Genomic DNA, 67,393 nt, shown 5'->3' with positions numbered 1-67,393 from the left:
AGGAGGGTGAGTAGTCGTCCGCCAACAGAAACAGTGCCTACAAGTTAAGTTGGGCAACTTATAGGAATACCTCCATGTACGTTATTCTCGCCGTCATGATAAAAGCCTCAAATCTCGCAGGTTTTGCCTCTGGGACGTCAGATTTTTTTATTAAATCGAACATTTTCGATGCCGGCTATTAGTGTCGTATGTTACGTCAGGAGGTATCCTCGTAAATGGTATCGTTAGAATTTGTTTACGTTTTTCCTAGTCTTCTTCAGCATTCGCTGTTATTGACTGTTCATTGAACGGTGGCTTATCGTCCCTCTCCTCAACGGTTGGTTAGTCGTAATGTACCCCCTCCATTATCCTCCTTCTTTGAACACCACCGAAGCCAACGGCAATTAGGGCCTTGGGAGGAAGGGTGAGTAGTCGTCTGCCAACAGCAACTACTCGAGTCAAGTTGGGCAAATTACAAGGATACCTTCTTATATGTTATTCTCGCCGTGGAGATACAACCCTCAAATCTCGCAGTTGTTTGCCTCAGGAACGTCAGTTTTGCTCTCAAATGAACGTTTTCGAAGCTGGCTATTAGTGTCGTATAATATGTCAGGAGGTATCCTCATAAATGGTATCATTAGAATTTGTTTACTTTTTTCCTCGCCTTCTGCAGCTCTAGTGGTTGTTGACTGTTCATTGAACGGTGGCTTATCGTCTCTCTCCTCAACGGTTGGTTAGTCGTAATGTACCCCCTCCATTATCCTCCTTCTTTGAACACCACCGAAGCCAACGGCAATTAGGGCCTTGGGAGGAAGGGTGAATAGTCGTCTGCCAACAGCAACTACTCGAGTCAAGTTGGGCAACTTACAAGGATACCTTCTTATATGTTATTCTCGCCGTGGAGATACAACCATCAAATCTCGCAGATTTTTGCCTCAGGAACGTCAGTTTTGCACTCAAATGAACGTTTTCGAAGCTGGCTATTAGTGTCGTATAATATGTCAGGAGGTATCCTCATAAATGGTATCATTAGAATTTGTTTACTTTTTTCCTCGCCTTCTGCAGCTTTCGCGGTTGTTGACTGTCCGTTGAACGGCTGGCTTATCGTTACTCCCCTGAACGGCTGGCTAGTCGTTACGCACCCCCTCCGCTCATCCTCTTTTCACTGAGCACCACGCCAGCCAGTGACAAACAGTGCATTGGGAAGAAGGGTTAGTAGTCGTCTTCCAAAAGCAACAGCTCAAGTTAAGTTGGACAATTTACAGGAATATATCCTCATATGTTATTCTCGACGTGGAGATAAAAGCCTCAAATCTCACAGATTTTTGCCTTAGGAACGTCAGTTTTGCTCTTAAATCGGCATCTTTGAAGCCGGCTATTAGTGCCGTATGTTAAGTCAGGAGGTATTTTTTAAATCGTATCATTAGAATTTGTTTACGTTTTTGCGTCGCCCTCTGCAGCTGTCGGCCTTGTTGACTGCTGACTTTAACAGCTGGCTTCTCGTAATTCACCCCTAACACTTTGCCTCCCTCTGCTGGATACCACGCCAGCCCATGGAGAACACAGCATAGTGGAGTAGGGTGAGTAGTCGCCCGCCAACAATAACAGCTGAAGTCAAGTAGGGCAACGTACGGAATACCTCCATACCTCCTTAGGTACATGTTTTTCTCGCCGTGGAGATACAAGCTTCTAATATCGCCGATTTTTGTCCCTGAAACCCCAAATACGAACGTTCTAAAGTAATATTGCCACTGCCTCATGGAGTTATAGTTACAGCAGTCCTTGATCCTCTCTTTTCAAAATTGAGTGAATATATCGGTGTTAATTACAGCAAAAAACTGGCATTGCCGCATACACATTTGCATTAAATGTAAAAGTTAGGGTTAAATTTGAAGTTATTTTTACAGCAGTAAATCAATTAGGTAACTCCTTTTTCATGTGTTTGTGAAGGGTGAAATATTTTTGCATTGCTGCAGCATTGCAATTGGCATGGCATACAATTTGCATTGCATGGCATGCCATTTCAACAATTCACTTACCTGCCAGCTGATTTTAAGTTGCTTAGATGCCCATTGCCTGCTCTCCTCTGCTTTCCCCATTGATATGTTCCTACTTACCTTTTCAATGGAGAAGGTAAACAATCCAACTGATATTTTCAGGCTTTACTTTGTAAGACTAAAAGATTAAACTTTGCAAGGTTCACTAATATATTTTTACAATAGCACCAATAACCACAAATATATTTTTAAAACACACATTATGCTGGATAAACCACCAACCATAAGATGCTTTTTTTAAAATATTGGTGAACCTTACAAATTTATTCTTTGATTTTTCATGAAAAAAAATCAATTTCGAGAAAGGATTTTCATCAAGAAAAACAAGATCCTTCAGCTTCAGGCAAAACAAATTCCTTATGGTCTAATTTACCTGGGAGAAGAACACTGTGTTTCAAGCCTTTGAAAAACCTATTCATTGCGATGAAGTGTTTTTGAGCCTTGGGGAGGTTGTGAGATGGCTGCGACTAGACTCCCAAATGACCAAATGGCACATGTTACCAGTGCAGTGAGGGGGGGTTTTGGGGGATAAACCCCCCCCCCCCCCAGAGCTCAGAGAAATTTTTAAGTTTAATCCATTTTACTTAATGGATTAGTATTACTTATAGAATAGTGTTAGGATTAATAAAATATCTCTTATAAAGCTGTAAAACTAGTCATTTTGAAAAATCCACGTGCATCCTCTGACACCTCCCCAAATCCAACCACAGTAATCTCTACACCTATTTTCTCCAAGTACTTGCTCACTTTTGTTCCTGCAAATATATGAAACAGCACAGGAGACAGTTAACGCCCTTAGCATACATGTATGTAATTATTTAAAGGGTACCTACGTAATTGCTGATGTGATACAATGAGCACTGACTGAACTCGACTGGGATGCAATGTAAACCCATACTAAAACAATACTAACCCATACATACAGAACCATTACTAAGTTTCTATCCTCTTATCCCCTTCCCATATTGAAGTAAATTACTTAATGAGGTTGGACCATTAATGAACATTTCAATGCATCCATTTTTTGCTAAATTAGTGGAAAGAAATTACTTTGTACTTTCCATAGATTTTCTTATTTACCCTGATTGAGTTCAACAACAGAGTGTCACCAAGGGAGGATACCCATCACTCCAATAGTTTCACCATCCTTTCGCTTCACTTTGCATAGTCATTAGATATCTATCATCTCTTTCTCCATTTCCCTTTCGGCATTTTCTGGTTTCCCTGCCTTCATCATTGTTCTCACATTCCACGTCCTTACATTTATTGCCATCTTCTTCTTCTCCATCTTCCTTGTTTCTTTTCTTCTTTCTTCATTGCTTCTGCTGCTTTTATTGACGATAAGTCTCTGCAAGGATTTCGCACGTTGATAACCCCAAGGACCTTGGTGACCTTGCTGCTGTGAATGACACCCGCCCTTTGCGCACGGGTCCCGTTCCATGAGTTTCCGAGGCTCATTTGGTTGTACTCCATGTTTTCAGGGAAGATGGGTAGTATAATGCTCACCTTATTTATATAGTGGGCAGTAGCTACAATGGAATAAATTTTGGGGGAGGGTGTACTTGGCTGCTCAAACCCCCCTCAACTGCTACATAGCTGGTTATGAGTGCAGTAGGAGTGATTAAGTTGACTGATAGTGGATGAAAATATAAGAATACCAATTTTGTTGCCCTTAGGCTGAAGGAATATGCGGGAATGGCTGACAATGAAGAGTGGACAAATTTAATGGCATGATTTAGTTAACACCTTAAAGAATGGGGATTTATAGATTACTTGGATTCAGGCACTCCTGAATTATTTTAGTTTTGTTCTGCCAGAATGTTGGCCCATTGCACATGTGAGAGAGACAGTGGCGTAGCCAGGGGGAGGTGCTGGGGGTCTGGCCCCCTCACCCCCGAAACATAAAAACGCAATTATATTCCTTCATTTTTAAAAATATTGAGAAATCATGAATTTACAAAATGTTTCTTGTACAAATAAAGTTTTTTTGACAATGAAAAGAAGAGTGCTAAAATTAGTTTAAAACCCTCTACTTAGTACCCTATTTTTTTAAAATTTCCCCCCCTGGTTTTGGAACCCCCCCTGAACTAAATTCCTGGCTATGCCACTGGAGAGAGATGCTTTGCTGTCAGATTGAATAAAAGAATTGAAATATTAATTTGCCTTCATATAATTTTTTTTATTGGTCTGTGATAAGTAAAAAATATAAGGCCCTGAGTTTCATATTTCATTAAATATACACCAATTTTCTCTCCAGACTGTAGTATAAATAGTTTATAACCTTGGAGAAGGGAAGGGCAGGAAGAGGAGTCATGGCCTGGGTCAGGGAATATGGAATATCTCCTTGGGGAGAGCGGTGTTCTCCTGTGTAAAAGTTTTCAAAATACTCATTTTAAATAGTTTTCATTTGTATATACATTACCTTTACTCTTTTACAAGGATACAAAAACTATTAAAATAATGAAAATTAAAAATTTTGATTGAATTTGGGAGATCATGACCACTATAACCCTCCCCTAAATCCACCACTGGGGAAGGGATGAGAGACATCTACACCTATACACAGGACAGAGCACTGAGACTCTAAAACCTTTATAATGTTACATCTAGGAGCCTTATGCTTGCCTCAGCTGCACAAGTGTTATTTATCTCTAAGATTATCAAACTCAGTTTAACTGCGCACAGAAATTGTGATTTAATTTTATTTTTCATGCCAACTTATCTATTTCACTATTGTTTTTTGCTATTAATTCAAATATCATAAATTAATCTTCACCTGCGGTACATAAAAGATTTGAGAGTTGCCCTCCAATCCAATAAGGCTATTCGAAATGGTTATGTGCAATATTTGCCTACCAATGGAGGACGTGTGGGGTAAGGCCAAAGTTGGCCTTAAAATGAGAAGTTTATTGATTTGATTAGGCTACATTCCAAGCAGTGGACAATATCCATTGGATACCTAAATAAGGTTGATATATCTGAGGCACATTGTCATTACATGATTGATATGTTGACAACGTTACATATATCCCATTTGTAATATCCACAAAAAGCTGTAAAAATAACCTTACATTGATATCCAAGTTGTGATACCCATGATATTCTTAAATGATATTGAATAGATATGGCCCATATAATATAGTATTAAAATAAGGAGAGGAAAGAGAAGACATGTCGGCCCCCTCAATTTTGTACTTCCGATTAGATATAATTAATTATGAGACCCATTGCTTTTCATTCATTTGTATAAATACTCTGCTCTTCCTTCCACTATGTCCTTAAACTGGCTTTAGTCTCCCCAAGCAGCAGGGGATATCTATCAGGTATCAAAATAAGGTTGATATATCCAAAACACGAAGCAGCAGAGGATATCTATCAGGTATGAAAATAAGGTTGATATGTATATCCAAAACACATTATTATTACATGATGGATCTTTTGACAACTTTACAAAGAAATCCTACTTGAAATATCAACGATGAGTTGTAAAAATAATGTTACAAAGATATCTACTTTGTAATATCTGTGATATTAAAAAAATTAATGTTCCAAACAGTATCCATAGGTATCATATGTTCTATATAGAATTAAAGAGCACAAATGTTTTGCCAGTATGTCTGGAATTACCAAAACCATAATAAGTATACCCATTATCTACTCATTAGATGTTGTGAAGATACCTAAGAGGTAATGGCGCAGTGAGGGGGGGTTTTTGGGGGATAAAACCCTCACCCAAAGCTCTGAGAAATTTTTAAGTTTGATCCATTTTACTTAATTTGATTAATATAACTAATAGAATAATGTAAGGATTAATAAAATATCCCTCAGAAAGCCTTAAAACTCACCATTTTGAACCCTTTATCTTAAAATTCCACAATTTATTAATCTCGCACCTACCGCTTATCCTGGTGGGTATTCCATACCCCCGCACAACGCGGTATTAGTTGCACCTAACCCCCCCCAGCCTTAATTCCCAGCAGTGTCCCTGCTAAGAGTTGTTGTAATACTGACCTTTAAGTCCACTGTTGGACATTGCTGCAACGTTGTCTGGCAGGTCCTTTGGATATTTGACAAATATCCATATGACGTTAATTGGATTAACATGAATATTACACGATGTCATTTATTTAAGCCAATAAAGTTGTCTAGATGTTGTGGGATATTGATTGCTGCAAGGGGTTCGAATATGGATTTAACATCACTTTGCCACTCAACACTAATTCCATCCTATTAACATACTCTCTCCTCTAGGTTTAATTTCCTTGCCCACAATAGTCAGTTATTCGCCAATCCTATTCCTCTCAGTCTACTTCACTTTCCCAATTCTTCTCTACTCTAACATCCCAAATGCCCCCAATATTTTCTCATCCTCTTCCCCAAGTGTCCATATTTTCACACTATTCAGTGCTACACTACAATCATCAACTATTGGTTAAACACTACACCATACTGTATCCAAGCTTCTATTTAAATACATGACACTCCCATGAGAGACAAATTACAATTAACAATCGAAATACTAATTTACCTTTGAGTGGGATTATTCAAAATGCCACTGATCTTTTTTGTCGGAATCATATAATATCTCAGCGATAATATTAACACAAAATAACATTTGGCAATTTCAGTCTTAATTCTAATCAAATACAATTTTTTAAATCTTTGAGGCATTGTAATATTTCTCTCCTTTCCCTCGGCGCCCAACGCCGAGCCTACTTCAAAGTATGTGCTCGTCTATTCTCACACCAGGCACGAGAGGAGCATGTGATGAAGTAGTGAACCAGCATTAAAACGTATAAATAAAATTATTCCAGCCATTTTTGTGCTATAACTACGTATGGAGAGCTATCTTTAAAATTGAATATTTCTCAGAATCAACAAATAATGTGTTAAAATCTACGTATAAATAATTTTTAGCATACACTAGGTGTGTTTAAAGTATACCGGGACTAGCCGCGGTGATAACTTTTACGGGAATCACCCGCAATGCACAATCGTGCGAAAGATCCACAGAGAAAAAATCATTCGAATGATTTTTTCTCTGTGGATCTTTCGTACACTAGGTGTATAAGATTTATTTTTAGTTTGTTGTTCCATTATTATAGCAAATAAAAGCTGCTAATTAGTACCACTTGAGTATACTATACTTCTAAAAGCCATCTGTTGTCTGTCGAGCTTAAAATCTCGACCCATTTTAACCGTGAGATTGAAATCACTGGTGACTTCCTTAGAGCCTTTTCAATTAACATATATTAACTAAAGTATGCTAAATTAAAGTCTTCTCTGATTTGAACCATCTACTATTACAAGTAAGTTCTCATTTACTTGCAGTCATTAAGACGTGTTTATTCGACGTGTTTTCTTCATCGCTTCTGCCGCGAAAGATGAGACAGGGCGTGCATTGAGGGTCACGTGTATTCAAGCAAACTCCCATAATTTACCAGCGAGATAAATAAAAGGGAGACTATAGTTAAGCGCTCCCGAAAAAGTCATTCCTACCTTTGCTTCATTATGACGAGCTCTTGATGAGCATCCAGATAAACATCTCCAACCCCTTAAAACTGTGAGACTTCGTTTTCAAATCAACCGCGGCTCTTTCAGTCCACTTTCAACAGGTACGTATTAATAAATATAAAAAACCTAGAGTCCTTTCCTTTTTAACCATCTCTTATTCCGATTCAAATAATATCTTTACTCGTAAATCAATAAAGGTTCTAAAAGCATGCCATATTCAAATTATTTAGTTATTTGTAGGTACTCACTGTACACCTCTTTTTCGCCGGCAATAATTCACTTATCCGCATGGAAACTCGTCCACAATACCACCCGTGCATATTAAATCAGGGGCGCGGCTAGGAATTAAGGCTAGGGGGGTTTCAGCCGCAACTAATACTGAGGGGCTTGGGGGTAATGCATACCCGCCAGGGTAAGCGTGAGGTGTGGAAAAAAAAAGATAAATGGTTCAAAATGGTGATTTTTACGGCCTTCTTAGGAATATTTTATTAATCCTCATACTATTCTATAAGCAATATTAATCCAATCAAGTAAAATAGATTTAACTTAAAAATTTCTGTGAGCTCTGGGGTTGGGGGGGGGGGGGTTTATCCCCCAAAACCCCCCCCTCGCTGCGCCACTGTATTAAATTGCTTATTATATCCTATATTTTTGTTTCTTTACCCACCTTTTCACTAAAAGATCAAATTACTCCTCTAGATTTTTAAAATGTTAATTTGGGATCTTAAAAATAAGTAAATATTCATATTTCAGGGATATTGCTGTAAACGTCAATAGATTCTTATGCATTCGCAGCCATCAATTTTTATCTCAGAATAAGGTAGGAATAGAGGGCGTCAGTACACCAATCTTAAGATCGTAAAACGAAAAATGAATGTATGAATCAAAATCTGGAAAGTTATTGGCGCAATTAATGATTCGCACTGGCATCGATCCTGTGGTGGACGCCTCCTCCCCCAATCTTTTATCTATTTCTATTATTATACATATTAAATAGGATGTCTGTTTGTCTATCCGCTATGCGTCCCCATAGGGCTGCATGGATTGTGACCAAAGTTAGTACATAGGTGCATCTCATGCTCTCGAAGTCCGTAGTGTTATTTACGGTTGCGTCCGACGCGTCCTTTGCACCATTTCTCATTACCGAACCCTGTGAGTGCGCTTGGCGCCACCTGGCACCCATTTCCCACTCGCTGCTTATTCTCTAGCCTTCCGATAAAATCCCCATTCTCTCTGCCATGTTTGTGTATCTTTGTGGGCGCTGTGTGCGAGGCGAAGGTTGATTCGACGACTTCCAGTTCCTATACTGCCTTTCCTCGCAACTTCACCGATCACAGGTTTTGGGCCCGACCGTGGCCGTCCTGTCAGGCCATGGGCCCGACGAATCGTGTTTCCTCTTACGTTTTTTTTTATATTTTCCCATTGAGAGGTCAACATGACCATGAATTACAAGTTCTAAGGTTCTCCTCTGGGTACTATCAAATCGGTTTTCGGCAAAATCTATAGGGAATGACCATAAAATATTAAATTTTTAGAATTTTGACCCTCCCCCCCTAAATCGCATTTGAGCGAGGGGTTCACCTAGAGGTATCAAATTTTTCAGGCCTTATTTTTGATCGGTCCCACAACTCTTTTTCATTGGGCCAGATGGATGTGATAAAAATCGATTTTTTCGATCCGCCCTACCGTACCCTGATTCCAAGTATACTTGAGACTGATATGCGTCCCTGATTCCAAGTATACTTGAGACTCTGACTCAATGAATCCTCAGCGCATCTCTAGTCCATGGAAGGTTACTTGGGATTTCCACCGGGTCAGGTTCTCCATCACGGCCGACGTGCTGATTGATTGATTTCGATGAATGAGTCGCCCATCGTCGTCAGGGCATGTCGATAGACGGCTCGTTTATCGAAACGACATCTGTGATGGAGAACGTGACCCGGTGGAAATCCCGAGTAACCTTATACGATACAATACGCCGGGGAAGAGCGATCTTTCTTCATATCTAGTCCAGTTACATCTTTTTCGGGCGAGGCATTAAGAACGGTGTAAAATGCACATAATCTCGCCGACTAGTACGAGTGTCATTGGAAACAATTTTTTTCACGTGGGCGGCCCCGTTGGGGAACTAAAATTACCAAGTTAGTTCAGTACATTCATTTCACACACACATGCTTAACAGATGAAGAACTAATGAATTGTAAAGTTTATTGTCTTTTTATTTCAGAGGCTAAAAAATATTTACAGCAACATTTTATCAGGTGAATGCTTATAAAGCATCCTGATATGTAATCAAACTGAACGCATGAAAATGCAGTCATTATGAACTATCAAAGTTTTCAAATTTATAAACCTATTTCTTGACGCAACGTGATCAAATCATAATATTTTTCTGCTGAATAATTCTTATGATAAGATTGTTATTACATGCATTCACAATTTCAACTCATACAGACATTTGGCATCTTGCCACACATATATCATTAATGAGGACTTCGATAAAAAAATTGGCACATTTTCATGGATGACACGACCAATTAAGCGTACTGCTTTAAAAATTCGCGCCATCAACTATTTCCAATATTGTACACAACGCATTCGCAAATGAACACTTCTTGCACTCGATGTTTCCAACCATTAAACTTAAAGTTAAAATTAAGGTTAAAACGATACTTATGTACAACTTTAAATCAAATATGCACAAATACTATTTATATTGGATATCCATGCCTTCACCTTTCTCCATTATTCTGCGGATTAGTATACTGGGATGGATATTTTGCCGGGCTATTCCTGCCAACGAAGCAGGTCTATTTGGTACCAAAAAGTTGAATAATTTAGTGTTTGACGTCACTATTGACGTCGCTTATGTTATAAAATATTAAAAATCATGTAATTGGCGTGATTTTATAATAATGATTTGGTGCTAAATTCCATGAAGTTAACATAAAAATGGCCAATGAACTGGTATGAACTATTTCAAGTAGCTGACGTGTCACTGAATTGAAACATGATTATTTTAACTACCTAGAATGATCAGTGACATTCATAGCATAGTGACACACATTTAAGACTAGGCACTCATTATTACCTTCTTATTACGCAGACAACAACTTTAGACAGGCGAGAAATCTATTATGTCTCGCTAGTCTTCAGAATCTGGAAAATCTCCACTTGTCAAAGAACGACAAGTTAGTTTTATGAAACAGACGCCATTTCCTTTCCGGAAACATCGACTAAACTGAACACAGCCATTGCTCTTGAGCATATTCTGCCAACAAATACAACTACAATCAGGCTACGGTGTCCATATAATGGCGATGGTTTTCAAGACTACTGGCGCTTCCTAGGCTGCCGTAGCTGGTCGAATAGGGCCCGACTAAGACAGTGCTACCATCATCCCGTTTCCACGCGCTGTAGCGGCTTTTATAGCTTCCACATGCAATGAGGATGCCACCACCGCTAGCACCTCTGTCAATAGGTCTGCTAGGACTGGATGCCATCCTTCCTGAAGGAGTTCCATTGGCAGGTATCGATACGCCATTGGACGACATCAATTTCACCTCTTCGGAGGAGGCAGAATCTACCTGCCTGTATGGCCTCCTCTTGTAGTAACGTCCATAACAAAGGTAGCAGCTCACCAGTATGGCCTGCAAAAATGACCTTTATTAGTCAAATATGAAAGAAAAGAGCCTAACTCACTGCAACTGGGATGGACGTGAATAAGCGTAACATTGAAGCTGAAAACTTTAAAAGGTCGTCTACTATTCTCCGAAATTCTTAAGGGATACCATCAAAAGGACGCGTCATTTGCGGCAGCAGTGTGTAATTTTTCGTGATGCATTACTCATTCAAAACTTACGGTATAACCTTGAAATTTCAAGGATATATAGAGTAAACTTTTCATCACTTTTACCTATATACTAAATGTAAAAATGAAAGAAAGTAGAATGAAAGAAATTAATATGGTCAAATTTGTACAGAGTATTAAGCTACTCTCTGCGCTACTCTGTGCAGGAAAACTGAAATAGATGTGAGTCAAGTCATAAAGATTTGGACAAAACCTTAAGGGTACTTGCATTGATGGGGTTTTGTTACTCGACCTTTCGAGACAAAAATATCATTCCATATGCATGACTGCAAAGGTAAGTTACGTGAGACTTTATTACACCCATAAGTGACAAAAGTTATTAGAGACCGACGATATTTAAACCAAAAATCAGAGATTAAAATATAAAGCCGTGGCTGCCTCTGAAGTCCTCTTAGTACACTGAATTAGCTAAAACTTGAATGGCTGCTATCCTTAAGATAAGTAACAGGTTTGTAAAATTTACTAAAACATCGCTCAAGGAGACTTCATCAAAACTCATGATAGAATTAATCTCGCATATGGCGATTTTTATTCGCCCAGGTAATGAGGTAAGAGTCAGAGAAGTTAAGGTTACTCGACTGACCCTGACTGTCGGCTTTTTACTCCATACACCCACTTATTACACCTTTAATTACTTTGAATTGGCTATTTAATTTCTTGGTTACTGTATTTTCTTGAAAACAGGCATTTATGAACTGAAGTTTGGCACGAATGTTTGGAACTTCATCGTTATTTTTAATATCGTGTTATCAAGTTGTCTTGCCACTGAATGTAGGCATCAGCCAGGTTGGCAAATGTAGTAGATGCAACACAAACTATTCTCTTTAATGTCATTACGCTAGCTATGCTTTATGAATTTCGATTGGTCAAAAGAGAACGTAAATAGAAATGATAAATAATGACCGTTAATCCCTGTTTTTATACATTATTTCCAAGTTAAAGCACATGATGAAACCGCGTTCTCATGAATGCAAGATGATAAAATGGCTGAGGTGGTATATGCACACCAGAGTTCGGTAGGGAAATACTAGCGAATATCGGAATTTTTATGATGCATCACCATGTACCACAATGCACTTTTCAGGCAATTATTCAACAATATATTTCCCAGACATTTGCTTCGGGGATGCTTTGGAGGTGTACGGGTTGCCGACACTGACATTTGGTGTTCAATTTCCACGCACAGGAAAACCATACATTTCATCAAGTCATCTATACAGGGTAGAAAAAGCATTTTCGCGAATTTTTAACCCAGGATAGTTGATGCCAGTAGGAACCAAAATTACCGATGCTTTTTAAAACGAAAACGCACCATTTTTTAAGTACAAAAACTTTGCACTAAGCGCTCCGAATGGCCGTGAGTTTGCCCTGTTGTCGGATATTCTGGACAACGCATGATCTCGAATGCTTTGCCTGACGGAAATCGCAATGTATTCCTCAGAGTAAGGATTGGGGTAGAGAGCGCTTTCAGGCTGCGCAGTAGCAGATTCTTGTAGTCAACATGGTTACCACGTGATCGTGGGAAGTAGTGCGGGAATCCCCTGTGGGAAGAATTGTGGGAAGTGTGGGATGTATATGCTGTATATGCGGGATCTTGACTACATGCGCAGTAGCCAAAGCGCACTCTCCCCCATCCTTACTCTGAGATGTATTCAAGGCACCTCACTAGCTCAATTGCAGCGCGGCAACAGGGCAAAATCGCGGCCAATCGGAGCGCCTGGTGCAAAGTTTCTGTGATTTAAAAATGGTGCGTTATCGACCACAACATCATAGGTAACTTTGGTTATTTCTGGAATCATCTATCCCGAGTTAAAATTTCGTAACACCTTTTTTTCCTCCACCCCGTATATTTCGTTTACATAAATACATAGAGTATGAAAATATGAAAATTTTACTCAACTATCGTTATAGGAAGAAATTATACAAAGCAACAATATCGATAAATTGAGTGTCAGATGGTAGATGCCCCTGGCCTAGTGGTATCCTCACCAGCTCTTCCGCGATAGTCGCCAGAGTGAAAAAATTTCGGGGGTGGGGGGCGAAGCCCTCAAAGCCTCCATGGCTACTTACCTGATACACAATCACGAAGATAAAATAAGTTAGTGATTAGTTTTTAAATAGTTCGTCAAGACAAGAAATTACTCACCACGATAACATGCAAAGATATCACAAACATTGTGGCATGACGGAAACCAACTCCATCATAGAGAATTCCAGCAACTGATGGTCCCACAAATGCTCCTAGTGCAAATGTTGATGTCCATAATCCAGAAATTAGTCCATACGTCTCCAAGCTATTAGGGAATCCTTCTTGCCTGGGTAAAATTGCAAAATGAATACGTTAATCCTAACTTGTTCCGATTGAAAGTGGAGTCAGACTTAAAGTTATCCTTGCGGTTCGTCGTAAAAACTGGGCAATATCATTTTTTTGAGACTCACATTGATGTCTGCAGAGCATCAGTAAAGGAAGCCACAAGCTGGGAAGCAATTCCAAGACCATGGATGACGAGCCCGAGAATGCTCAACCACAGTAACCTGTCAAAAAAACAGTTTTTATCAAATAAACGTACAAAGCATAGGAGGATGGATTGAACTTTTAAAAGCCCCACATAAATACTTCAATTTGGGCTAATTAAGAAATTTTAATTGAGGTAACACGGTGCCTGAAAGCGATACAATACCCCTATCTATTTTTTCATGTCAACACAAAGAACAAATAGTGAGTGCCATTATACAGCCGAAGTTGAAAGAGTTGAACAATGAAAAAATCTTTCTTATGCGAACATACATATAAATGTTCGCGCCAAAAGTGGGATATGTTTTGTCGTGTTCAATAACAACTCCAACCAGTCAATCAAATTTGGAACTTTATTGAGAGCTTTTTTTATGGTTTCGTTGTGATCGGGGTATTTTTGAGAAGACAGTATTTCAGGCGGCATTAGACTGCATAATATTGTAACGTGAACTGTGATCGAGCCATAATGATGGCATGTTTTTCCTTCCGAAGAGCCCAAAAAATTATCAAGATGTTATAATTTAATAGGAGGGGGACTCTAGTAATAGCTATAGAAGAACGACACTGAGAAAAAAGAACCGCAGAAACGGCGGGAGAAGAATAGAAAGGGCAGGGTGAAGAAGGCCGCATATCGAGGTAATTAGTGAGGCAAGGAGGGGGTGGAGCAGAGAAGTCCCCGAAAGGGTACCTGAAAAAGTAGTAAGGATAGAATTAGCAGGAGTTTTGTAAGGGATTTCAGACGGAAAAAATTGGCCTTCCCGTTTCTGTAGTTTTTTCCAATTTCGTTCTTCTAGAGGTATTTCTGGAGTCCTTCTTCTACCTTTGGTTTTTCTGTATCTCCTTAGCTGTCAAATGATACAATGCCTGATTTTTTTCCCGGCGAACACTGGAAGAGAACGTTTCTTAGGTCTCACTCCGGGTAAGTTCCTCCATGTCTCTATGTGCAACTCGCCCATTTTATTCAGGATTCCTGAAAACGATTGGTGAGATGCACATCGAAACGTCCGAGGGAGACATGGAGGACCTTACCCCGTGTGAGACCCGAAAAATCTTCACTGCTGCTGCTCTTCGGTTTTCTGTTTTCTCACTGTCTCCCTCCTGTACTTCTGCTTCCCTCTCCCTTCCTCCAACTTGTAAAATCCTCCCACTCCTCTTCCTTAAATGCACAAATGTGATACTCCCATATGCCGTAGTGTTTTGTACCAGAGGATGGCTCTGTCAGGGGCGCAGCTAGGAATAAAGGCAGGGGGGGTTTCAGGCGCAACTAATACTGGGGGGTCAGGGTTGTGGCATACCCCCAGGGTAAGCGGGAGGTGCAGGGTCCCTCCCCAGGAAAAAATTAGGATAAATAGTGAGTTTAATGGCTTTCTGAGGAATATTTCATTAATCGTTACACTATTCTATAAGCAATATTAATCCAATTCAGTAAAATAGATTAACCTTAATTTCTCTGAGCTCTGGTGGGGGGGTTATCCCCCAAAACCCCCTCGCTGCGCCACTGGGCTCTGTGATCCGGAACGCGTCGTGCGCCCTAAACAATCGTGGAAAAGTGCAACTACCTTTTATTTCAATATGTCGAACATCCACCATACAAAGCCTGAATCGGTTGAATGGGAAACTTGCATGGGTCGTCGATTGCTCTAAAAACTATTTTGAATAAGTAAAATAGATACATTAGCTCGCAAAAATACCTAAAGTATCTCCATTCATCATCAAAATAAATAAAAAATTGACTTTAAAATAGAGAAAAATTTCTCTGAGCTGACCACTGCTCGAAGACACCCGAGCGTTGCCGAGGCCAGGCGTGACGTCATAGGTGCCTAAACAACCGTAGGGAGTTGGGAAATACGCTGAGCGCATGCAGTAAAATTTGTTTTGAGGGAGTATTTAGCCGCTCATCGTCGCTTTATTTTGTTGTTATTCCTGGGCAAGTTTTTCTAATGCTATATTGCCACGATTATTTCTTGGGATATTAATAATGTGACATCGGGATGATGAAGTACAAGCGTTTCACTTCGTATGATTTAGTTATCAGAAAAATGTATGATAACGTTTCCGCTCGTTCGAATAGTACACCTGAAATTCATCTACATCTACATAATACCCCGCAAGTCGCCTAAAAGGCGTGTGGCAGGGGGTGTTAGGACACCAGCCTTTTTTTTTTAGGACACCAAAAATTGATGCCACGACCCTCATGGAATTTGTTAAGACAGATTATTGCTACACGTCGGCGGCAAATCGAGATGTAAAAGAAACTTGTAATACTGGAAGATAACGATCGTAAGCTGTGCTGTTGAATTTGGCAGCGCCGTATTAGCGGAGTAGGTAGTCCTATCCGTCCTACGGTACGAACTCAAAGCAAAACAGTCTGCACACAATCCACATGTGAGATCGCGAATCGGTTCCGCTGCCAACACACACACAAGCTACAACCTATTTCAATTATATAGGTAAATCCATTAACAATACGCTAGCAAATGCCATAAAAATATAGTGGGAAATAGGCAAATACTCTTATCAAAAACTGGAAGTCACTGTCAGATTCTTATATGTCATCACGTACAACTTACAATAGCAGAGCTTATGATGAAAAAAACTATTTATTGACTGATTTAAAGCCTTAAATGAGCCCACACAAGTGACAAAGATGACTTTCTCACTACTACTCGTTGAAATAATGGAATAACAAACTTCACACTCAGTTTTTATTTCAATAGCTTGATCGTGAAATGTCATATCTACGGTGAACAACGGAGGTTAACACGCCACTGACAATTTTTACACTACTGTTAGACATTCATCGATAGCGTAATAGCACTTTTTACAATTCAATCACGATGGAACACTGATAACTCTTGGCCGATATTTTTCAACCTTGTCAAACTTTGTGCATTACAACCACTGGCACTGTGATTATTAGCAGTAGCATAACGGGAGATGTCACGAATAACTATATTTTGGCACAAAAATGTTCCTAGATGTCTCCAATCAGCGAGCAAAAGTTGCATTGACTGGAATTCACCTCATAATTTACAAGCACAGGCAGTCCTAAACGACGAATTCTCCGGTACCTACGAATAAACGGATGAAGTTATTGTATATAAAAGCTGAGCGAACATTAGTAAACATCAAAATCGTTCTAATTACTTACTTAAATGATATGCCGTCGATAATATCAACTTACAATTAACGTATCCCCCTTCCAACGGCCACGGCTCAGACTCTTACAACGATGCTATTTAGGTATTATAAAATTTTTGGTTTAACTGCTCCAGTTTTATATTTTATGCCCTTACTCAGATATTAATATTATAAATTATACAAAATATGAGGGCTTCCGAGCCTCTATCGTCGGATATTTATCTTTAAATAGAAAATAATCAACACGCCTAACAAACGAAGCTCTCACAACTGCTGGCAACTATTACAAACAATCACAATAATAGCTTCGTGTGATGTTTAGGCACCTTTGACGTCATCGAGGCTTCGTCGGCAGTGGCTTGGGGATGAGGGAGTGTTTCCCGCGCTTTAAAATTCGTTATGTTTATCATTGAATATCTTGCGAAGGAAATCTCATATATACATGCGGTTTTCTTTGTTGTATTCAGAAAATAATTTTCTGTCCGCCTGTGAAGTAAAAAAAAATCATGCAAGTTCGCCATTGTCTTTATAGTTGTTTACAAGCAAAAACCGAGGTCAGGGGCGTAGCCAGGACGATGTGTAGGGGAGGACAACCCGAGGTAGAGGGTTGGAACCTCTCTATCGGGAAAATGTGAACATTTTTATCTCTAGAAATCACATTTTATGCTATTTTGGCACTTTAAATTACACAATTGGTAGGTCTTCGGGAAGCTGTTATGCTACAGCATGCTGTCGGAGTATAATAACTCTGTTTCATAGGTAACAATTATTCTGTTAAAATTAATACATTATGGGGGAGGGACGCACCCCCTGTGCCCACCCCCCGGCTACGCCACTGGCCAAGGTATGCAACGCGATTCAATATTCCTACACGAAAATTTTACGACCGAGTCATCAAATTACAAAAAAATATGATGGGAGCTATTCTCAAGGCTTCGCAAATGTTTTGACTTCGCAAGTGTGACGACTTTATTAAAACATACGCGTATCTACTTTTTATTTCGTAGGTAAGGTTGAATCATTTTGAAATTTATTCCATATGAGGGTGAAGTGGATATGAAGAATTTTCTTGCACCACATTTTATTTTCTTATCGCTCCCTTGTAAATGTTTTATTGCATTCTCCTGTGGTAACTATCTTCACGAAAATTATGCATGAATTTGACGACTTTTAAAATATAATTATATCCACCTACAGTTTGGGTACATGCAGTCACTACGCATTAGTATGGACAATCATTTTCAATACTTCGAACATTATAGAGTTTTTCCAGTATACGTCAGTTTACAGTTTTTTTGTTTACTCTTAGTGGAAGAGGAATAAATAGGCAATGTGGGGTATGTTTATTGATTTCTCGTCACTTGTATAGTTACGGTAGCTTGGTAGCGTTTAGTTCTCTGATGTGCTTGATACTGTTTGATACAACCAAAATGGATCTTCATTGTTTACACTGGTGAGCCAATTAGTTGAAAATAAGTGAAATAATTTGTGGCTCAAACCAGCTTTTACGTTGAATAAGCCAATGATATCCAGATACGGTTATATTTCGCGTTTATTTTGAGTATCTCAGAACTTGTCGATCTCCTGACAAAGTTTTTGAGCGGATAGTTTATTAGGCTAAGAGATGACCGTTTTTAAAAAATTCATCGGCGGAGGAATGAGAAGAGGTATTTCAAGAATATTTGCTCCAGACAAACAAATCCATCGGTCCCTATCTGAATACAAAATTCCGGACCGACTGAAAGATATACCCGAGGCAGCAAATCCTAAGTTCTTCGAAATGGTGGAGTACTTCTTCCACTCCGCCTGTGAAATATTGGAAGAAAAACTGATTGAAGATCTCAAGGCTCCTAAGACAACAGACGAACAGAGAAAGCAGAAAGTTCGAGGCATTCTGAAAATAATCGAGCCTTGCCATCACGTATTTGAGACAATTTTCCCCTTAAGAAGAGATACTGGCGCGTATGAAATGATTACTGGCTTCCGTGCACAACATAGTTCGCATAAAACACCATGTAAAGGTGGAATGCGGTACTCACTTGGCTGCGATGTAGACGAGGTGAAAGCTTTGGCGGCACTGATGACTTTCAAGTGTGCAGTCGTCGCTGTTCCATTCGGAGGAGGAAAAGCTGGAGTGAGGATTAATCCGAAAGAATACAGTGAGACTGAATTAGAGAGGATTACCCGACGATTTACATTGGAGCTCGCCAAAAAAGGATTTATTGGACCTGGAATCGATGTTCTCGCTCCCGATATGGGCACAGGCCAGCGGGAAATGTCTTGGGTCGCCGATACTTATTCAAAAACGATTGGCCACAATGATATAAATGCTAACGCCTGTGTCACTGGAAAACCAATAAACCAAGGAGGCATCCATGGTAGAACTGCAGCTACTGGACGTGGTATATTTCATGGAGCACAAAACATACTCAATAACGAGAAAGTCATGTCTAAAATAGGATTAGAAACAGGTATAAAGTCGAAATCGTTCATTGTCCAAGGTTTCGGCAACGTGGGATTTCACACAGCAAGATACTTTAGCCGAGCTGGGGGTGTATGCATTGGTGTAGTAGAGAAAGACGGAGGAATATTCAACGCACATGGAATAGACATACTGAAATTACATGATTATTACGTAGAGAAAGACACAATAATGGGTTTTCCCGGGACTGAGGAAAGATCGGGAGACGACTTACTCTGTGAAGCCTGTGATATCTTGATTCCTGCAGCGTGTGAAAAAGTTATTACATTAGAAAATGCTCCAAAAATTAAAGCAAAAATGATTATAGAAGGGGCCAATGGTCCCACAACCCCTGCCGCTGATAAAATCCTTCTTGAGCGCAATATTTTGATTATTCCCGACTTGTTCGTTAATGCTGGAGGTGTTACGGTGTCCTTTTTTGAGTGGTTGAAGAATTTGAACCATGTATCATTTGGGCGGCTTCTTTTCAAATATGAGCGGGACTCCAACTACTTTCTACTGCAATCCGTTCAAGATTCAATAGAAAAACACTTCAGCCACATTGTGAAGGGGAAAATTCCCATAATCCCATCTGAGGAATTCAAGAAACGAATAGCTGGGGCATCCGAAAAGGATATTGTTCATTCAGGACTTAGTCAGACCATGGAACGCTCTAGTCAGGCTATCCTCAACACTGCGGAAGATTATAACCTAGGAATGAATCTCCGATTAGCTGCCTATGTAAATTCCGTAGAGAAAATATACCTGTCATATAGAGAAGCTGGTTTGGCATTTTAAGGATACCTAGGAAATGAAATTCCCGAGGATGGGTAAGTACTCATTCTTTTTAATTTCATAATGAAATTGTGAAAGCAAAACTTAAATAATGTGTGCTAACTTTATATAACACTCCGTTTAAATATACATTATTTATATCAACTTAAATGAAAAATGGCGTTTCTGGTGATTCATGTAATTCAGTCCCTTATCAGTAGATGTATAAGTGTGGATCATCTAAAAATGGGCATTTATCATTCGCAATCTAAAGTATGTGCGCCGTATGTATGCGCAGTCAAAACTGTGCCGTGTACAGCGGGGAATTGCCAGAACACATGCGAGAATGCATGGATGCGAGACGGCAAAATAGCCCCTGCTTTAATTCCGCGCTCGCATTCTCGCAGCTCCAAAAAATACTTTCTGTGCTAGCCTGCACAACGACGTGCCCCTTTATAAAACGGCCTTAAGAACAACATGGGCAGTAGGCCGGCCCTTATTTTTCAGAATTGAGAAAAGTTATGTTTTCCTAGTCTCAAAATGATCCAAATGAGGTTCATATTCACATGTTAAAATTTGGTTACTTTAAAATAACGGCAACCCGTGCCCCAAGGGCCCTAAGTACTGAGGACCCTCACTTGAGATTTTTGGGGCCGAAAAGGAGTCATTTCTATGTAAAACGTGAAACTAAGGTTCTTCAGGGCCGATTTTCTATTTGTTTTGACCTATCTCTAAGCGTTTACGAGATATCATCCGTCGTAATGCATTCCACCTCCCAGGGCGCTACCCCGCACCGCGGCGCCGTTGAGGTACGGCCCGCACCACCTACTAGAGACTTCCCCTCCACCCCCTCCCCTCCCTCGGCAAAGACTTAGTCTGCTAGACTACTCCTGCTGGCAAGATGTAGTCTTTGAACAGAACATCGGCCCTGGAGGGCTTTAGTATCACGTTTTACATAGAAATGGCTCTTTTTCGGCCCCAAAAATCTCAATTGAGGGTCCTCAGTACTTAGGGCCCTTGGGGCACGGGTTGCCGTTATTTTAAAGTAACCAAATTTTAACACGTGAATATGAACCTCATTTGGATCATTTTGAGACTAGGAAAACATAACTTTTCTCAATTCTGAAAAATAAGGGACGGCCTAATGGGCAGTTTTAGCGGCAAGCAAAGAACGTGGAAGTGTAGGGTGCCAAGCGCAGCTGGGCGCCTAAGCGCTCAGTCCAAAATATTATCTTCAATACATAAGAGAAAGCACGTTGTAAGTTCAGGTTGGTATTTAAGTATCGACCCTTTTTCCTCAAGTATCTGTATTTATTTTAAAATTAATACAGAGAGAATCCTTATTACCTCTTACGTTATTTTTAGGGGGCGAGGAATGTTGCATGCTTACACCAAAAAAATGTAAAATGTCGAAAACCGGCCCGGCGGTCTGTTGTCTAATCAGTAATGGCTGAGAACCCCAGGCCCAGGGCAAGTTAGGGGGTCCTATGAGTGACGAAGCATTTGGTCATTTGACATTTAATTAAAATCATTCGAAGGCCAATTTCATTTAAATCCAGATGTCAGGCATAGGGGTGCAGCTAGGAATTAAGGCTGGGGGGTTTCTTAGGCACGACTAATACTAGGGCGTACGAGGGGTATGAAATGCTCGATAGGGTAAGCAGGAGGTGCGGGGTCCCTCCTCCAGATAAGATAAATGGTTCAAAATAGAGAGTTTTATGGCTGTGTGAATAGTTTAATGTTTTGTTTTTTAGTCATGCATCCTCCTAAAATAAGCTACACAAAATTTGTCACATAAAGATATTTTAACTTAAAAATTCCTTGAGCTCAGGGGGGGGGGGGGTTAATCCCCAAAGCCCCCCTTGCTATGCCACTGGTCAGGCATGGTGGGGCCTCTATGTGTTGACCTTGACTTCTTTTCATGTAAAAGAGCAATCTAACTTTATCAGGTTCAACCTAAAGTTTGATATGGTTGAATGAGGGGAGAGCTCTTACCAGACGAAGCCATAGTAGTTTGCGCATTTCATATATTCAGGGTGAGTGGTATAGCTCCTTTCATTATGCACTTTGAGGATATTTTTAGGGGGAGTCTGAAGGCTTCATTGGGGATTGGTATCCTGAACCCTTCCATCAACAGCCAAGTCCTCTATACACCAAGCTACCACACTTGCGAGAAGTATATCAATGCTTGTTTTATCAGAGGTTAATTCACAAAATTTAGAGTATCTGTCTCTGAGTAATGCAGTATTATTATAACTGCATAGCACCTGCATTATAATAAGGTCAATGAATTTAGGCTTACATTTTTGATCACTCATACTAACGTATAATTTTTTTCCCATCTTTTAAATTCATTGCCTTGAGTGCTATTTCAGGTCAACATGGATGATCCAACTGGATTCTTCAAAATATTCCAAGTATCCTTCCTTTTATAACAATCTGCAGTGTCGTTTGCTCTTCAGTACCAGTTCCACCTATCTATATGTACATCTTATTTTCTGTAAGATTTTCCTCTCCTCAACCACAATCTCACACTACTTTCACCTTCCCAAACGTTCCATCTCACATTCTCAATTCTTCACCATACCTACAGCTCAAATCCCTCACTGCAAGCATTAAAATATGACTTCAGGAGTACATGTATTTGGTCATAACGTTATTGCTGTACGATCATTTTTAAGTACATACCCAGTGAGAAATGGGTGGTGGAATACACGTGGAACCCACGTGGAATCCACGTTGAGTGGTGGATATTTGGTGGTGGTGGATATTGAGTGGTTGGACCCACGTGGAATCCACGTTGATTTCAAGTGGATTTGTGGTGATTATCATAAAATGTTAAACAGAATTTCTAATTTGTGGAACTTAACTCTCTGGTGTGACATTGCGTCATTTATCATCCTGAAACCACGCTAGTTATGTGAAAATGTATCGCACATTCTATTTTTATATAATTCGTGGAAAGGCAGCCATGAGAGCACATGAAAAATCGTAGACACATATATAGAAGGTTTAGATATAGAGTGGTTGAGGTTTTAATGGTTTAAGGACAGCACCAACTGCTGTTTTAATTTTTCCACCAAATTTCCACGTGGGTTCCACGTTGATTCCACGACCAAAAACACGTGGTATCCATGTTAATTCTCCACGTGGATTCCACCACCCATTTCTCACTGGGTATGTGCTAGAGCTCACTTTTAATGAGATGGTGTATAAGAACTTCATTTTTCTTATTAAGAAATGGCTGGGTACTTTGATTACACCTAAATCCAGCCATAAGCTAAGAATGAAGTCACTAGAGAAGGAATTTTCAATTCATACTCCATTCTAAATTAATAAATCAGTATATTTAGGTCAAAAATCTCACTTTAAATTTCTCCTTACTGGCTCTGCCACACCACATGCAAACTTGTATTTGATGTAGACAGTGGTCAAAATAGTTATGAAAGCACATTATCACTTGGATTTAAAGGTGTGCATTGCATAGAATCCTGAAAACATACGGGATGTAATGGTAAAAATGTATTGATGAAAAATATGATTATTTTTACTTACGTAGGACCAGGAATGAAAGGTGCTGGTCCAATGAGAGCAAATCCAGTTCCCACTAAGAAGCATCCAAGGATAGTAATGGCTTTTGGATTGAGAGAAGTTCTGTCACAGATCCAACCAAAGCAAGGAGCAGTTATTGCATATGTTCCTCCATTCACAACAAACATAAGTCCTAAGACGACAGGAGAAAGTTCAAACTGAAAGAAAAATGTTCCATATTTATCAAAATGATTTTCATTATATTTATGCTCACTAATGATTTGATTTTACCCTTAATATTGGAATTGTTAAAAAAGAATCTCTCTTTAATTACTTGCTTCAATCTATTGCTATTATCATGCAAAATACTTTTAAAAATCCAGATTTTCAGATAGCTTTATCATTTTTTTGATAGCTCACAGAATTCTGGCTAACACCCTGTCCAATTAAAGAGAAGCTAGAACAAGTTAGTATAGCATCTAATTTCAATTGTAATGGTTCAGCTTATTTAAACCTGATGTTGACGGTGGTCCATTTAAGAGATCATTATTCCTGGGAATTATTATATTTAATTTATGTTGTTAGGTATGCTCAGAAAGATTGCACTTTAATTTATTCTTCATGTTTTCTGGTTTTGTTTGAGATGTTATTTACTAGTAGGTAACTAGTAGGTAGGTAACTTAGTTAATGATTAGAAGCTGTTTCCTGTACTTCCATTAATCATACAAATGCACTTTCCTCCTCAATACTTTGAGAACAATTTTATTATTATAATTATGTTCCAACTTTGTGCCATGTGTATATTAAGGAAGATTAAACATAAGATATGCAAAATTGAAACTTCATTTACCTGTCTGAGATGTGGTTCCAAAGTGGCTGACAAGAATCCTATACTCACTGAAGTTGCAACAATACTGCAAGCAGCTAGAGCCACACCAGGTATTTTTAGAGCTTTGAACAAACTTCCTATTGAAAATGCAAAGGATTAGTATCTTAAGATTATTATTCAAATCGTAAATTCAACCCTTTTTCATGATTTATTCTCAAGAGGTAAAAATATTCTCAGACAACTGCATTTCAAGGACTTACAGTGAAGCCTTCAGGCCTTACTTTAATTGATTTATGAATCACAGAATAACCTTTTCTTCCCTCTGACAAATCAGATTAGCATTTCAGAAACTGAGAAGATGACTGTTTTAGTTATCATGTTTGGATCAGTCATTTTTCAATGCATTGATAGATTAGTCATTATTCCATCAACTCCATAGCCAATAGCCATCAAGTCAAAGACAATGTCACAGTAACTCAATGATGGAACAACTTCAACTGGGACCATGGCTACCCACTGTCCACAATTTGGAAGACTGTACTCCATGAAAACACCAAAGCAATCAATAGGAATACATGAGCCCAACACCAATAAACAACATGCAGACCAACCCATATGAATTAGCTTTACCCAGGTAGGGGACCTGAAGAAGTTTGCAGGAATGCAACGCGAAATATTGTCCAGGAAAATGAAACAACATGGTGGAAAACCCAAAAAGTGGAGATTTCTTTGATTCAAGCCCTACAGAAACCGTAACAGAACTCTTTGATGAATGTATTAGCAAATTTGGAATCTAATAGGATGAAATAAGTTTCCAGTGACAGAAAAAGGGGCATGCTCGGTGATGGAAAAAGTTATGACACTACTGATACAAGGTAGGTCTTTCTTGTGAACAACATGAGATTTTTTCTGCAAGTGACATTACTGGAGTGCAATTCCTGCTCAAAGTAAAAACATGTAAATAAAGAAGCAAAGATGCAAACGCACCTTGAGTGTTAGTATTTAAGTTGCGGAGGAAAGCTCAGATAAATTAGTTTCCAATATTGTCAGAATGGTGTTAGGGCACTTCCCACCCTTCCCAGTGAGAAATGGGTGGTGGAATCCACGTGGAACCCACGTGGAATCCACGTTGAGTGGTGGATATTTGGTGGTGGTGGATATTGAGTGGTTGGACCCACGTGGAATCCACGTTGATTTCAAGTGGATTTGTGGTGATTATCATAAAATGTTAAACAGAATTTCTAATTTGTGGAACTTAACTCTCTGGTGACATTGCGTCATTTATCATCCTGAAACCACGCTAGTTATGTGAAAATGTGTCGCACATTCTATTTTTATATAATTCGTGGAAAGGCAGCCATGAGAGCACATGAAAAATCGTAGACACATATATAGAAGGTTTACATATAGAGTGGTTGAGGTTTTAATGGTTTTAGGACAGTACCAACTGCTGTTTTAATTTTTCCACCAAATTTCCACGTGGGTTCCACGTTGATTCCACGACCAAAAACACGTGGTATCCACGTTAATTCTCCACGTGGGTTCCACGTGGATTCCACCACCCATTTCTCACTGGGTTATGGCTATATGATATAAATTTGATGGACTGAAGTGAATTTATCCTAACTTTCCTGTAGAAATCCTAATTAACAGCCAAAATAGACTTATCCACTGTGATATTGTGCATTATTGAAGCCAAATACATAAGAAGCAGAAATTTATCTTTTTGCGTTGATTGTTGAGATTTGATGTTTACCTAATCATGAGTGGATATTAATTGATTATCATTAAACGTATCATTCTTCCATATCATGTAATTTACTTAGCAATTTCCAGAAGTAGCAATAAGATGCTGTGTATGGAAAATTTCATTTCTGCAATCTTTTACTCTGCATTGAGTCAAGACTAACACGGCATTAACATTTTTTTAATACAAATACTGTCATTTGCTACAAAACACATTCTATTCAATATGACTTCTGAATGTAAAGTAATGTAGAAAAACTTTGATTTCTTCATCAGTTCCAGTGATAAGCAGATTGAAGCAAAGGAAATATAGGATGCTTTCCAATCACCTTGCGCAGATTAGCTCACATCACAACAGATTGAAACACTAGTGCAGACGAACAATGGTGCAGGATGTGTTCCCATCTGTTTAGCGCAGATGACGTCACACCTACAGTTGGAACAGGCTCTGAGCTGAACAGTTTAAAACAGATCTGCGCAGATACGCGATTGGAAAGCACCCATATATAAACTCTCTTTTTTCTTATAAAATTAAACAACATTCCTTGGCTACTGTGACGGAGCTTCTAGTTTGAACCACCGCCACATGGGGTCACCACTTTAAGGGGTTGGATAAGGGGAATAATTAACCTTGCTTCAATGAAATAAATTGATAAGTCAAACCATGTTTATTCAATGGTGTGCAACACAGTCTTATTCGAGTCTCAATGAACTGCCAGTCGTCTCAGGTGGAAGCAAATCCTTTCAGCAGAGCTTTTAATTCGAAGCGTCACCGCTAGGGACCACCACCTGGTTGAGATCGCTGCCCTAAGTCCTTAGATGGTCCCTGGCAAGACTGCCAGGGCACCAAAAGCCTAGGACCAGGAAGGCACCATAGAGATTCACAAACAGCGACAGCACTCACCATGGAATAGATGTGATCCAATTTAACTCTATTTATTTCATTGAAGCGAGGTTAACTACCATCCTTATCCAACCCGTTTAGCTACCAAGCTATTGATGCAGTGGCGCAGCAAGGGGGGGGTTTTGGGGGATAAACATCCCCCCAGAGCTCAGAGAAATTTTTAAGTTTATTCCATTTTACTTGATTGGATTGATATTACTAATAGAATACTGTAAGGATGAATAAAATATCCCTCAGAAAGCCGCAAAACTCACCATTTTGAACCAATTATCTTTAAAATTTCGCAATTTATTAATCTCGCACCTACTGCTTATCCTGGTGGGTATTCCATACCTCAACACACCCCGGTATTAGTTGCACCTAACCCCCCCCTCCAGCCTTAATTCCTAGCTACGCCCCAGTATTGATGTGCACATGTTGATACAAAATAGTGGATACACTCAAATGATGTCACCACTAGACGCACAACGACCTACCTTTTGTATTGGCAATACCAATGGAAAAGTAAGCTTTTACATACCTGAGTGCTTTTCATTCACCTCTGCATCAGAATGCTCTGGAAGAACAAAAGCAGTCATCACAGCCGAGGAAAAGAGTGCTGACCCCAGAACAGCAAAAGGAGTAGTGTAACCTCCAACCTAGAAATGAGAAAAACTTATTTACAATCATAAAATAAAAAAGCAATATCTTGAAATCTGGTAAAAATAACATTCTGAGGAATGAAGTCTGAATGCCAACAGACAGACAGAGCTGGGTCCTGGGAGAGAGGGGATTTTTACAGTGGAGAGTTCTACCCCCAGTGAGAAATGGGTGGTGGAATCCACGTGGAACCCACGTGGACAATTAACGTGGATACCACGTGTTTTTGGTCGTGGAATCAACGTGGAACCCACGTGGAAATTTGGTGGAAAAATTAAAACAGCAGTTGGTGCTGTCCTTAAACCATTAAAACCTCAACCACTCTATATCTAAACCTTCTATATATGTGTCTACGATTTTTCATGTGCTCTCATGGCTGCCTTTCCACGAATTATATAAAAATAGAATGTGCGATACATTTTCACATAACTAGCGTGGTTTCAGGATGATAAATGACGCAATGTCACCAGAGAGTTAAGTTCCACAAATTAGAAATTCTGTTTAACATTTTATGATAATCACCACAAATCCACTTGAAATCAACGTGGATTCCACGTGGGTTCCACGTGGATTCCACCACCCATTTCTCACTGGGTACGCTCTAAAATAAATAAAACTCAAACTTTTCTCATGTTTGGAACTTATAGCCACACATTTGCATGTACACTCATTTTTATCATTTACAAGGGTACAAAAACTATTAAACCAATAAAAATGTAAAAAAATATAAAATTTGGGGGGTTCATGACCCCTATAACCACCCCCTCAGCCTTAATCTGCCCCTGAGGTTAGATTAGTTCTAAATCAGATTCCAGGTAAAAGTAGGTATTTATATTGAGTCTCATTTGAGCCCTCCTTGCAACCAACATTACCTAAAATCACTGGCTCACAAAGTAGAGTGCTTCTGCTCACTTCACTACATAAATCCTACATTGGTCCGGGTTCAAAAATAGGTTTCTATCGCTGATGCTGCCAAGCTGATGAGTGCCATTAAGGCAATCAAAGCACATCATTGTAATCTACAACTTTATTTCAGACACACCAACTTTTCAGCTTCTTCAGCCATTTTCAAGATCGCAATGTAAAATTTTGGGTGAAAAGAACTGCTATTATAGGAGCTAAACAAGGTAATGGGTTGAGATAAATTAAAATGGTTGGTGAGCAGAGAGTAAATAGGGTGGTTTCCTATTATTTTTTTATTGCCTAAATCGAAAGATTATTACTCCTGGAGTACGTTTTTCACGCTACTAGATTTTTAAATGACGATATCTATTTTTCGCGATTAAATGAAAAGTGAAAATTTTCAAGCGTGCGAAAGTGCGACGGCTAAGTATGAATGCTGGGAAAACTCCGTGTGACGTCATTCTGGTTCCCGCTGCCGCTGGTAAGGTGACCTTGGGGCGAGGCTTTGAGCACTTATACGACAGAGAATGGTAGCAGGTAGCAGAGTACCCTGCTAGCTGGTAGCGCTTGGCTTAAATAAGGATTATTATTACCTTATCAAACAAAGAAAACTTTCCGACCTTAGCCAGTTTTAATAGGTGATTATTAAGACATGTTTCCCTGAGCTCTGTGCCTCATGCATGCATTGGTAACCTCAGACGATATAAAACTCCTATCTACTCGTATAGAAACTAGGTCCCTGTGACGTCACGTAGAGTGGAATTCCATGGGTGCCAATCATGCCTTTTTCAAATGAGGATAAAATCGACCATTGCCATTCGTCTTAACCGGTATTTCTAAAACCAAATAATTTGTATATTATGAGTACACTAATGGTGGGTAACGAACCGCAATCAATGCCTTTTGTTTTCTTTGATGAAGGAAACTACCCTATTGGAGAGTGAGGTTGAACAAAATAAGGGAAGGGAGAATGGTAAATTTGAAGATATTCTTCAGTAATTCCTGCCTCAAGCTGAGTCATTCCTATGTGCAGTTCTTTACCAGATCTACAAGCAGAGCTGCTTCTTCATCATTGGTTCAGATCAATTAGATTTGCTTGAAGGTGGAACTGAGGAGGTAATTTGAGATCCATGACTTCATATTCTATAATATGTACCTGGTATATACCTTACGCCATGATCCACCTCGTCCCCTTCATTCTTTGTGTCCCACCCCCACCTTCAGACCTTTAGTCCTAGCACCACCCCTTTTTTTTTCCTTACCATACCATTTTCTTCAACTTTAAGGCTCCCAAACATGTGTGAGGCTGTGGTGGCAGGGGACAGCGGCGCAGTGAGGGGGGGGGGGATTTGGGGATTAAAATCCCCCCCAAAGCTCAGAGAAATTCTTAAGTTTAATCCATTTTACTTAATTGAATTGAAATTACTAATAGAATAGTGTAAGGATTAATAAAACATCCCTAAGAAAGCCGTAAAACTCACCATTTTGAACCATTTATCTTAAAATTCCACAATTTATTGATCTCGCACCTACCGCTTATCCTGGTGGGTATTCCACACCCCCAAACACCCCAGTATTAGTTGCACCTAAACCCCCCCCCCCCCCCCCGGCCTTAATTCCTGGCTGCGCCCCTGGCAGGCGAGACTGCGGTCATTTGTTGCACATATATTCAAGGGGGTGCACATACACCAAGGTAGCCTAACAGCCTTGGTCCCATCCCGCTCTGCATTTGCCCGCGGAGTCAGCGACCCAACCCAACCATTCGACAGGACGCGTCCGACTTCAAGTGCAACATCGAGCTCCATTTCAGGTACATAGCTTTGGTGACGGCATCATTTTTTTCATAAGCCTTATCCTTTGCTTCTATGCAACAGTTATTTTGTGTCATTTTTGTCTCGATTTTCTGCCACCGTGGCCACACAGATAGGTGTGTGGGGGACTTTATCCTCCCTATCACCAACTGCTCACCAATTGTCTTCCTTTATATCAATTCCCTCCACTGGATTTATTCCTATGGAAGTAGTTCCCTTCAAATAAAGTTTCAAATTGTACTCTTGAAAATGTCCTGAAGATGTAGACACCAGTTGAGTGTTTCAAATGCAGTAGAAGATTGATAACCAAGAACACACAGGTCAAGGGATTTTCCAGAATTAATATTTTTGGAGTATTGAGATCCCTTTCTTATGGATGAACTTGGAGGCCAAAATGTGTGAACAGGAGGCTTTTTAATGGCTCATGTGGCCATTATTATGCCTAGTCAATGGAAAACATTAGTTGGCAAAATTCTAGAAAATCTTGAGTTAAATCCCAGTGAGAAATGGGTGGTGGAATCCACGTGGAATCCATGTTGACTCGTGGATATATGGTGGTGGTGGATATTGAGTGGTTGGACCCACGTGGAATCCACGTTGATTTCAAGTGGATTTGTGGTGATTAGCATAAAATGTTAAACAGAAATTCTAATTTGTGGAACTTAACTCTCTGGTGACATTGCCTCATTTATCATCCTGAAACCACGCTAGTTATGTGAAAATGTATCGCACATTCTATTTTTATATAATTCGTGGAAAGGCAGCCATGAGAGCACATGAAAAATCGTAGACACATATATAGAAGGTTTAGATATAGAGTGGTTGAGGTTTTAATGGTTTTAGGACAGCACCTACTGCTGTTTTAATTTTTCCACCAAATTTCCACGTGGGTTCCACGTTGATTCCACGACCAAAAACACGTGGTATCCACGTTACATTTCCACCTAATATCCACGTGGAACCCACGTGGATTCCACCACCCATTTCTCACTGGGATAAAATATTCCATAGTTTAGAATTCCAGATTAACAATATCGTACTGTAGATGCATGGAATACCACAAGTGGTGTTCAAGGTTATAAAGTTGCCATGATTCCACTAACTGCACATTAGGTCACTATTGGGAGTCACAAGTAGCATCCTTAAGAAGCCATTGTCAGCCTTTAGTCACAGCTACAAATGGCTGCCAGCAGTGGATGGATATCCATCCACTCATGCCCACCACTTTTTATTCTGCCCAGAAGCATATGATATAATGGTGGCAGACTGTGCACAATGAGTTGGCCGTTACTCCAATTTGTGATCCAACTAAGAGATACAATTGTAAATAGCTTCCACAACAGTGCATGTATGCAAAATATCAGCCATAATTCACCGGTGGCTGAGCTACATGTCCCATACATGACCAACTTTCAAACTCAGCTAGCAATCACCGCCTATGTATTCTCGCATCAGTTCCGTAAATAACAATCCCAGAAGGTCAATAGAATAACTTTATCACATTCACATTATTCTAAATTTTAATTTTAGAAAGCAAACTGTAAATTGACAAAAAGAGCAATATGTAGCATATAATTAGCATATCCCAAGTAGGTAAGGGTGCTTTGTAAATACTTGAAAGCCTCTTCCAGCAATTAAGAAAGCTTCGGCCAAAGTCACATATCATGTAAAAAATCATATAAAACGAACTCACTTCATAAAGTGCTCCTCCAACTGTGGGACCAACAATTAATCCAAGGCCAAAGAATGTTTCTAAGGAGGCCTGTGTGAAATAAAAAAGCAAAAAGTCAATAAGGAGCCAAAAGATGTATGTAATATAAAAGCGCTTCATCTACAAAAGTATCAATAGTTTCAGGAAAAACATTTTTAAATGAAGAAAACTTAACCAACGAATTTTGATAAAGAATGTGATGCTGAGCATATGATATAGAAAAGGAAGCAGAAAACTACAAGAGTTAATAAAATGTTTTAGTTTACTCTCTAAATATCTTCTGAGGCCAGTTACATATTACCTCAGTTCACTGAAGACCTCCAAATGGCTTATGCATTCAACCTACGCAAACTCTTTCTCCTTTCTTTAGCAATTTTTAATTTGTTTTAACTTTGCTCTTTGGTAGTCCCAAATATGGAGTAACTAATAGCAAACAACAACAGGTAGTGAACCCGAGTCACAAGCATCCATTCAAAAACCATAGCACCCAAAAACAGAGAATATAGTTTAAAAATCAAGTTGAACTGTTTATGGAGGGTACCTTAACTCTGGAAATACTGTTTGAAGTTTATGTTTTTGTGAGAAAAATATTAAATTTTTATTCATATTTGTATACTTCTAATGTCCGCTGCAGGAGTTTTTGAGAAGGATGAAAACATTATTTAGCAGAGATTCATCAAGTATATAGTGGAACTGTTTTATTATTAAAAATCGAGGAATATTATTAAATGGTAGTTTCATTTGGATACAACTCAGCTAGCAATCATCAAAAATGTTGTGAATATTTAAATAATTTCCATTCAGGATGGTTATTACTCATAAATACTTCTTAGATCCTTCATCATAGTATAAATGTACTTGACAAAGAACAGGACAAATAAGCACTGTGGCTAAGCAATCCAAAAATTACAAGAAAGTTAGAGTAGACCAAATACCCAAGCAGAACAGAAAAGTCAAAAATACCTCAAAATGATGTCAAAATATGGTCATTTCTCAAAAGTCAAAATGATGTCATATGGGGTGCCAATTGTGACTATTTTGTGACTTCATGACTATCATGTGATCATTTAATGAAGTCATTTTCACGTCATGAGAAGAGGCGAAGTAAATCTTGACGATAACCTCGTCAACTTGACGTCACCTGAACGTCATTTTGACTTTTGTTTCCGCTTGGGTATGAGATAATGTTGGGAAAGATAAAAGCTAGTATTGACAAAAGAGTTCCATGCATGTTTAACCATCTCACATAAGTAAAAAGGTAAATCAAACTCACAAAAGTAGTGGCCACATTTTCTGGAAATTCTTTGGCAATGATGGCAAAGGATGCTGTAAGAAAAGCTGCATTCCCCATGGCCTCAACAATTCGTATCAAAAAGGAAAGAGTTATGAAAGGTACATGGCCCTCCACTTTGTCCAGCAGACTGAAAAGTTATTTCCAAAAATTATTTCATCAATAATACCACCAAAAGAAATGATGCCAACCAAAATTGAGAAAGAGTAGAAAGAGTTAAATATTACCCAAAAAGTATAGCCGACACTCCAGTGGTAAATATTCCTCCATTGAACAGGAACTTAGGACCAATACGATTGAGCTGTTGAAGAGAAGACAAGTTCAGAATTAATTATTTTATAAAAAGAGTGCAATATAATTTGCACTAAGGTGAAAATTATTGCAAGAAAATCATTTAATTAATGTAGTTGGGATTTTACATAGTAGGATACCTATTGATATTGAATAAATTTGCAAACTCTGGCCCCTTATTTCCCATTTACCATGAATACTATAAAATTTATAGAACTGATTAAAAGTAGAATCGTAGCGAATGAATCTAGTCGGGCCCTCTTCCAAAACAAACTTCTTCCAGTTTGGTATGTCATATTTAGTTTGACCTAATACTCTTTGCTTCAATTAATTTTCTCTTCCGTACCTTTTTCTTGCTTACTCAACAAATTTCTTTTTAACATAGTTTGAGTATTCCCTCTTCAACAAATCTGGTTCCGAGTACACCCTCTGCCTTCCATGAATTTCCTCTACCAACTTCCTCTTTCAACCCACCATGATTAGAACATCCTTATTTCTTTCCCATTCTTCTCCACAACCACATCTCAAATTTCTCCAGTCTCTTATCATCTCCCTTTCTCAGCATTCACTTTTATTTATTTGCCAACAATTATAGATTTGTTTTACTGTCTTGTATTAATATTCATTCCCCTTGGACTACAACCTAGTTGTGGAGATAAGACTTATATGCATTTCAATGATCTCTACACCAACATCTACATACTACCCTGCAAGCTACCTCAGTAGGCACGTGGTGGGAAGTTTTAGGAAACCAATGGTGGTGTCTGCACCCTCACTCCTGCCCCCCCATAGTTTCAGGAAAAATTGAAAATAACTTAATCTTTAACCCTTTAAATGCCATATCATTTGGCCGGGGAGATATCTGTGAAGAGTGCTAAGGACAGTTTTTTTCACTCACTGCTTTCATTTTTTATGCTTCGTGCAGTTATTTAACTGCTTTTTTTAGTATCCGTTATGCTTTAAAATACCTGTAAGTATTAGGGGCAAAAAACATCAAATTAGTTTCAGAAAATTTATTTTTTTATTGCATATAATTTTAATTGAAATTAAAAACCAAAAATACATAAAACTGAAAAAGAAGCATACATTTGCAAACAAAGAGCTGTTTTTTGATTGAATTTTATTTTTTATTAACAGTATTAGCATAGAGTAAGTATATTCTTACTCTATGGTATATACGTAAGTATATATGTAAGTATATACTTACTCTATGGTATTAGTAGTATTAACTCAGACGGGCCAAAATTTGATATACGTGTTGTTAGAACTTAGCCATTGATATACCTAAGGATTTATATAAATATTTACATGCAAACCTACAAATTAGCCAAAAAATCCATGGCATTCTTCAGTATACCAGGCAAAATAGACTGGTGCCATATAAGGGTTAGTGGGGGTATCAAATGAAAATTTTTATTTCACCAACTTCACAAGCAATATTTAAATATAATAAACTAATATCTAAAAGTAACTTGCCTATGAATATCATACCTTAGACCTATTACCAGTCTCAGATATTCTATGCTACCAAGGAGCAGAGGAAATAAATGAACAACCACCTTCTCCTCCAAAACAACAACCCTTGATCAGTCGTTAACCTGCACAATAGCCCAAACCCTATAGCTGGACCGATGAGCCAGATTGAAATGCACCAAAAGGGCAGGAGCCAGATGAAAGGTAGTTCACATGTTCATGTGAATAAACTCATGCAATGGATGTTGGAAACCCTACCTACTATCTCTTCCCAGAAAAAAAAACATAAAACCAATTAAATGAGCCTTGAAAACTCATCCAATGGGGCCTGACTCCCAACCTCTGGTGCCATTCAATGCAGTGAAGACACATCGGTAATGGCTTATAGGTGTCTGCTGTGTGCATTGACTAATTAGCAAAATCCAGAAAGATAGTAGAAAAGAAGTCGAAGATGATGGGGAAAAGAAAGCAGCAATGAAGGAAGGAGTACAGATGTCAGACCAATGATGAGGGTGGAATATCAAAAAAGTATCACATAGGAAATGGAAAACAGATACATTAACAGGAACATTACATTACAGAAACAGGTACATTAAATAAAAAATTGTGGAAAAGTGCTAAATCTTTTATTTATTTAAATAGAAAACAGATACCTACGTTGAGATTGTGTAGGGTGAGATGAAGTGAGAGTTGAGACTACTAAAGGAGGGATAGATTAAGGTCTTTATTTTAGGGAAGAATATTCATTACTTTCCATTGCATATTGGTGGTACACAATACTTCTCATATACATCAATGTTGAGTCTGAAGTCTGATATGAGTTGACAAGGGGCTATTAGATATTTATCAATTACTAGCATTTTTAGGCAAAGGAACAAATCAGGTATGATGATAGTACACATATGTAACAGCATACAATGGAAAAAAAACATTTCTGTATACCATGCATGGTATCAGTTTATACCCCGCTCCACAACATCGATTGTTGTGTGTCCGTACGTGCGTAGACCATAAATCGTCAAGTGAACGCATACCCCAGCAAAAAGGGATTCAAGGGATTAATAGTAAGGTGTAGAAACCTTTGAGTTATGTTTTCCCTTTGAGCGTGTTAAGAGGTGTGCCTACCCTACAGGGTGTCCAACCACAGTACATGGTTGCATAACGTGACGTAACAAATGGTAATGAGATATCGACGCAAAGAAAGAGTCGGATAAAACCGGAAGTAGCACTAAGAGTTTCGAGAGTGTGAGATTCACCTACGTACCTCCTGTGGTCGCAATCCGTGCAGCCGTATGGAAATTCATAGTTGACAAACAGACATCCTCTTTTATACATGTAGATTTTTAAATATCGTTTGTTTAGCTCGTGAAATGTAAAAAAAAACTTCCATTGAATAGCCACCTTCAAGATTACGATTTTTTTAAATTTTCCAGAAATTAAGGGAGGGGTAGCTCCCCGCCCCTCCAATTCCCTACTGCACTGAATCAATGGGAACAGGATGATATTTAGTGGTAGAGACAAAAGTCTGTGAGGTATAGCTTTAGTTTTAAACGGGCATGAATTTAAGAGAACCGTAGCCATAGGTGACATAATCTGTAGGATACTGTTGGTGAAAATTGAAGGAAATCCTAGAAAATTTTAGTGGTTCAGGAGTACACAATAACTAGCAGTGATTTGTGGAGGAAGAAGTGGATAAGGTATTGGAAACGCTAGAGGAAACTAATACAGAAATTTTATGATGGAAAATTTTAGTTGTGGAGAATCGGTATTCTAGAATTGAAATAGTAATTTACATGCAACTTTTGTTAATCAAAATATAGAAATAAAGTGAGTAGGCATTATTGTGAATTAAAGAGGGAAGACCATGACGGGTTAGGATATTGCCAGAATCGTCCATAAAAAATCCGTGCAGACCTACCTTAATCGGTGGAATTTTAAAATAATAATCGAGATAAATCCTAACGAAATCGAGCTCCTTACCTAATTGCCATATGCTGATAAGGATGACGCGATTAAAATATGCGCCAAAGAGTCGGAAGTAAGTCCACGAAATAAAATTAAGATATTATCGTGTGGAAAACAGTCATGCAGGCAAATAATTTACGTTTTTTTTTAGCACCGTGTCATAAAAATTTGAATGTTGATTCTCTATTTCTATCTCAATGTCGTGGGCCACAAGGGTCCCGCGAAAGAGCGCGTTTCGGGCCACTTGAAGGCCTGCAGTATAGACGACTCGCAATTTTCCCTTGAAGGAAGGGGGTCACACCAGCGGCGGCGGTCATGCTGGAAACAGCGGGTGACGGTCGAAGAAACGGTGTCCGATCCCCGACACGCCGTTCGCTCGAGAACCCCAGACTTAATTTTTCACTTCACACATTATTTTTCCTCCACGTGGATTGCGAATATTTCTCATAAATATGGAAATGATTCTTGAGACATTTACTATGTATCCGTGAGCGATGAGCGTCGAGAAAAAATAAAATGGCGAGCAAAAGAGAATTTAAAAGGTCCATGGGAGGGGAAAAGGAACATTTTGGAACAGCTGACTCAGGAATTTCAAGAAGATTTTACTTCAAACCTATCGGTAAATTCTTCAAATTGTTTCCAAGCTCACTGAACATGTGAGTTTAATTTCAATGACAGTTTCCGCCGATGTAAATTGCGTCAGTCCCGGAGACTCACGGACAATTTTACTACCGCCAAAGTAAGATTTATGTATTAATGTTTAATATTTTCCAGCCATCGTTTAAAATTTTCTGCTTTCCAATATATATAGTAGCTTTATTTTCAGGATTTATTCTTTCAGCTGTATCCCTAAATTTGCCTTATTCCACAAAAGAAACTTATTCCGTTAAACCCAACATAAGTAAAGAGGAGAGTTTCAATTGAGTTCCCTATTTGTAAATACAGAGGCAGATATGAAAAAATGGGGATTGTTGGCAAAATATACACACGGTAGGGAAGGTCGACCATACAGTACACAAACATTTTATTTGACAGGACGATTATAATTTCAACAGTAAAGTCAAAAGAAGATTTAAATAGTTCTCTCATACCAATAAACAGGGTGCCGAAGGGGAAAGGCTAAACTCTATCGAACGCCATATGGAACACACCAAAGACTCTGGCCTTATAGATAACTTCCTCATTTACCGTATTCAGCTCTCTGTTAATACCATTTGTACATACATTATTTAATACCATAGTACATACATTATTTAATTTGAAAAGCAAAATTATCTTGCGCCCCTAAAGCATAGATAGCCAAAATTTTAATTTTACCTCGCATACAACTAAAAACGTGTTACTCCATTTCTTTGGCAAGAAATAATATTCCAAATATAATTTTCTGATGATGACTTGGACATTATACGACGAAATTATAAAGCGAAATAAATAGATTCATCATACGAAGTTTGTTGGTTTTATTCTCTGTAATCTTTTTATCTATTGTTGGCTTAAGACGTCATGAAGTCATTTAAAATAAGATTTTCTCCAGCCAAAAATATTATTGAAATAAATGGTTACACATTACGCATAATCACGAGAGGAGTTTACATTCTGAGTTACTTATCAGCTCAAACAGCCAACAATTCGCTTGTTTGTACTATTTGAATGAGTAATAATAATTTATGATGCCTCCTTTCACATAATTGGTGGAATTTATGTCCCCTGATCATAAAATGTTAGATGGAGTAAAATATATCGATAACGCATAAAATATACTCACATGTTTTCCATATATTGGACTAACGATGAAGACAACTAGCTCGAAAATTCCAAAGACAAGCCCATATTCCGTGGCAGTAGACCCCTTCCTCTCAGCCTGGAAGATAAAGTTGAAAATAGTTAGGAGTGAAAATCGGTCACCATCAAATAAGTGTTGCGGGTAGTAAAAATTGGAAATTCAAATCCTGAGTACCCAAAGAATTGCTATGAAAGAGCCAAGGTATTCTCAAGGCTATTTGTGGTTAAATCATGCGATAACAAAAAGATAAAATCAAATTCAAAGTGTATGGACTTCTAAGTTACAGACGCTGAATAGTGCATGATGTACACGTCTGATTGAGTACTTAATTGTAGCTTTAGAACAAGTAATTCTTTTAGAACCAAACATATATTTATAATGAATTGTAAGTGTAAAATCTGACGTTGAAATGAAAATTTCTCGAATTAATTGACAAACTTAAAAAAATTCTGCTCAGTTAAAAAAAAATATTAGTTTTTCAAACTCCGAAGCATGAATATTATTTTTATATTTAAATGCATAGCCCTGATACTTCCAATTTTGCTCCAAGAAATGATATTCTTTCATCATACGTATGAGAGAAGAATTATTCCTCCAAACCATGAACCCTATTATAATTTTCTCTGTACCATAGAAGCAATATTCAGAAATGAGTTTAAACAGATTGGAGTATCCCTTCATTTCTTTCATTGCTAACATGGAAAAATTTCAACTTCGTGTTAGTGAAAGGGTCAACGTGCCATTGAAAACATTTATCAACGGAATTTAATTAATCCTGAATTTTTATTGAATTTGAATTGATTAAAATAATTCACCTTAGAATAAAACTGTTTGGATTTAATTATGCCATGCTTGCCGAAAGGGGTGGTGGTTGATTATTAATTTGTAGGCTTATTATATTTACTTCGATATTGATGGCTGTCAGTGTCCATCATTATATTATTTCGCACCCTTACTGTAATCTCTCCGTGACCGAGGTCAATTCAATAGTTATTCAGTTTCCAAGGGAAAAATTTAAGCCATTGACGGAATGATAAAATATCTTTTGTAGACATGACAATACCAAAATAGAATAGAGGGTAATAATTTCTTAAAATATTTCACACGGTCATGAAATAATTTAAATATGCCCTATCGGTCTTTTAAATAAACAAGAGCCAATCAATAAGGTACATGATATATATGATAATTTTATGATATTTTTACATAAATTACATGAATTTAGGTTTCATTTTTACTGTTATAACAGTTTATAACTCCATCTAGCAATAAAGTTTGCGAGAATAACTCGCAGTCATAGCAGAGTGACATGTACTAAAAATAAAAGTTAATCATGCTAATTAAGCTAAATCTACTAATCACCAGAGGTAATTTACCGGCATTATTAAATGAACGCCAGGGTATGTACCCCGGTTATAAGATGAAATTTTCTCGTCAATTCACGATATACCCTATCTTATTTCATATTAATTAGAAATAATTAGTATAACTAAAACAATACTTTCATTCTTGGACACAATTTAAGAAGACACATCAAGCACACTTATTTGGGAATATTTCTCCTCTTTCGTGACCTTTAAATGTTTCAAACTTGAGAAATAACCTAGAATTTTTATAATTAAACGGAGTAGAACCTCGCTGACATTTACCTGCTTAATAAAAGGTTTTTGTCTCAGGAATTGTAGAGGGAAAAAATGTAAGGAGAAGGCAAATGCTAATAAGGGTTCATTCTATAAAATTACAAAGATGAATACTAAATATGTGAGAAGGAAAGAGACATTATGAGAGCTGATGATCATACAATTCATGAAGTGATTTATCACGAGGAAACATAGATATTTCGGCCGTTCCGAAATTGTCATGTTTTTATTCTTTAGTCCGCTTTGTATGTTGGCCATAATTGACCGTAAAAAATTAATGTATAAAATAAAATAGCTATAAAGTAAATAATTTTAATATATTGTGCGTGAATATGCTTTACTTATTTAATTTTCAAGTAACGCACCCGAATTCACAAACGATCCTGTTTTTAGCAATCTAGCGTGACAGTCATATGTATTAGAGATATGTGTATCTGTTTATTATTATCGAGCGCACGAGTTCCCGCAAAGGAGTAAACATGTCACATATATCAAATTCTCCCAGATATTTTTCAATCACAATATTCAAATTCACCTCATTTTTTGCTTTGAACGGTCACATTTTTGTACGATCACCTTTGACAATTACATACTCTAAGCATATACATAAATAAATGTGAAAGCGAACAAATCATGAGGCGAAATGGATGTTAAAATATCCCATCCCCTCTCAAATAGCTCATTTTTTTCTCTCGCATATTTCGTAATTTTTGAGCCCGAACGTTTTCTTAAAAATTCTCTCATCCCGACTGAAAAAAGTTATTTTTTGCCATGTTCTTGAGCCTCGTGGAAACATACCGATTCCTCTTTTAGACGACACCCATTCATCGGTCTCATGACAATCGTCGACCATTTCGCCCTCTGCCCCCCACCGTATCGTGCTCATGACAGACTGTTGGGCCGACTGAACGGCGAGCAAACAGTGGAGACAGTGTCTGTTCAAATGAACCGAGTCGACCCGATGTCCCGAAACAGAGGCGCAGAACTATATGTGCACGCATCGAGTCCCTCACACATCCACCCCCGGTTGGGCGAAGAGCAAAGGCCGCCTCGTAATCTCCCCGCGACCGCGGACCGCGCGCGATTTTTTTCGAAACGGCGTTCAAAGCAATAGGGTATTTTCCTTCATCAAAGAAAACGAAAAGCATTGATTGAGATTCGTTACCCACCATTAGTGTATTCATAATATACAAATTATTTGGTTTTATAAATCACAGTTTAGACGAATGGCAATGGTCAATTTTAACTGCATTTGAAAAAGGCCAGATTGGCGCCCATGCGATGCCACTCCACGTGACGTCACAGGGACCTAGTTTCTATACGAGTAGATAGGAGTTTTACATCGTCTGAGATTACCAATGCATGCATGAGGCACAGAGCTCAGGGAAATATCTCTTAATAATCACCTATTAAAACTGGCTAAGGTCGGAAAAATTTTCTTCGTTTGATAAGGTATTAATAATCCTTATTTAAGACAAGCGCTACCAGCTAGCATGATACTCTGCTACCTGCTAGCATCTTGCGTCGTATCAGCGCTCAGAGCCTCGCCCCAAGGTCACCTCACTTGCGGCAGCGGGAAGCAGAACGACGTCACACGGAGACTTCCCGGCATTCATACTTAGCCGTCGCGTTTTCGCGCGCTTGAAAATTTTCACTTTTATCACAAATTTTCACGCGAATAATAGATATCGTCATTTAAAAATCTAAAAGCGTGAAATACGTACTCTAGGAGTAATAATCTTTCGATTTAGGCAATAAAAAAATAATAGGTAACCACCCTATTGAACGCGAAGATTTTTTGTTTTGTGTGGCTCAGGAGGCGCCGAATGTCTAAACCTAGAAGAGTTCATAGAAGAAGCCCTAGCCCGTCATTTAGAAGCTTGATATGTTTCCACTTACGACAAATTTTAATCAGTTTTTAAATGTTAATTTCGGTTCATCATCATTAGGCAATAATCCTAAGACTTAACATAATGAAAGCACTTCTCTATGTATACACTTCTTTATTTCTACCGACTCAGGTTTCGGCCAGGTTTCATAGTTGAAAACTGCTTTATGCACCGAAATCTGGGTCGGTAGAAATAAAGAAATGTGGAAGTAGACAAGTGCTCTCATTATGTTAAATATCAAATATTTCTACTTAATTACTTTGGAAACTGCATCTTTAATCCTTGGTTTGGTTTGAAGTAGTTCTCTATTCCTATCTCCTATCCGCAAGCCTTTTCATACTTACGTATTTCTTCTCTTTTATAACCTGTCCTTTGTAACTCATTCGGGTCCATCCCTTGCCCTTTTTCCCGTCCACCTGTCCTTCTGCGATTGCTTCCATCAGGCCATCATGCCTCAAAATGTGACCAAATAAGTGGCCCCGTCCTCTTATTACAGTTTTTAGAAGACTCTCTTTCTCCCGCTGTTCTTAGCACTTCATTGCCCATATTAAAGCTTATGTCTCCATGACATTCGGTTCGTTCTGCCCTTCAATGATGCGAGTGACGACTTTGGTGAATCTTAATGCGCTGTGGGTGCAGGGTCGCAACTAGCAGTTTTGTTAGGGGGGGCAAATGTCAGTATGCTGTACCCCCCTCGCTCCGTCTCTTTACCTCCCCCACCACTAAAATAACCTGTAATGCAATCGTAAACTTTTTTTTAGATGCGGTATTCGAAACTACACACCGTATGTTTGCTATTATGAATTTTTATTAATATTATTGATTAATAAACTAAAATTAATAATGAATGTTAAAAATTTAATTAGAAAAAGCAAATTACATTTTTGCCACCTCCTGAAATCAGCCGCCCGGGTCACGTGCCCCCCCTAACGTCCCCCTAGTGCCTGGCCTGGGCGGGTGAACAGTGTTCACCCTCAGTTGTTCACTGAACACTCATCTAGAGGCAGCTCGGAAAAGCCTCTATTGTTTTATTCATGGTCGAAATTATCGGCGCCCGGCACGATACAATCACTCTGGAGTACGGCTAAGTTTGCTTTAACGTCGGCCATCGAAGTGTTTACAATGAGATTCGACGGCACGAGGGTCAACTGTTGCGGTTGTTACCACCACGTTCATGTGTAGGAATTCTATGCGCCAAGCCTGACATTTCCTTTCGTTTCTGCGATTAACTATAGCAGAGGGCGCTACTTTAGTGCGTGATCCGAAAAACGGAATCATGCGGGCGGTAAGTACACTATTTTCAACTATTTCAACCGTAGCGTACTGCATTATAGTATTACGAAGAAACCGAAATGTGCCGACGGTGAAATGGACAGCCTGCGAAATCTGCCTTGTATCAGTGGCGTAACTATGGGGGAGGACGAGGGGATAGATCCCCCCCAATGCCCCAGAGAAATAAAAAGGTTATTTAAAACTATCGCTTGGTTTTGAAGTTTAATAACTGCATTTGCATAAAGTTAAATTTTTAGAGCCAAAATGATGTAAAATGTATATCTAGGGATATAATTTTTTTTTAATTTCCACCGTTTCCTGGGGGAGGGGGTCGCCATCCCAGTGCATTCCATCCCCCTAAAGCATATCTAGTTACGGCACTGCCTCGTATAATACGAGTGGCACACAATTACTTGCCGCTAATATTCATACAACATTTTTAATAATTTCACGAATAAGAATAAATCTCCGTTTACGATGACTTAACTTGGCGTAACTTGACTCAACACAGCCGGATCTATTTATGAAATTTGCGCTTTTCTCAAGCGCCGCTCTAATTTGTGGTGAGCCATTAAACCTTATCCTCAAGTTTTAAACTCCATATTTAAGTTAAATTAAGCTGTTGTGAGTGACGCCTAAATTTGCTTTAACGTCAGCCATAAATATGTTTACTTCAAAAGGAGTGCGTTAAAGGGAATAGGCCGCAAAAAGTACCACGGTGGTGGTTGTCGTATCTAGCTCAAATGGACAGCGTCTGAATTCTGGTATGAATTCTATGATTGACACACAATTATATTTAGTAGTTTAATTCCAATCTTCATATTAATTTCACGAGCAAGGTTCACCCGTTCACAATAACTTTGCTTAGTTTGACACATTTAGGCAAATATTGAAATATTCCAACAGTAACACACCAGTTTGCCCATCAAACGTGCGTTCTATTGTTGATGACTTTTGATAGTTCATATGTATCTTATTAGACATAACTTTCTTCCTTCTCACTGGCGGGCTTCAAGAAAAATATGAACTTTACTAATCTAATTCTGTTATATATCAAGTTTCGCCTTATTAATTCGTGGACCAGCAGAATCTCCACGTTTCCAAATACTAAATTGCCCCAAGTTCAGTCAAATTAGGTTTCGGTGAAGAAGTGAACTAGGGTTAAGAGTAGTTGCCAATCCACATAGTCTTCCTTCAAAAATATGTGGAAGGCTATCAGCAAAAATCGCTACATAATATCTATTATTACTTCATAATTAACTTCATAAATAAGAGTTAAATAATCAACACCGCCTCTCCATATTTCCGCATCGTATTTCTTTCCTCAGTTCCACAGACTCTCCATTGTATCTACGATACGTGTCCTATTCCTCTCTTACGCAGCTTCCTTATTTGTATAAACATTTTTACACTTCAAAACGTACAGCTGGAATGGTATACTACCACGAACTTTTGAAATGAACGATATTAACAGTAAGTATAGGTGTTCTAATGTACTGATAAGTAATAGTTTTTAAATATTTATTTGAGTTTGGTCAGCTATGAGCATTCCAAAGTCATTATTTATTCCAATTATAACTGAAAATATATTAGAATCCTAATGCATGTCTAATAGGAGTAGTGGCATATTAATTCTTGGTGAAATTTTAAGGAATACAATGTGAGCAAATAGCAATATGAGTCATATTGCGACTTTATTGAAGGCTCTCAATATTTTTATAGCCTCATCGGTTTCGTAAGTATTCGTATTGAAAATTGATTAATATAAGCTCATAATGTATATTTCTATACATTAGATGTATCACGATTATTATGGGGATATCCTACTCCCTAAATGTGAAAACTAGAAAACAGGTAGTATATAAAATGACGGAAGAAAACTTTTGGAAAATCTCTTACTTTATCAGGAGCGATAAGTTTATTTTCCTTTCAAAATAGACTTCCTGGCGGCTCAGGAGATACCAGAGACAATTCCTCAAACAACAAATAGGTCGCACAATCAAAATCGGATAGAAAATAAAACTCAGAATATTTTTCTATCAACTATTCTATTGAATTCCCTCCCAGGAAGAAATGTGGACTGGAATTAGACGCTAAAGAGGTATTAATTGCAGAATAGTAGTATAATAAAAAAAACTAAGCGCATATTACCGACTCTCAGCGAAAGAAGCTCGGTAAAATTAACACTAATGAATATAGTTTAGATTTAAGTGTGAAATCAAGAAATTTTTCCTTCATATACCTTCAATGAATTCACGATATCGACAAAAGTGACGTTTAGACATTAAAAGCATTTTGACTACAAGCTGTTGGATGGGCATGAAAAAAACAGGATACTAGCTCTTATAGGCGAAGAAATCAGATGGCCACTCATTGGTTAGCCTTGTGTGAGAAACTAGTATAACAGTAAACGTTAAAAAACGATTGAGTAAAGAAAATCAAGAGAGTGATCCGAAGAACCCTCTCGATGACAGGTTCTCGGCTTGGAAGAAAGACCAAAGAAATCTTGCTATTCGGATACGAAATTGGATAGAATTGGAAGATACGCAATATTGCTTAATTAACTCGACATGCATAAAAATGCAGGAGTTTTCTCTAAACTAGAGCCACTTGTAAAATTTAGTCTATTCAGGTTTTGATAAAATCAAAAATGGCACAGAACTAGTGCACAATAATGCAGTAAACACAAAATGAAAAAATTTCGCATTGAAGGATTTAAAACTGTTTCGCAATTTCCATTCGATGATATTTCCAACTTTTCCAGTACCTCCAAATGTATTATTAAAACCATACTTTAGGATCTTAATTTTCCCGTTAATGTGAAATAAACTTGAATATGTGTCAAGAGTTGGCGAAAACAGATTATTCTACGATATAATTGCATGAAAGGCTTAAAAAAACATTACAAAAGAGGAAAAAAGAAATGAAAAGCAGCAATTCACCAAAAAAAAGAATATGAATTGACGAACCAAAATGACAGGTACTTCAGCTCCGAAATTGAAATTTCTTATGATTAGCTTTTGCACATTTACGTAATACTCATCACATTGCCTATTTGATAAAATTTGGTTAGCTACATATAGGTAGATAGGTACATATAGGAAAATAGTAGGATAAGTGTCCCCAATCACGTAGAGGAATATATTTTTTTTTAGGAAAACATAGTTTAGTTCATATTCCATACTGTTGATGGAGACTCGCGGGGTGGTGCAGCATGCGTAGCAAGGTTTCCGGGTTGACCTCCGCGTCGATTCATCTTCAAGACGACAGTTTCGCCGGCGTTGCAGCTAGCGTGTTCAGGTACGAAGTAACGGATGCAGGTTTCTTCTTAAATTCCTTCTATAAAATACTTCGTACCTGAACACGCTAGCTGCAACGCCGGCGAAACTGTCGTCTTGAAGATGAATCGACGCGGAGGTCAACCCGGAAACCTTGCTACGCACATATTCCATACTGTTCGACCTAATACTGTAAATCCCAGCTTAAGGGCCAATCGAAGTGAGTGAGATTATCTGATCAAGAGCCGATAAAATCCATAATAAAATGCCGCATTATTGACAGAGATTAGCCATTAGCAGTGATTTATGGGCAATGAAAGTGAAAGATACTACTACCATAACATTGTCATTAAACGTTGAATGAATTCATAAATTCCACATTTTCCTCGATACATCTCATCATCTCACGCGGATATAGATTATAAAGGCGATGCCATTATGCCCGCGCGGGAACAGACACTATTTATTGACGCTAAATCATTGATAACTACCCTTTTCACCACAAGGTGATGACATTCCACTGATAAGCTGTATGGGATAAATGCATTTAATTGTCACATCGATCGAAGGAGCAGAAGCATGGATTTTACATCTTCAGGAAATGAATGCATATCACTGTATGTAAATAAATCATATAGATATAAATATATATGTATCCATTTATTTATTTTAAGCTTCAAATAATGATTATATCGGCATAAATTATGACTGTTCTATGGTACTATTCGTGGATTCTTCACATAATCCGATAATTCCGAGTATTTTGAGGAGTGGCAGAGCATATATCATGCTAAATACTACGCTGCGAAAATGTTTAATTACATGTTTATCTTTTTGTTGTGCGCTAGATTTGTGCAATTTTTTTATTTCATTAGAACCTGAAGTGATAAAATGTTATAAGTGCCTCTTATTTTGAGAAAAATCTTTTTATTTTAGATTTCAATTTATGCCGAGCTAATATTTAATTAGATCGGCCTAAATCTAAATAAGAAATATTTTCTACAAAATAAGAGGCACTCATAACATTTATCACTTCAGGTTAAACATTTTATCACTAAATAACATTGGACACAATTTTGTTTGAAACATTAAAATTAATTTCCTCGGCCAATTTATTGCTTTTCAGAAACAGGTCATTTCAAAATAAAATGTATCGCATTAAAAAAGCAACCGAAAAGTTGATGCAATCAAATCAATAGTTTGTAAGCAAGTTAGGCGTGGATATAGGTTTGTGATTTTAGAGTCTGATTCTTTTTAAACAATGGAAGCGTCCACTGTAATTTTGTGCTTTTGAGATATTGTGTGAGAAATGCTAGTGGAATTTTTGCTGTCATAGATATTTAAGAATGTATCTAATGATTTTCAAAAACTGTAAATTATACTCTGCGTAAAAAAATCAGTGAAGGTTTCAAACTATGAAACCTAATTACAGTTTCAATTATCAGATATATATTCTGGCGCAACAATTTTTCAGAAATTTTTATTCGAGACAATTTTGAAAGAATAAAACTTGGTACTTGGTATATGGAAGAGGCGACCGACAGCTTAAGTCATTTGCGCCATGACGGAAGGGTATGGAAGGAAGGGTGGAGAGAAACCCGGCGTCGGCATTAGCCTGCTCTTAACGAAAGGCGCCAAGGGGGCCACGGCTTAACGTCCCACCCGACGGACGGAGTGTTGCGCTTGAAATGTCCTCCACACAACATTAAAGCAGGGATCGGGCAGTCTCTGAAAACTCTCTGCCACTGCCGGGATTTGAACCCGAGCCCGCCGGGTGGGAAGCCAACGCTCTAGCCACCACGCCAACCCGATACCCGAATGAATAAAAGAATAATGAGTTATATAAGACAGGGGTTAGGGTGCAATAGTTCGCAACTCCTCTGTCTCCCTGTTTGCAACATTTCAATCGCAAACCACCAGCGACTGGATGCGATGACAATTTCTTATCAGTGGATTTGTAATGTTGTTTTCCCGAATGAGCCGATAACGCCAACAAAAACAAAATACTAAGGCAAAAAGAGCATATTAAATTCGGAGCGTAATCGCGAAAGATGGCAAAAAATTAGGTCACTTCCCTCACTTATGTCTTTATTTGCCAGACAATATTTTCTCTCGCAGGGAATTAGATTTCAAAGCCATTATTGTGATTTTGACCAGTTTTAAAGCTGCAGTAGTACACGGTCGTCTTTAGGAAATTTTTAACATTTATCTAAGAACTTCACGGGGTAGATATGCTATGCGGGGTGGATAGCCAAGTATGCAAACGTAGGCAAACATGATAAAATGAAATAAACAGTGGGAGAAAATTCAACAGATTTCAACCTCCTGAGGCCATTTTTAATCGGAAAAAACTACTCTAAAAATTATCTGAGGAGACTAAGATCGGTTATTTTTTAAAAGATTAACTGCGGCGTAATTAATTATTTTATTTTAGTAAAAGCATGAAAAAAAGTGCCAAAAAGTGAGTGATTCAGTGATTCCCATCAGACAAAACATTTTCGAAATGAATTATTGGTCCGAAACACAGGAGTATAATAATTCTGAATCTCATCAATTAAGGTATAGAGACGATGATAAAAATAACAACGAATAATGACTATATTGAACGTGATGGTACTGTAAAACCCTCTTTTTTATAGCATGATAAATCGAAATTACTGAACGCGCAAAAATTGCACGTAAACTTTGAATTGATGAGCAAAAGTTTTGACATTACTCTTCTTTTCACTGGATGAGAAATGGGCGAGATATCGCAGACAAATTTCATTCAGAGCAGAATTTTTCACAATCCAACATGTTAAACTTCTAAAACTAAATTTTGAAGTTGTTTGACTGACTAGGACTATCTTATCAATTCTTCATCAAAATATATCGTCAAAGCCCTCTATTTAACGTTCTAGACTTAAAATAGCCTCTGTTTCATAGACTTCGGGCGAACCTCTCAGTTGCACATGACTCAATCAATAAATATTTTTGCCATACATTTCAATACACACGTGTAAAGCAAGTTTGTTTCCACTGCAAACACAAAAATTCTACGGATGCTTTCAATATTTTAAACGAATGAGACTTGAAAATCACAAAGCTCTGTCAGTGAAACAATAAGGCAGATGTTTTGCTTATGCCTACTAAAAATTTTCGTTAGCGATTCCCATTCAACTCCTTGCCTGTAATCCTTCTAGGCAAAACATACATATCTTTTTTATGTGCCGGTCGGCCCATTTCAGTCATTATTATCCTCTAAAAAATGTTACAGTTATTTCTGAAATTGAAAAACTGATCAAATTACTTCTCATATTTAAGAATGCTGCTGATATTTCAAAATGGAACTGATTATTTTCAAAATCTGTACATTATATTCAACGTAAATAAATTTATGCAGCTTTGATCCCTAAAAAGAGTTTCGAGTATCAGTAATATATTCCGGCGCAAAAGTGGACAGACATTGTCTTCAAAAACATTTTTTAAATATCATGATTTTAGAGATAAAATTCCGTGTTATTTTGATCAAAAATCTCTCACTTTTCATGAAAACCGCAGGTTGGGCATAGATAGTTGACAGTTTTTCACAGAAATGTACAATTAAAATAAAACTATATCACACGATACAAATCAATGTCATTTGGATGAACTATCTTGACGCCCCGAAAACAAAACCAATCGGCCAAAATATGCCGATACAACTGCTCCTGGTGGAACTATGACAGTTACGCCAAGGAGCAGTCTACAACACGTAACCTCGGTTCATTTAAATAGAAACATCAAACTTACCTCTTTTGGATAGAAAGGCGCCTGTAGTGACACGCATATTGCGTTGCAGAAATCGGCAATACCGAAGACTATTAGGGTCAGCCACTGCCTCTTAGTGAACTTGCTCATTTTGAAAATAAAAACTCGTGTCCTACACAGACGTATTCACCGATATTTCTTCTTGAAATGTATGTCCAAGTCGTAATCCGGAGTTCTTCAGGGCCCTTGTCAAGATTTCCTCACTAAAATTCACCTTGATACAACGAAATAAGATGATTATGGGGTAGATAATTAATTTCAACCGACCGGTTGACAATAGCGCTTCTGTGCGTTGATGTCCTTTTAGGGTTGATCTTTGAACAATCTTTTCAACCACCAAATAATCCCTTCGATCTCTTCCCAGGGTACGGATGTAGATATTCCAGTCTCTAATGGATTAATAAATACTTTCGATGAACGAGACAGTGGGAAATAATGTTTGCAGCGGAAATCAATAAATATATTGCCGTAGGAAAAACTAAAAATACTCCCCAAATATGTTAAGGTTATGAAGAGAAATTGAATGAGCGATAATGGTTCGAAAATTTCAACTTGAAAATGAAGAAAATGGGAAACAGCAAAAACCCGTGAAAGCGTTTTTTTTTACAAAATCTGGATCTAATTTGTACTTCTTCGAATCTGACTAGAGGTAGAATGAAAAACCAGAAGCTTCCTCGTTATCCAACCCTATTCGAAGTCACCCAAAAGAAAGAAGTTCCGTAAATAGCCAAGTTTGTGGATGGTGTCTTCAGCCTTCAGCGTTAACTTAAATCCGTGGGTATCAACATATCACATCCGTCACCCTGGACACAGCAGACATTGGACATATGTGCCTTCGGATTCTTGAATGGCGGAGGAACTTGTGAATTGTCCGCCCGATCTTGGAGCTTGGCGCTAGAAGGTTGCCTTGCAGATCAATACGGGGGATGCTGAGGACACAGACGCCCAGGAGGCGTGCTTGAAGATCCGTGGTTCGGCTGGTCCGCACTCGGTGACTGTCAATCGTATTATGCTCAAAGATTCAGTTTGGAGAGACTGGACTGGGTAGCGGTCAAGGGACATATGTTTGGACACCTACTTCCCCCATCCCCAACCCGAGCTGATCTTCTCGACCTCTGAGACACCCTTAGTACTCTTCCCTCTCCCCTCTAAAAACCCCCACACACGCTATATCGAGGATTCTCACTGTCGCCTGGGGTGATGAGTATTTTTCGAAGGAGTCCCTCAAACTTCCCCTACCCCTTCTAGCACGCCCCAGTGCAAGATACATACATTTTCCGCCCCGAAACGTCTTGCCAATGGGACACTTTATCTGCTGGTCGCTCCATTCTCGACGGCTCCGTTATCTTGTCTCCTCTTGCCCCTCCGGAACCTCCCAGACCATTCTCCGGGTTGAGCTCAATGTGGGAGAACCAAGTACTTTCCATTAAATCGAAGCTTGAAGCTTGTACGTGGTGGAAGGGCTCCATATTAGCAATGAAAATCAATTCGTTACTTCCACATTTTATTTAAAAATGATCACCGGTTTCGGCTGTTAATAATAAATAATAATTAACTCATTTATTGCTCTAGGAGTTTTAACTCCTTTGGAGCATAGAAATTGTTAAAGTGGTGAGCAGTAATATTAACATAGCTGTTACGCCATTATTAAGTACCCACATACAGGGGCGGATCCAGGTTTTTTTTCTAGGGGTCACGAGGCATGACAGGTCTTCTCATATTTGAGATTAAAAACAAAATACAACAATTCCTGTGGAAAATATTCTCTTTATTATGATATGAAAAGTTATCAATATCAAATTAAATGATTGAGGCTCCGTAGTACACAAAATGAAACAAATGTAATGATAACCGTAGTAAAATCTTGTTTATTTTTTAAGCGTCTGGGGGGGGGGGCATGTGCCCCCGTGCACCCCCTAAATCCGCCTATAAGACATAAATACCTTTTAAAGTATTTAAAGAGCAATTCACTATCAGAGTTATTTATAAAGTATACCTTTTAAAGTATTATGGCGTATAAGGCGAAGCCGGGAGTAATTTTTAAATAAATTGTGAAAGTAACGAAGTGTTTTTCATTGCTAATTATTTTTCAGGCGATCACTCCGAGGACAAAAGATCAAATTGTTCGTAATATATTTTGTGCAGATTACTGATTTATAATTTTATGTTTGATCGAACGCAATAAAAATTCTCATTTCAGCGTTCCCTTTCGTAGATAAAATAAAATAGGAAACACTACGTATGTTCCAAAATATAAAACTTAATATTCCAGCCCAAATTTCACCCACTCCGTAGAAATTTTCAATGAAGTAAAGGCAAGGTCTCATACACGGAAATTTTTATATACCAATATAAGTTTCAACTACTGTGCAATTATTTTCAAGGTAGGTACAAGCTAACAAATAGCAAGGTCTTAAACACAGTAATTGAATAATCTAATCTGAGTTTCACCCACTCTGTAGGCATTTTAAAGGCACACACTAACAAATATCAAGGTATTATAAACGGAAATTTAATATACCAATCTGAGTTTCACACACTCCGTAGTTATTTACGAGGTACAGACCAATAAATAGCAAGGTCTTATACATGGACATTTTGAGCAGGGAGTGAAATTCCCTGTCCAAAATTTCCGCACATATGAGCTTACCATTATTAGTTCGCACCTAGATAATGCCAGCGGGGTAGGTGAAATTCGAGTTGGTGTATTGAATTGTATTGACAGGAACATGCGAAGTTTACCTAATTTTACTTAAATTAAGAATTCAGTTCCATCAAGTTACGTCTGAATTAATTCAGTTCGTTTATATTACTTTTGGGATGGAAATAGAAACGACTGACATGAGTTCCCCAATAAAATCCAGTGTCTAGGACATGCAAAAAATAAAAATATCTAAAACTTACGCTGGGTGATGAGAAACTTAAAGGGGAGTGGTAAGAATACCTCAAAAAAAGCGTAAATCCCCGGACCAGACAAATGCTTCAGTAGTGTGGTATGAAGAGGGATAAAATAAATCAACTGAAAAGGTATAAAGAAAGGCAGCAACGTATTAGGCATAAAGACGAGGAGTGACTGCGACTCTAAAATTTAAAAGGTATTGGGATCAAAATCTATCGTAAGGAAAAGAAAAGTAAATAGACTCATTGCGCTGCTCCGCACTGCGATAAAAGATTGAAAACGCGAACAATATTTCTTAGAGAATTTCCTGGGAAATTTTGTCATACTACAAAATCGATAGATGAATCATTGCTGGTCATGACACATTTCTACGAGTAGTATTTATGGCAATTGTATCCATACTTCTCCTCCTTACATCCATTGTCATCTCTTAGCTCGCAGTGGTGTTATCTCAGCTATGTATTTTTCAAGCATCCTTTCCCGTTGATATTGATCTCTTCCATTTTTATTTTAGCTGAAAATTTTTACGCGTACTTTGAAATTTATATCTGATCTTCGATTCAGCTGATTCAGCGCTCCTTGTCAATAGTAAATAACACAGTCACTTGCGAGGTCCTGTGACAATCTTAAGTATTTTTTAAATCATGATTGTGAAGGAAAAACGAATATTTTATCAATTTTTGTCAAATAATTAATTAAAAATATCAAAGATTTTTCAGATACATCTGGTACCTCACAATTTATGCTCGATTTTGTTCTACAAATGTAAAAATAGCTTCTTTTTTCAATTGAATTCGTGAATTTGCTTCATGGCCGTTAAAGTAAATCTTTTTAACCTACAAAATAAAATATCTCATCGTTAAGGAAGTATTACCCGATACATAGTCACTTAACTCTGTCCATTATTATAAGTTGAGACTCATTCATCAATTCTGAGGTACAAAATTAAAAGCATTACCTTCTAAATCTGATTTATTATCATCATCAGTTCATATTCAGTAGAACGGCAACTGCTTTAGCTGTTAGAATTGAACAATTCCTTATCAAACTCCATGTCGACGTGGGAATAACCCGTGGGAGACCGAATAAGATGAAGTTCGTTCTGCAAGAAACCCTGGACGCTTCTCCAGTCACGTCCGTAGACTATGACGTGACACCATCATCTTAATATCGTTAAGGAAATATTAAATATCCTGTCAATGAAGCGAATCGAGTTGAAGAGATAAGGTTTGTGACGTCTTCGGCCCTTTATTCTGAGAATTTTATTTTTAGAATCTCGATATTAGTCCCTTGCATTCGGAAGATAATGGATCAAAACCTTTTTTTTCGTTTCACAGAAAAAATTCAGTTTGAAATAAAATGTTTTACTAGAAATTTCAGGAAATAGATTATATAGGTGGGTATACGACAGATAATTAATCTGTATATAACTCACACCGCGAAAGTAAGGGTGACCGACGAACAATTATTCTAGGCAATCATAGGTCGGGGGGATTGCTAGACTCTTCGCTGTGGCTATTGGCTTTCCATTCTTATGCCTAAGAACGGTCAACGTGTACTAGGAAGAAATAAGACTCTAGTCTTAATTCAGGTGGATAGAAAGTTACAGCTAAAACATTCTCAGTCAATCAGGAGATAATTTTTTTTCCTTAGGACGCGGAAAATCTTTAAAAACTCTGGAGTATAGCTGGATTTATTTTGCTAACATACCAGTAACAAGTACGAGGTACAACTGTGTGAAACTATTGCTCTTTTATAAAAACATATTTGCAGCACCTAAAAATATTTCTGGGTAAATATGAATTAAAAATCAACGGAATACTTTCATGACGATTAATAAATCATTCAAACATTGAGAGAAAGTTCATTCACAAGAAAATCGTAGCCTTGAGATTTTCGAGCTCTATGAGTATTGAGAATAGACACCAGTGTTAATTCCGTTCGCAACCACATCAGAAGACTGGTTCGAGAAACAAAGTACCTCGTCATATTCATAAAAATTTGAAATAATGTTCTTCAAATTGTGCCTCATTGACTTACGGCAACAGAAGCAGTCTTTAGAATCTGTATGTATTGGAAATTTCATTTGAAAATCCGCTTTTTTACACAATCTCTTGTGACGACACTAGCGTAAGAATAAGAAAAATAATGATCAATAGGGTGGTTTCCTATTATTTTTTTATTGCCTATATCGGAAGATTATTACTCCTGGAGTACGTATTTCACGCTTTTAGATTTTTAAATGACGATATCTATTTTTCACGATTAAATGAAAAGTGAAAAATTTCAAGCGCGCGAAAACGCGACGGGTAAGGAAATCTCTCCGTGTGACGTATTTCTGGTTCCCCCTCCCGCCTTGTGAGGTGACCTTGATCGAGGCTCTGAGCGCTGATAGGACGCAGGATGCCAGCGGGTAGCTGAGTACCTTGCTGGATGGTAGCGCTTGGCTTAAAAAAGGTTAATTAATACCTTATCAAACGAAGAAAACTTTCCGACCTTAGCCAGTTTTAATGTGTGATTATTATGAGATGTTTCCCTGAGCTCTGTGCCTCATGCATGCATTGGTAACCTCAGACGATGTATAACTCCTATCCTCTCGTTTAGAAACTAGGTCCCTGTGACGTCACGTGGAGTGGCATCGCATGGGCGCCAATCTGGCCCTTTTCAAATGAGGATAAAAATGGACCATTGCCATTCGTCTAAACCGGTATTTCTAAAACGAAATAATTTGTATATTATGAATACAGTAATGGTGGGTAACAAATCGCAATCAATGCCTTTCGGTTTCTTTGATGAAGGAAACTACCCTATTCCTATAAGATATAGGTCGTTTTGACAAAAAACTGATGTAAAATTCGATTCTTCTTCACAATCATGATAAAAACAATACTTAATATCGTCACAGGACTAATTTTTAAGATGGTCTATAAATTCTATAATGCAAGTCTAGTCGCATAAGCTAAATGAAATAGAGGCCACGGTCGGCTCTAATAGCTGAGAAAATTTTCTACTTAAAAACATAAGGACTGAAAACTCCATTTTCGGTACCCTCGTTTTCCTTTTAACCTCGATGAATGTCATACGTACGACCGTACAGGTACGTATGACATCCATCGACGTAACGCTTTTCCATATCATATTAGAAAAGTATTGGTTTATAATGGCGATTTAGTGAATTTGTATCCATCGACGGCGTAACCCGACCTAGTATGACCCCGAACAGTATGTGAATAGCAAATTCCAATTATTTGTTCCACCAGATATTAGGAGCAGCCGCTCAGTTGGGAAAAATCTGTTTAGTTTCTAGCCAATACGTTGAGATTTTTGTGTTTAATTAGGACTAAAAGTTTGTTTACAAGGGCCATATTATTAATAAATAAAAGCGAACAAACTATGTATAAATCCACCAATTTATTTTTGTGGTACTACTAGTTTCGACGCAGCGGCGTCATCATCAGGTACAAAGGCTATAAAGAAACAAACATCCTTATATATCATGTGGTATCGGGAGGAAGAAGGTAGGTGGAAGGGGTGGCTGGGAAATCTGAGGTGTGTGATTGGGCGTTGTGGGAGGGTGGTGAGAGTTGGAGAGGGGTGGTGTGTGGAAGACCGTTGGTCGGGAGTAACGGAAGGTTTTTGGTGACTAAGGTAATGACGGGGGTGTCCGTGGGAGTGGGGGAAGGGGAAGGATTATGGGTTGTTGGTTTTTCCGTGAGGTTCAGGGAGGCTATTAGGAGGGGGGAAAGGTTAATAGCCTCCCTGAACCTCACGGAAAAACCAACAACCCATAATCCTTCCCCTTCCCCCACTCCCACGGACACCCCCGTCATTACCTTAGTCACCAAAAACCTTCCGTTACTCCCGACCAACGGTCTTCCACACACCACCCCTCTCCAACTCTCACCACCCTCCCACAACGCCCAATCACACACCTCAGATTTCCCAGCCACCCCTTCCACCTACCTTCTTCCTCCCGATACCACATGATATATAAGGATGTTTGTTTCTTTATAGCCTTTGTACCTGATGATGACGCCGCTGCGTCGAAACTAGTAGTACCACAAAAATAAATTGGTGGATTTATACATAGTTTGTTCGCTTTTATTTATTAGAATGAACCTCCACAAAGTTGAGCCTGTTACGATAGAGATTGCCATATTATTATTGAAAGTGTTCTACCGATAAGGCAGGTTTGCATGGAGTATGTAAGAAGTATTTTGGTAGTCTCCCCTACATTCATGGACTTCCCTCTTCAATTCACAATAAAATCTACTACTTTTCATTCTATAAAAAAAATCTTCTCTTCCTTCCTCTCCCTCGTTTACCCAATATCCAAGCAGACCAATTATCCGCACATTCTTTCAGTCTTTGCAAAAATAGCGCAACAATCGTGAAATTGACTGTAGAGGACTTAAGATGGTATATACCTCTCGATAGATGAAAAAATGACCCTAGCCATCGGTTAATTTCGAGAGAGATTTAAATTTTCCCAATTACTGACTATTCGAAGCCATGTTACGTCACTTTAAGTTCTTATGGACGAACAGACGTCTGTAAGTAACAGCACATTAAGTAAAGTTGTTGTGAACTAGACTTAAGAACTGTGATTCCCATAAAGTGGTCTGCAGGACAAACTTAGAGAATACCACGAAATGGGGATTTTGAAATCAATGAGAATAATATGAGTAAGGATAAATTTGAGGGTTTTAAACAACATTTGTCACACTCTAAAATAATGAGTTATTGAAATCACCCTTAAATTTGGCTATGAATTTGGGTTTAGTATAATTTGAAGTCTGGCTGAGAGATGTACAGAAATGTTGGGGACCACTGTGTGAGTAGGAGCAGCTTACGTCACTTATCATTATAAATTTATTACACAAAAATTGCAATTCTGAAAGCCACACAAGGATCAGCAAGATGTTAAAATATTCTAAGCACGTCCGATTTCTCTCTTTTCAACTCGCTGTAAGACTTCCGCATTTCGCTTCCGCGTGCTTGGATTATCATAATGATTGATTACATAAATGATGCTGAATGTACTATTGAATCTGTAAATAAATGGCAATTTAATTGGATTGCGCAACACGGTGAAAGTAAGCGTGTTTTTCCACTGTATCTTCCAGAGAAATGCATTTCTTCACCAGGCTCATATGTTCCGATCTACCCAAGAAATGGTCCGATGGACATTACATCAGAAATATACGAATATTTTATACTTATTTTTCTTATCGTAGAAATAATTCCTGGCTGAGTAAGAAAGGAGGAAAAAACGCCTCTAAGTACTTAAATAGCAAGAAAACTTATCTTGAAAGCAAAACTTATGATGTTTTATTATCCAAAAACTTATTATTTTTCATTCCTTCAATTGAAGAGTGTATTTACCTTCGCACTTCAATTGAAGTTAGTATAAATATCAACTGGGGTGGATCCAGTATTTTTTTCTGGAGGGGCACAAGGGTCTGGCAGACCTTCTCATATTTAAGACTGAAAACAATATACGACAATTACTGTAGAAAATATTCTATTTATTTTGATATGAAAGTTATTAACATTAAATTAAATGACTGATGCTACGTAATATACAAAATAAAACGAACTTAATGATAACCGCTTTAAAAATCTTGTCTAATTTTTAAGCGTCTGGTTGGGGGACGTGCCACTGTGCCCCCCACCCTAAATCCAGCGATTGCTATCAACGACATGTAATGTATTCATTAGATCCTACGATGCAGAGTTAATATAAATATTAACGATATTTATTGCATTCATTCGCTCCCACTGAACAGACTCTATATGTATATCTCTTTATAGTATCTTAAAACTCTAATGAAAAGAGGGATGATTGTAAGAGACATGGGACTTTCCGATGAGGCAGTGCGAACAATTTTTTTCGCCGGCATGCATGCAATAACTGTTGATGTCAGAAGGACTCAAGGTTCATTTTCGGTAAGAGCAATTAGCTAGTGCTTCTCTACTAATAGAAAATTAAAAAATAGCTCGATAAAACATTTTAACACAACACCTACCGAGCCAAAGAGTACTGTTATTAAAAGTTACGTTGCTTATTTTACTTTTTCGTTCTTTATTCAAATAAAATATACCGTTAAATTGATGCGAACTTCCATTCACGGAATTATTGCTGTTAAATTAGTAAATTTGGGGTGCGAAATAAATAGTACATAACCTTGTAGATACATACTAGTCGAAACCCAGGGTCGGAACAATAAAAGTTTTCGTGGAATATTACTACGTGATTTATTTCGAACTGTAGACATGTGGTTCCACAAAGTAGAGCCTGAACACTTACTAAATAATAAGTTGGAGCTTATCCAACTATACCAGTGGATACTGAATTCCGATTCACCGCTCCGTTTCAAAATAACAGAAAATGATACACTTGTGAGTAAATGCAGTTGTTTCCAACACGTCTCTATCGCATATCCTTTCTATCATTATTTTTTTGAAGAAACTTGAATTTCTAGGCAGTGTTTCCTCCATACCTTTTACCAAGGCTTCCAATTCTTTAAGTCCCCCCAAAATTTTAATACAAAATTTTAAAATCTTAGAATGGTCGAGCAAGCATCTCAAAATCACGCACTCGATTCCTTATTTCATTCGGATTTACTGCAAGAAACCACGACAATCGCAGCATGCCACCCGTGAAAGCAAGAGCTGGTTATCTAAAAGAGAGACGTATTTTATGCCCCTTATCTCGCAGAAAAAGAAAATACGTATAATTTTAAGCCTTGAATGACTTTTAAATACCACGGTCTGGTCGCAAAAACATGGTTTGTGATCCAAGAGGGTGTAGCTGCTACTTTATTTTTTAACTCTCTCGCTGAGATGGCTAAATTTGGAATCGAAATGAAACGGCTATTAAATGTTGTTTTCGCCACACATGAGTTCTGATCGCCCAGACCAAGACTCGCATGATTGGTTGTTATCCTCTTGAATCCTTACCAATTAATTTTCAGCGAATATTATGCGATCCATAATTTTGTATACAACTACTGCTGATTTTTGAGACGGGGGACTTTAGAATACAGAGGTGCAACTTTCACTCTCTCGTAAACTTAATGGAAATAGGATGTTTTATACTGTACAATATAGAATGCTACGAGTTTATCTTCAAAATTGTACCACATTAATTTTATACATTTAAAGAAAAAAATCAATACACATTACGCCATAAGATGCGTATGTACAAGGTTTTACGAATATTTTGTAAACGAAGAGGCCACACCAGGAAACCATTCGGCAATACGTTATGAATAAACCAAAAGGAAATTAATCCTAAACCTAAGTCTGGAAGACTGGGAAGGCATTTCAAAATTTATTTCTAGAACTATTCAACGATCATTTCGTTTAAATATCATCCATGGCTGAATAAAGCTGCATTTCAGAGAAAATATCAAGCTTTTTTGCCGAAAATTCCTTTCAAACTAAGGTACTAATTAAGACTATTTCTGTTTTTGTTGCTATCGATTAAATGGGTTTCTCCCAACAAAGTAGCCGTTCTTTCTCCAATAGACATCTAATTAATTATGTCCCAGTTCCCATAGGAAGATGGATTTCCTATCATATAATAATATAATTAAGTTTGGAAGCTGCTTTCTTCAAAGAAATCCAGGAAGCAGTGGAGATGCTATAGGCGAGGGTTGCAGTCAACCGAGTATAACATTGCATGAATAAATATTGTCTGGGCATGATAGAGATGTATTCTCCCGATGAAAAACAGTCCTGAACGTGCAAATATAAACCTCTCTCAGAGCCGTGATAGTCTTTTGCTGATTATTTGTGCTTGCATGTAGTGATACTGGTACGCCAATGGTGGATTCATCCAACCTTCCCCTCTCCAAACCCAAACATCTGTTCAGGAGACTCTTATTCCGTACATCAATCACGATTTTATGTTTCATTTCTCCGTTTTGGAACTGTTGGATTTATTAACCTCCTTTTTATCCAACCACTTAATTTTAATAAGGAAACCCACGCAACAAATATAACCCGGCTAATAAATCGAAAAAAATCTCATCAAATTTGAAGAAGTTGGTTCGCGAACGTACAATAAGGAAAATAAAAAAAACTTCTTGTGAATGTAATTTTTTAAACGTTTTGCCACCATGGCAGATATCCATCGAGGTTAAAACGCAATTTTCGGGCATACAGAATGTTGATAATATATTTCTTATTCTTTTAAGTTTATATTATTTCTTACTATTTAAGCCGACCATGGGGCTGTTTCGATGGAACTGATTTGACTTCATTTACTGAATTTATTCACTAACAACTCAAAAATGTACAGGTTGAAGACTGAGGAGCTTACATTTTATTTTCACCATGATTGCTATGGAATAGTCAATATTAGATTAGTTTTTCTCACAATGATAGATAAATAATTACAGAGAAACACAATTTTTCTACGCTTGGAAGAGTACAGCCAGAATCGATTTGTGTAAAAATGCGGATTTTCAAATTCAATTTCCAGAACTTTTAGCCAGGATAGCATATTTACATGAGGCCGTGGCTAGATAAAGTACCTACAGTTAAAAGAGCAAAATTTAAAATTATCATGAATATGCCTTCTACTTCGCTTCTCAGACTCGCCTTCGTCCTCAACTCGCAGTGGGTAAGCACCTGATCTCCCTTCTCGCCATATATAGTGATTTTGTAAAGAATTGACCAATTCATCTTCATCATCGTTTCATCATCATTGTTTCCTGACGAAATTTAATGAAACAGCAATTCATACTCTACGCAATCGAGATGGTAAAATGTAGTTCACATGGGGATTCTGCAGGATTTATGAGGCGATTGAATGCACCGAGTGACGATCCGCTTGATATAATCGATTTCCTGGGTTCATTCAGATTGGCTTCTAGTCCTCAATACGCCAATCACTGAGAGTGGTTGTCAGATGGCGTACATTGGAGCTTCATCAGGGTTCATCGCTCAACCTCCTTCCCCTCCCCCTTTCAGCCGCCGCAGAGGGCGAAGTCCAAAAATGATTACCGAATTCGGAAAATTCAAAGATTCCTCATGAAATGAGCTCGACATCTAAAATAAAAATATGAATGCCCGAATGATCTCCCGAAACGGTACGATAAAGTTCTAAAATGAAGTTACTAATTCACCAATTTATTATTATTATGAAAATTGTTACAAGTAGGCATTTAGCCTGGTGGTAACATGTACATATGATGGAAAAAAAAGAAAAACGATAGAAAACATTGAAAAAACAATAGAAAATTTGAATAAAACAATAGAAAACATTTGAAAAAACAATAGAAAACATTATACAAAGCCCTTGGTCCCTCCTTCTTCAGCCGCTTTTGAAAACTATGTAAATTTTTCGGGATAGGATAATGAGTGTGATTGAAAAAACGACGTACATGTTGAGTGAACAAGTGTGCTCAATACGGAAGATCTATGGTACAGTGTAGTGCAAATACGATACTTATCCAATACAATACTTTTGACAACGCCTCTCTTTTGAACAACGAAGGCCGCTACTACCCGAGGATAATCAGGGAGGCAATTGAAATCGCCAAAACAACAAAGAACTTCAACCGTGAAGACGGCTACAATCTCGCCAGCGCGTGGAAAAGGGTCTTCAAAGATCCTGACCAATCAGGGCACACCTCCACAAAAATGGCGGCAAACGACGTCGACACTTCAGTGGACCTGAGGAAGCCAACTGGAGCGTTGGCGAAATATTGTCCTACAAAATGGATAAACGCGGAAGAATACCCGGAAAAATCACTAAATATCATCATAATCTCCGCGTAAGCCTACTTGGATACTTGGAAACGATACTTATCCACTCAATGAATATAAAGAAAAAAAATAACGGGTATTGGTGAAAAATGGCAACGGAATATCTGGTCGATTTTTATTCAAGTAATATGCTTTACCACCACTATGCCGACCATTTTACAAAATTACGTCACCGACGCTAGTGGCGATTTTGAGTCGCTTTTAATTTCGATAGAGGGGAGAAAAGTTTATATCGGACCGTTTTTTTCTAAAAAAGTTGTTAAATAAATATATTTGTTAACTCTGATACCTTGTCAATACAATAATTTATCTCTGCCATTTTCGTTTTGGTTCAGTCCCACATAGCTGCTATCTTCTTCTAAATCTTATACAAATCTTCCTCGGCCGTTCTCTTCTTTTTTTACCCAAGCAATTAACATTTCAGATTATTTGTTATTATGAGTCTTATTATGACTTATCCAATAAATTTTATCTTTCTCTTTTGCCTTTTCGTTGATCATATTCCCTCTTCTTGCAACCTCCCTTAAAACTTCGAGGTTTGATTATCTTTCCGTTCAGCTTGTTCTCGTCATGTCTCGCCAAGTCCGCGTTTCAGTAGCGATAATTCAAATCCTCTCTAACTTTCGCACAGCCCAAATTTCACTTGCATTGTGCAGAGTACTATTTTGAGTGTTTATTCTAAGAATTTTCTTATATATACTTAGGGGTCAAAATATTTTTATTCGTCTTAAATGCGTGTTTAATACATGCTTCCAATTCAAAATTCTTTGATTCGAATATTATTTTCTGCGCATCCGGTTTATTCTTCCATCAGCTAAAAATAGTTTTCCGATCATAAATGTCAATTTGCACAGCATTATTCAATTAATATTCGTCGACTTTCATTGGTTAAAAATATTCCATCAAGATAAAAGCTAGAATAAGTATAGGTGAGTCAACCCCTGATGCCTTGGATTTGGAAACCTCTGAAATAAAATGGTTTCGTGAAAAAAGAGTAGAGTGATTTACTGTTAAAACATAGGAATACACGTGTGACGCGATAGTTGATAAATTTTAAAATTATAATTAAAAATAAAATGGCGAAATAAAAATTCGATAGCTGCGGTGTCCAAGGATATTTTTTATCCAATACGATATCTACTGCACGAATTGGTCATTAACGACTACAAATTGAGTTCCAAGAATGAAATAATTCAAAACTATTTAATTTTTTGGTATACTTCGTATAATTGGGACATTGTCGGAGATTCACTATCGCATTATAAGCAGTCTGCGCCGGTGCCGTGGCGTCAGTATCGGCTTCGCGGCGGCGCGCACTTCTACGTCAGGAATATCAACACCGCTAGATTTTATTTACGCCAAAACTTGAATTTCCACCTGAGAAAGTAAGGTTTACGATGTGATAAATGAGAAGAGGAAGATGTTAAAATAATAAACGATTTCGTATTACCCAAATTTTATTAAGATAGTTGACATTTGTAACTATGCCTCTTTTATTCAAAGGTTTGCCAGTCATCAACGTGATGGAAACGTAAGTGCATTCATTTTTGAACACAAACTTCTGCGGGCCAAGCTCAGAATTCAGCAGAATTTTCAAATGAATAGAGGCACGAAAGAAGAGTTTAGATAATTAGGGAAATAACGGGAAAATGACACATCAAGCATTTCGACTTCTGTTTGTCGTTCGGAACATAAATAGGTACCACAACGGCACGCCAGATAATTGAGACCCCGATAAACCTGCATTTGTTTGCGGTTTTATCAAGAGTTGAACAGTATTTACTCACAATCCTTAGATCAGAATTAGTTTGTGTATGCTAGCCATGCATCCCTCAACAAGTTAGTTAAGGAGATACGCAGCCATAAAAGGCACACGGGATGTATTTTTATGACAAAGACATTGTGTGCAAATAAACTGACTTTAAGAAAGACACAAAAAACAAACAAAATATCATTAGCTTTACGATATGACCACATCTTTCGAGTCCCTATGCGAATAGTAAATTAAAGCCTAGAATTTAATCGAATCGTCCCATAACTTGCAATTTCGAACTCGGCTAACGGTGATTGAATACCTTAATGTAACTTGACTGACTACAGTGGTGTGAATTATTGTACTTCTACTAAGATTTCTCAAAGAAATAAAGAAAAATGTCATTTTTATCTATTAAAAACACGCACGCATTGACTGTAATTGCATCCTTCCGACTATCATTGCTCTGCTTTTTGTTATTTTAAATCAACAACAGCAAATTTGTGGAAATCCTAATGCCAATTATAGAAATCAAGCTGATTTTCATTCATAGACCATAATATTGTTTTCATTACAAATAGAATTGTGATAAACTATGGATAAACTCCAAAAATAATGATGAATTTAAAAAAAATTTTAAAAATGAATGAATTTAAAAAAAGGATCATTCGGCGTCATATATTTTGCAGAGATAGTAATACAGCACTCAACGACTTAATACGCTAGTTAGATATATATTGTAGAACGAACGAATTAAAAATACTCTAAGAAATCCGTTAGTATTAAAAAAGCATTAGGAAAAAGTTGAAAATTAGCTAAGGGCATTTTTCAATTTTCTGAGGAAACTCGCGATGATCATCAGACGCACACAAACATAATACAAATATCAAAAATATCGGGGCTCTTTATTCCCAAAATCTGACCTCGGCATTCAATTGAGATTGGCATACAGGGGCGGTCTGGTCAGATCGGCTGGTCGGCAATCGCCGAGGGCCCCAGACATAGGGTCCCCCAAAGCGCTCTCGACTATCTTGAACTGTACATGAAAGTTGTAATAAAAAAGACTCGGTTCAACCAAAGTTTTTTTTGCAATTATAAATTTCTACATCTTTATCTTTGCTTTATTTACGACATACTCTGTGTAATAACATTATATAACAAATAAATAAAATAAAGGTATCAGAAGATGAAAGAGAACCCGATGCTTTTTTGAAAGGGTAATCGGAAAAGTTTATTTTAGAAGTTTTTTAGTATTTTTGGCAGTTCCTAGGGGAAAATTCACATAATATAAAATAGATTCATAATATATCATTAAATTTTATAAGCTGCGAAATTTTTACTTTACATATTAATTTTCTTACGAAATTGCTATTTTTATTAACTTTTATCAAGTTATTAAGAGCCGGAATAGCGTAAAAATCCATATCTGGACAAGAAATTTCCTAAAATTTTCCGGGGGAGGACCCCTGAATCCCCCGGGAAGTGATGGCCCCATAATGAGTCCCAGCCGAGGACCCCCGATCACCCCAGACCGCCCCTGCGTCTGCATCCACGTTCGTTTCCGAATGCAACTTGAAGTAACGGCACAGAGTATATCTACTCTGTGGTAACGGTCGTTTACTGACCGACTGACTGACCGATCGCGTGTCCATCAACAGAGTAACGCACGTGACGGCATTACCTCATGACTCACGCGTACATTCCAATTCAATCCTTCGAAGAACTTCCGTTTCCTCCTGGGCAAGGCCACCAGGTTAACGTCCCTTGGGGTTGATAGAAACACCGCCTTCACCTTTGACGCACTGGAAAAAATTATGTGCACCGCTCGCGGCGTGTTCTCTCCCTAATCTTGTGGCTTGTCTCCGCACCATGCTAATCTAACGCAAGCTAGTCTGGCCATTATT

General features: G+C 38.0%; 2 protein-coding genes across 2 annotated transcripts; one reads left to right on the top strand and one right to left on the bottom strand.

Annotated features, from left to right (window-relative positions):
- Positions 1-9,744: 9,744 nt before the first annotated feature.
- LOC124160833 (MFS-type transporter SLC18B1-like) lies at positions 9,745-52,329 on the bottom strand. Its single transcript, XM_046536924.1, has 11 exons — positions 51,040-52,329; positions 39,172-39,267; positions 33,905-33,978; positions 33,660-33,807; positions 32,369-32,437; positions 27,843-27,960; positions 24,694-24,809; positions 23,868-24,061; positions 13,861-13,956; positions 13,568-13,736; positions 9,745-11,200 (listed from the first exon to the last, which is right to left on the bottom strand). The coding sequence occupies exons 1-11, from the start codon at positions 51,145-51,147 to the stop codon at positions 10,844-10,846; spliced, it is 1,545 nt and encodes a 514-aa protein (XP_046392880.1). The 5' UTR covers positions 51,148-52,329; the 3' UTR covers positions 9,745-10,843.
- On the top strand, positions 18,456-23,960 carry LOC124160832 (glutamate dehydrogenase, mitochondrial-like). The gene is made up of 2 exons (XM_046536922.1): positions 18,456-20,368; positions 23,872-23,960. The coding sequence occupies exon 1, from the start codon at positions 18,702-18,704 to the stop codon at positions 20,334-20,336; it is 1,635 nt and encodes a 544-aa protein (XP_046392878.1). The 5' UTR covers positions 18,456-18,701; the 3' UTR covers positions 20,337-20,368; positions 23,872-23,960.
- Positions 52,330-67,393: the final 15,064 nt, after the last annotated feature.

This window comes from Ischnura elegans, chromosome 6, assembly GCF_921293095.1.
Source record: "Ischnura elegans chromosome 6, ioIscEleg1.1, whole genome shotgun sequence".
Taxonomy (NCBI): domain Eukaryota; kingdom Metazoa; phylum Arthropoda; class Insecta; order Odonata; family Coenagrionidae; genus Ischnura; species Ischnura elegans.
This window is presented reverse-complemented; position numbering and strand designations above follow the sequence as displayed.

Bases quoted from the DNA above. Each gene is read 5' to 3' on its own strand.
- LOC124160832 (XM_046536922.1), top strand. From the start codon at position 18,702: ATGACCGTTTTTAAAAAATTCATCGGCGGAGGAATGAGAAGAGGTATT.
- LOC124160833 (XM_046536924.1), bottom strand. From the start codon at position 51,147: ATGAGCAAGTTCACTAAGAGGCAGTGGCTGACCCTAATAGTCTTCGGT. The intron at 32,438-33,659 runs GTGAGTTTGATT...TATTTCACACAG, and splicing joins AAAATGTGGCCACTACTTTT to GCCTCCTTAGAAACATTCTT. The intron at 13,957-23,867 runs GTAAGTAAAAAT...TTTTTTTGACAG, and splicing joins CCTTTCATTCCTGGTCCTAC to GTTACTGTGGTTGAGCATTC.